This window comes from Loxodonta africana, chromosome 10 (genome assembly GCF_030014295.1).
Source record: "Loxodonta africana isolate mLoxAfr1 chromosome 10, mLoxAfr1.hap2, whole genome shotgun sequence".
In the NCBI taxonomy this organism is placed as follows: domain Eukaryota; kingdom Metazoa; phylum Chordata; class Mammalia; order Proboscidea; family Elephantidae; genus Loxodonta; species Loxodonta africana.
The window spans coordinates 24,223,716-24,295,804 of NC_087351.1; the positions used below are offsets into that span (position 1 = coordinate 24,223,716).

The 72,089-nt window shown below is 37.5% G+C and overlaps 2 protein-coding genes and 1 pseudogene across 2 annotated transcripts; all 3 read left to right on the plus strand.

The window, feature by feature from the left end:
• The first annotated feature begins 11,828 nt into the window (after positions 1-11,828).
• Positions 11,829-15,323, plus strand: LOC135232586 (olfactory receptor 4F3/4F16/4F29-like). Its single transcript, XM_064292226.1, has one exon. It carries the CDS (start codon positions 12,925-12,927, stop codon positions 13,861-13,863), a length of 939 nt encoding a protein of 312 aa, XP_064148296.1. The 5' UTR covers positions 11,829-12,924; the 3' UTR covers positions 13,864-15,323.
• A 29,925-nt stretch (positions 15,324-45,248) lies between these two features.
• On the plus strand, positions 45,249-46,600 carry LOC135232502 (olfactory receptor 4F3/4F16/4F29-like; annotated as a pseudogene).
• A 20,744-nt stretch (positions 46,601-67,344) lies between these two features.
• Positions 67,345-68,688, plus strand: LOC135232503 (olfactory receptor 4F3/4F16/4F29-like). Its single transcript, XM_064291880.1, has one exon. The coding sequence runs from the start codon at positions 67,345-67,347 to the stop codon at positions 68,281-68,283; it is 939 nt and encodes a 312-aa protein (XP_064147950.1). The 3' UTR covers positions 68,284-68,688.
• The last annotated feature ends 3,401 nt before the right edge of the window (positions 68,689-72,089 follow it).

The following is a 72,089-nucleotide window of genomic DNA, read 5'->3' on the forward strand; positions in this document are numbered from 1 at the left end:
TATCTTAATTTCGCCTTCATATTTCAGAGAGAGTTTTGCTGGATATATGATCCTTGGCTGGCCGTTTTTCTCCTTCAGTGTTCTGTATACGTCGTCCCATTCCCTTCTTGCCTGCATGGTTTCTGCTGAGTAGTCAGAACATATTCTTATTGATTCTCCCTTGAAGGAAACCTTTCTTTTCTCCCTGGCTGCTTTTAAAATTTTCTGTTTATCTTTGGTTTTGGTGAGTTTGATGATAATATGTCTTGGTGTTTTTCTTTTTGGATCAATCTTAAATGGGGTTCGATGAGCATCTTGGATAGCTATCCTTTCGTCTTTCATGAAGTCAGGGAAGTTTTCTGTCAGGAGTTCTTCAACTATTTTCTCTGTGTTTTCTGTCCCCCCTCCCTGTTCTGGGACTCCAATCACCCGCAGGTTATCCTTCTTGATAGAGTCCCACATAATTCTTAGGGTTTCTTCATTTTTTTAAATTCTTTTATCTGATTTTTTTTCAGCTATGTTGGTGTTGATTCCCTGGTCTTCCAGATGTCCCAGTCTGCATTCTAATTGCTCGAGTCTGCTCCTCTGACTTCCTAGTTCGTTGTCTAATTCTGTTATTTTATTGTTAATCTTTTGGATTTCTACATGTTGTCTCTCTATGGATTCTTGCAACTTATTAATTTTTCCAGTATGTTCTTGAATAATCTTTTTGAGTTCTTCAACAGTTTTATCAGTGTGTTCCTTGGCTTTTTCTGCAGTTATCCTAATTTCATTTGTGATATCTTTAAACATTCTGTAAATTAGTTTTTTATATTCTGTATCTGATAATTCCAAGATTGTATCTTCATTTGGGAAAGATTTTGATTCTTTTGTTTGGGGGGTTGGAGAAGCTGTCATGGTCTGCTTCTTTAAGTGGTTTGATATGGATTGTTGTCTCCGAGCCATCACTGGGAAACTAGTTTTTCCAGAAAATCAGCTAAAAAAAACTGCAGTCAGATCCCTATCAGAGTTCTCCCTCTGGCTCAGGCTATTCAGATGTTAATGAAGCCGCCTGGGCAGGGTGGGGGAGGGAACAGAGAGATAGGAGAGTAGCACCTCAGAATATAGCCAGAGTTGCTTTTCTTGCTTGGAATGACTATTATATCTGAGATTCCCGTTGGCGCGTCGCCTATGTGTGCTGGCTGTGTGGAGATTTCCCCCGGGGGGTCTGGCCCACTGGAGTCACAGTCAGATCCTCCGCTTCCAGCCCCACGCCCAGCGTCAAGGCTCCCCTACTGGGACGGTGCACTCTCGACTCCAAAATCAGTCGCTGCCTCCCGGGGACTTCTCGTCCCTCCAGCCGCGTGGCCATGCCACCTCTGCGAACCAGGTGGGGCCCCTCCCGGGGTTAGTTCAGATGGGTGGAGCAGCTCCCCGTGCTTGTGCCGTGACCGAGTGTCCCGGCTGGGACGCTGTTCTCCCCGCTCCAATACCAGTCGCTGCCTCCCGGGGACTTCTCCTACCGGCTGCGTCCCATGCAGCCCGCGCGACCCGGCTGGTCCCCTTCCCGGGGTTAGTTCAGGGGGGTGGAGCAACTCTCCGTGTTTATGGCGTACCTGCGCCCAGTCCAAATCCCTGCGGGACGGTTCCCCGGCTCGGATGCTGCTCTTTCTGCTCCAAGACCAGTCACTGCCTCCCGGGGACTTCTCCTACCGGCTGCGTCCCACGCTGCCCATGGAACCAGCTGGTCCCCCTCCCGGGGTTAGTTCAGGGGGGTGGAGCAGGTCTCTGTGCTTGTGCCGTACCTGACTGGTACGCTGGCTCCAGGCTCTGGAAACAATCGCTGCTTCCCCGTATTAGTTCGTTGTCCGTCTCTAAATCTGTGTTTGTTGTTCAGGGTTCGTATATTGTTATGTATGTGATCAATTCACTTGTTCTTCCGTGTCTTTGTTGTAAGAGGGACCCGAGGTAGCGTCTGCCTAGTCCGCCATCTTGGCTCCGCCCTCCCCACCCTCACTTCTAAAGAACACTTTGGCCATACTTTCTACAAAACTGATTTGTTCGTTCTTTGGCAGTCCACAGTTTATTCAATGATTGTATTATATATTCAATATTTCAATTATTTTATTTTATTTTCTCTTTTGTCCTCTGTTCTGTGGCCCTCATTTAATGACCATAACCATTTTTTTCTGGCCAATGTCTCTTCATTTGTATGATGTGTCTTTGTACTTTGTCTCCTTATACAAATATTAAAGTTTTCATGAAGTAAAAAATAATACACTTTGAGAGTTGTGTCATATACATACACACATATATAGTAAATCCTGCAAAAGCCAGAATCTGTGTAAGGCAGAATCCTGTCAGAAAAGGAAAACTCAAGTATTTTCCCCTAATGGAGAGCAACAGAAAAGTGGTAAGACTGTACCTTGTCAAAGGAAAAACTTGCCAGTCCCGGAAAAACAAGGCAGTCCTTATGAGTGTCTGCTTTCACAGGTTTCACTGCTGAAAGTAGATCACGAGGTGTTTCTTCCAAGGCTCCTGTGGGTGGACTTGAACTTTCAATTTTTCAGTTAGCAGCCGAGTGTGTTAACTGTTTGTACTACCCAGGACCACTTTCTCTCTCTCTCTATAACCTTTTGTTCATGCTGTTGGTGTCACTAAAGTAGCTCTACTCATAACCTTAGATATTTATGTGATTTGACAATTATGCTGTTGCATCATTATGAGTCATTCATATTCAAATATCTCTTGAATCATTGGCCTTATTTACTTACTTGCCCAATTTATCTTTAATGAAAAATTGCCTTTTTGTAGTATGAAATGGGATCACTTAAATCATGATGTTCCTGAGTCACTAAACTTGCAAACTCAAAATACCAATCACAGTTCCCTCTCACCACCAAAAGTAAATTAATATTTCTCTGGCTGTATTCTTCAAATAGTAACCCAAGGCCTTTTACGTTTCCAGCTTATTTGTGGGGACCTTTTTATTATGTCTAGACATCTTGTAGCAATATGCAAATGACACAACCTCGCTTGCAGAAAGTGAAGAGGACTTGAAGCACTTACTGATGAAGATCCAAGACTACAACCTTCAGTATGGATTATAACTCAACATAAAGAAAACAAAAATCCTCACACCTGGACCAATAAGCAACATCACGATAATTGGAGAAAATATTGAAGTTGTCAAGGATTCTATTTTATTTGGATCCACAATCAAAGCCCACAGAAGCAGCAATCAAGAAGTCGAATTATGTATTGCATTGGACAAATCTCCTGTGAAAGACCTCTTTAAAGTGTTCAAAAGCAAAGATGTCACCTTGAGGACTAATGTGCACCTGACCCAAGCCATAGTATTTTCAATTGCCTTATACGTTAAAAAAAAAAAAATTTTTTTTTTTTGTTTATACGTGTGGGAAAGCTAAACAATGAATAAGGAAGACCAAAGAAGAATTGATGCATTTGAATTGCGGTGTTGATGAAGAATATTGTCAGAAGAATGAATAAATGTGTCTTGGAGGAAGTACAGCCAGAATGCCCCTTAGAAGCCAGGATGGTGAGAATTGTCTTACGTACTTAAAAAAAAAAAAAAAAAAAATTTTTTTTTTTTTTTTTTTTTATCAGGAGGGAGCTGTGCCTAGAGAAGGACATTATGCTTGGTAAAGTAGAGAATCAGCAAAAAAGAGGAAGACCCTCAAGGAGATGGATTGACACAGTGGCTGTGACAATGGGCTCAAACATAGCAACTATTGTAAGAATGACATAGGACTGAGCAGTGTTTCTTTCTGTTGTACATAAGGTCACTATAAGTCAGAACTGACTTGATGGCACTTAACAACATCAACAAGCCATCTTACTAAATTTATGTCCAGAAGACACTAGCTATAAAAGGAATTATGTTAGATGCTATCGTGTCAATTTTGATTGATGGTGACCCCACGTGACAGAGTAGAACTGCCCCTTAGGGTTTTCTAAGCTGGAGTCTTTGCTGCTCATACTTAAGGTGGGAAAAGATGTGGCAGTCTGAGTCACTAAAGATTTGCAGCCTTGGAAACCCTGTGGGGCCATTCTTTCTACTCTGTCCTACAATGGGGCTATGAGTCAGAATCAACTAAACGGCAGTGGGTTTGGTTTAATTAAATCTTTATGGGAGCACATCACCAGGTCTTTCTCCAGCAGAGCCCCTGGTGGGTTTAAACCACCAATCTTGCAGTTAGTAGGGAGTGCTTAACCATTGTGCCACCGGAGCTCCCTAAAAGGGAATATATGCTGGTAGAATCACACTTTTTTTTTTTCCCTGTAGGAACAGCATCAGCTGGGCCCTGAGGTATAAAAACAATAGCTAGGACAATCTTAAGATTGAAGTTGTCGAGAATTTCATTTTACTTGAATCCACAATCAACAGCCATGGAAGCAGCAGTCAAGGAATCAAAAGACACATTACATTGGGCAAATCTGCTGTAAAGGACCTCTTTAAAGTGTTGAAAAGCAAAGATGTCACCCTGAAGACAGGTGCACCTGACTTAAGCCATGGTATTTTCAGTCACATCATATACATGTGAAAGCTGGACAAGGAATAAGGAAGACCGAAGAAAAATTTGGCGCCTTTGAATTGTGGTGTTGGTGAAGAATATTGACTATACCATGGACTGCCAAAAGAACGAATAAATCTGTCTCGGAAGAAGTACAACCGGAATGCTCCTTAGAAGCAAGGATGATGAGACTGCATCTTACATACTCTGGACATGTTGTCAGAAGGATCAGTCCCTGGAGAATGACATCATTCTTGGTAAAGTAGAGGGTCATTGGAAAGCAGGAGGACCCTCAACGAGATGGATTGACACAGTGGCTCCAACAGTGGGCTGAAGCATAGCGACGATTGTAAGGATGGTGCAGGACCAGGTAATATTTCGTTATGTGGTATATAGGGTCACTATGTGTTGGAACCGACTCAACGGCACCTAACAATAACAACAACAACAATGGGACAATCTTGGAAAACAACTTTTAGGGAACCTTTCACATAAACAAATACTTAGAGCACAAAGACCCACTCATCTTTTTCTATTAGCATTTAGAAAAGAGTAAGATTTGTTGGGCCAATGAAGACCCTCTTGACTGTCATTACTGAAATTTGTAGCAATGATTATTAAGACAGACAATTCAAAATGTAGAATCATTTAGCAGTTTTTAGACAATCTGTGAAAGGGCAAAGCTTTTTATGATTTTATGCATTCGTAGTGTTAATATATACTGATGATTCTTGTTCTAGGGTAAAAGCACCACAAAGTTACAGTAAAGCAAAAAGATAGGTTTTATTGGCATATGTTCAAAGAGGTAAACGTAGGAAATGGACAAGCGTGCTGCCAGAACCACATCTGCCAGAATCTAAGACATATTATAAACAGGCAAAAGAGGGAAAACAGACAAGCATGCTGCCAGAACCATGCCTATCTGAGGCAAGGGATATTACAGAACCATCAGTATATATTAACATCACAAAAGGAAAAAAAAATCATTGAAAGCTTTACCTTTTCACTGATTGGCTAAAAACCGCCAAATCACTGTGATTCTGTATTTTGAATTGTCTTTCTTAATAATCGCTGGTACAAGTTTCAGTAAGGACAGTCAAAAGGGCCTTCATTGGTCCAAAAAATCTTACTATTCACTAAATGCTAATTGAAAAAGATTAGAGTGGAAAGTATGTGGCTCTTCTGTGCTCTATTTATGATTTGTTTATGTGAAAGTTTCCCTAAAATTTGTTTTCCAAGATTGTCCTAGCTGTTATCTTTATACTTCCGGGCCCAGTTGATGTGTCCTTGTGAGTCCTTAAGAGTCCTTGTGAGTTCAGTTCCTGCTGGGTCACATTCTTTGCGCTCAAAGACAGGGAATAATGGCTGCAATATTGTCACTGAAATCATTCTGTAACATTCCTTGAACTCTGGCAGACATGGCTCTGGCAGCATCCTTGTCCGTTTCCCACTTTTGCCTATTTTTTAGTGTTCTTTGGACTTGGGCAGACATAGCATTGGCAGTATGCTTATCCATTTTCCACTTTTGTTTATTCTGTAACATTCCTTGGACTTGGGCAGACATGGTTCTGGCAGCTTGCTTGTCTATTTCCCACTTTTGCCTCTTTGAACATATGCCAAGTAGAATCTTCTTGCTTTACTATAATTTTGTGGTGATTTTACCCTAGATCAAGAGGCACCCCAAGGGGTAACATTAAATGAAAGTATGCCTTTTCCCAAAGTCTGATGAACACATGGTATTGTCTTCAAAATACCTTTGTCAATTTGATAGGCAAACTGGAATATTCTTGTTTTAATGTGCTGTTTGTTTTAATGTGATTACTAGCGTTAAAGTATCATTTTCAAACCAATGTAATCATGACTGTCAGGCAAATACAAAATAAATATGTACAAAATATTATAATTAATAAGGGAATCAGAAACAAGTTATAACTGATTCAAAGAGAATTTTAAAAAACTAGGGTATTTATAGGTTATTAAATAAAGAAATTTTAGTAGACCTGCTGAGTTAGATGTAAAACTGGTTAATCTTCAACATAAATACAAATATCCTAATAAAAATAAAATATGAATACAAACATAAATATCTGGGGTTATCTGGTCCACTGGACAGAAATTATGTGCCTCTCCACAGGACAACAATTAACTTCACTAAGCCTAGGTCCATTAATGATAAGTAATATTGTTTATATAAGTAATATTACTATAATAACACTTATAATAGTAAACGATGATGTGAACTAAGTACATTCTCCTAGGCAATTCTTGGACGGCCTTTGCCCTCATAGGATGTTGAAAGGATGTGTCTGTATTTTTCCTTTAAGTTTTATACTTTTTATATATTTACTAGCCTGTAGTTTTCTTCATTTGTGAATTTTCTATTCAACCTTTTTTTTTTTTCCCTTCCTGGTTCTACTATATTTGAATTATTAGAGTAGAAGAAGGTATTCACCTATAATTAGTAATGTATTCTCTGTTATTTAAAATGTATTTTACTGATTTATTTTTAAAAATTTTTTAGGATATTTAAAGTCCAAGAAAATTGTATTTTAGGCCTTATTTTGGATTACATATTATTATTATATTTCTTAATTGTGTCTCCTAGTATTTATAGTTTTTTTTTTTTTTTGGTGAATTATCTTATATCCTTTCAATTTGCTGCATTTTGGTAATTCTTTTGGTTATTTTCCTTGGATTTTCTAAACATTTAACATTTCTTTCTTTTACCAATTCTCCTTCTTCTGTAATGGTATGAACACTTCCTAGTATGTAAAGTATGACATTAAAGGAGTTGGAGAGATGAAGTGGGCCCTTTGTATTAAGACCAATTGATCCATTGTTTCTCCAGGAAGTAAAGGGTTTGTGCCTGTATCTCTTCATACCCATCTCTGTCTCTGTTTTTATCTTCATCCATGACTCTCTTCCAACCTGTTTTACTCCAGGTGTTTGCATCCTCTCCTTTGCTCTAAGTCTTTCATGTTTATTCACACTTGATGCTGTTAACTGTTGTTTAGAACTTTGAACACATAATGAGACATTGTCAACAAAATGTGTCAAGATTTTAAAGCTCTACAACATTTTTTTTCCAGGAAACTTCCCATTTAAAAATGAGAAATTACAGTCTTTGAGGGGTTCTCCTGGGTTATATAATAAAATAAAGGTATAAAAAAAAAAGGTATAAAGCATATAATAAATAAAAATGTATATCTTTGTTTTTTATCAAAAAAGCATACTCCCAATCTGTAGATAAGAACTGCTTTGGGTGAAGGGAAAGACAACACTCAATACAAGGAAGGTCAGCCTAATTGGACTGGATTAAAAGTAAAGAGGTTTCCAGGATAAAATGAAAGCTTCAAAGGTCAGCGAAGCAGGGGCTGGGGTCTGGGGAACTTGGTTTGAGGGGACTTCTAAGTCAATGGGCAAAACAATTCTATTATGAAAACACTCTGCATCCCACTTTGAATTGTGGCGCCTGGGGTCCTAAATGCCAACAAGCGGCCATCTAAAATACATTAATTGGTCTCAACCCACCTGGAGCAAAGGCAAAGGAAGAACACCAAGGTCACACGCCAACTAAGAACCCAAGAGACAGAAAGGGCCACATGAACCAGAGACCTACATTATCCTGAGACCAGAAGAACTAGTTGGTGCCCGGCCACAATCGATGTCTGTCCTGTCAGGGAGCACAACAGACAACTCCTGAGGGAGCAGGAGACCAATGGGATACAGACCCCAAATTCTCATTAAAAGACCACACCTAATGGTATGATTGCGACTAGAGGAATCCCAGAGACAATGCTCCCCAGAACTACTGATGGCACAGGACAGGAACCATCCCAGAAGACAACTCATCAGGCATGAAAAGGACTGGTCAGTGGGGGGGGAGAGAGATGCTGATGAAGAGTGAGCTAATTAAATCAGGTGGACATGGGAGAATGTGTTGGCAACTCTTGACTGGAGGGGGGATGGGAAGATAGAGAGAGAGGGAAGATGGCAAAATTGGCACGAAACGAGAGACTGTAAGGGCTGACTCAATAGGGGGAGAGCAAGTGGGAGAAGGGAGTAAGATGTATGTAAACCTACATGTGACAGACTGATTGGAATGGTAAATGTTCACTTGAAGCTTAATAAAAATAAAAAAAATAAAAAAAAAAGCATACTCCTCATTTCTCCCCTCTCACAATCCTATGACAATTCCCTTGGCCTGATGATCTCAGTCTAAGAATCCCCAGAACTCTAATGCATCACTGGGTCACCATCTTCTACTGTAGCTAATTAGATGTCTAGCTGTGTCTCTAATTGTGTTGTATGCCTTCTTGTCCTAGGGAGGGTGGGTGGTGGGATGTGGATAATATGCTTATGCACAAGAGGAAATTTAGTTTGGGGAACTTTTCTGGCTTTCTGACCATGATGCCATCCAGGGTCTTTTGCAGATAAGGTAGGTGGTGTCCATAAAGAGAGGTGGTGGAGAGAGGTGGAACAGTTAATGGACTACAGTCTACCACAAGAACAGCTTCTTTCTCTGGTTTCCAAGCTTCCTGCGAGGCAGGATGTAACAAAAGGAGCAGAAATTGCACAGGAAGGGGTAGTTAGGCTATTTGTATGGAGAAAGGCATATGAAAGCAAGTGAACTTGATTTTTAACAGGGATCCAGATTTGAGAATCAAGATATGAGAGAAAGATATTCACCATAACCTTACAATTATTGTCCCTTTTATCCCTGTTCTTTTTTCTATTTTCTCTATCTAGTGGTGTATTTTCGCTTCACTTGCTATATGGCCAGCATGTAATCTGGTCAAACAATATCAATATGACTCTAACCACTAAAGATTTCTGCCTCTTTTGTGATATTCCATTCTGCTCATTATGCCAAACAAATGTGCTACTAATATTCTAAATATTGAGTCCCTGTCCATTTCTGAGTAGTGTCAAAAATGTTTGTGCTGACTTTTTCCCCAAGTTCATGATATCCCTCTTTAAAATGATTCTCAGTTGCTTGGAAAACTTTTTATTCAACACCTAACTGTTTATAGATTTCTTCCATCCCACAAATTTTCTACATGTAGTATATTTCCCTACTTTCCCACCATTTTTTTTAAAACTGCTGACCCAACATTATTGAAATTGTCGTTTCTAATCTTACCGTCTCTACTTTGTTACCATTCATTATCTCCATACCATTTTGATTTTCTTTTCTGCTATTTTATTGCAACTGCTATCTTTATTGGCACTAACAATATCTCAGCTCTAAATCCATGTCTTTATCTTAATCTTTTCCTTTACAAAGACTCTCTGGCATAAGAAAATGACGGCCACCCATTACTTCCTTGACATTTCTTTCTTCCTTTTCTCCTGTTGCAGTGCATAGAAACTGAGCTTTTTCTTTTCCTTTATATTTTATTTATTTTGTTGCTGTTGTAGTAGAAACCGAGCCTTTTGGTAGTAAAAGTAACATAATGATGATGATGATGATAAACCAAAAAATCAAACCCACAGCCATTGAGTTGATTCTGACTCATAGTGACCCTATAAGACAGAGTAGAAACAACTACCCCATTGGGTTTCCAAGGCTCTAAATCTTCAACACAGTAGACTGCCACTTCTTTCTCCCATGCAGTAACTGATGGGTCCAAGCAGCTAAGCCTTGTATTTGTTCTTTTTTTGTCCATGTATGGCTCATTTATTAACTTTTTTTGATATCTTTATATGCGTTCTTTTAAACAAATCTTTCTTTCTTGTGACTTCCAATTTTGGATGACTCCCAACTTTTCACCTCCAGTCGTGACCTCTCTTGCCTGTCATTTATCATGATTTCTTTGTTGGTAAGTGGCCCACTGACTTTGCTAAATCTCTTATTGGCAACAAAAGTTTGGTATATTTTGATTCTTTCCAATTGCAACCAGTAGACTCTCTTTGTTTTTCTCCTCCCTTTATGTGCTTTTGTTTTTTGCTAATTTTCATGACTTTGTGAGGTTAAATCAATGGCCAATAGAAACCTTGGGTTGGGGTTTACCTATTTACCAGATGGAAATTTATAGCAAGAATATCAGGCATTCTCTTGTTGGAAGTGGTTGAAAAACGTGTTAATGCTGTTTTAAATTTGGAAGCTCACTTTAGGCATGCTGGGTCTAATGGGAAAAGATGGTAGACTAGGAAAACAGGAAACGTGAAAAATAATGGCCCTGAGGAAATGGCTTTAAACTCAGAGAAATGTTATTAACCAGTCAAGAAATCTTTAGTATTTATCTCACTCTGTATTCTAGAAACAAAGGAGCCAGAAAAAAAATCATCTTTATCATCTTCAAACTTCTAATATATTTAGGGAGATAGGATCTATAAAAAGAAACCATTGAAGAATGATAGTAGCAAGGGATTTGCTCTAAGTAAGGGCCAGGATATTCTCTCCTCTCAGAGTACTTCCCCTCTCCTCTCAGCCTAGTGAACTTCTGTTAATTTTTAAAAGCTTGCACCATATCTTTTCTCCCAAAAAACTTTCTCTGAATTTCCCACCAGACACTTGTGTCCTTGGACAATGAACCCTTGGAACTTGACCTATGGTGCTATATATTGTGGGTTTTTGTCGGGGGGGCGGGAATTATTTAACTTCTGATTAAATTTTAAGTTTCCTGACTTGTAGAACTGAGAGATGGAAGAGATTAATATGAACTGGAGTTCAGGGGGAACTTTTTGTGAAGGAAATGGGATTTTATTTAACCTTTAAAGGATATATAGGATTAGAAATTTTCTGTAGCACACTGTCCAATATGTAACTACTAGCCACTTGTAGCTATTGAGCACTTGGAATGTGACTAGGGCAACTGAAGATTTTTAATCTCAGCTAATTACCGCATGTAACTAGTTACTACCTAGAAGATCTAGACTTTGGCTTATCTATTTTCACTCTATTTTTTTTATGTGTAGAATCCGAATCCATATCTGGACGGTGAAATCTAGATTATTTTTCAATAACTGGTTGTTTGTCCCTTATTGGATGACTACTTTCTCCTTTGGAAATAAGCAGTATGGATTAGATAATCTCTAGAGAGGCTTGAGGGGTAATAGTTTTATGGCAGATTTCACTCATCATGCACAACTGAGGTGTGCGTATGTGTGTGTATATACAAGCACACTTATTAAAAGGCAAACTTGCAATCCTTTTTCTCTATTGTTGAGTTTCTCTTACCCTTTCCTTTCAGTTCCAGGTCTGAGGCTTCTGTGCACTCATGCGTTTTCATTTTACTAGCCCTTTACTGTTTTTCTCCAAGCTCTCTCATTCCTCAACTCACCTCACCTTTTAGCAGCATGCCCGCCTCTAATGGGAGCAGAAGTGTTTGACCCACAGGCAGGAGATTACATCTACTATGTGATAAAAGTGTATTCCCTGCAAAAATGGGTAAGAATCAGGGAGACTAATGTAATGGCCCAGGATTAGGGTCAGGGAACAGTCAGACACTGGGGAGATTTGAAACACGGCGATGAGATAAGAGGGGCAAACAACAAGGGAGATGTGGGGACAGGAGAGGGTCGATGGTTATATGCCACTTAAGAGGTTCGTGTGCATTTCTTCATCCACAGAAACCTATAAGAGTTTGGGACTACAAGGCTGTGGCCAGGGTTCACAAACTTTAGGGAATGTGAAAAATCTAAGCAGATAAATAAAACTGATTTCCCTTACCTTCTTGCCTTCCCGCAATTTTCACACCTTGGCCATGTCCTGCCTGTTAAGTATGCTACTGGGCACTCCTACTTACACCTCCAGGTGCCCATGCAGATACCCTGTGTCCTCAATCCCTAACCAGCCTTTGTCTTGGCCCTATCTACTTTTGAGTCACCTCTATGTCCTAAATCAAATTCCATTATACTCTCCCCTATTTTGTGGAATTTTGGTGAATTGCAAATATGACTGTGGGTAGTGGTGTGAGAATGACTTTAAGGGACATATTTTATGCCTGAGATGAAGTGAGATTAGGAGGACAGACAACTAGAATGGCTGGAAAATATTTCATCAGCAATTCAAGAACAGAACCTAAGAGCTCGGCGAAATGAGGTCAATGCCATCTCTTATTTCTTCTCTCATTGTGTTCCATCGTATCACCTTTCCTGTCCCTCCCAATTCTTGTCACGTACATCTACTATGTTTTCATATTTGTTACATTCTCTTGTTTATAGACGGAAGATCGTCTAGGAGGCCATGGTGATAGGGATATTGCGTGTGAAAGTGATACAACTCCTTTAGGTGACTACAGGTAAAATGCTTTTTTAGTGATTATATGGCCCTGAGAAGAAATTGAATGGATAAAAAATTTGTACATTGTGAACATTCTTGAATAATTAATCATTATAATTCTAAGGCATTAATGCCCTTCTTATTTTTGTTTCCTCTTCATTTTCTTTCACATGATAACTTTAGAGCACTCTAGCTGATAAATCAATGGATGGAGCAAATCACTCTGTGGTGTCAGAGTTTGTGTTCCTGGGACTGTCCAATTCCTGGGAGATCCAACTTGTCCTCTTTGTGTTCTCCTCCATGTTTTATGTGGCAAGCATGATGGGAAACTCCCTCATTGTCCTTACAGTGACTTCTGACCCTCACTTACACTCCCCCATGTACTTTCTGTTGGCTAATCTCTCCTTTATTGACCTGGGTATTTCTTCTGTCATTACCCCCAAAATGATTTATGACCTTTTCAGAAAGCACAAAGTCATCTCCTTTGGAGGCTGCATTGCTCAGATCTTCTTCATTCACCTCATCGGTGGTGTGGAGATGCTGCTGCTCACAGCCATGGCCTTTGACAGGTATGTGGCTATTTGTAAACCTCTCCACTATTTTAGTATCATGAACCCAAAACTGTGTATTTTGCTCCAGGTTGCTGCTTGGATAATTGGTTTGATCCACTCTGTGTTTCAACTAGTTTTTGTTATAAAATTACCATTTTGTGGCCCTAATGTGCTGGACAGCTTTTACTGTGACCTACCTCGATTTATCAAACTTGCCTGCATAGACACCTACAGACTAGAGTTCATGGTCACAGCCAACAGTGGGTTTATATCCCTGGGATCATTCTTCATATTGATCATCTCCTACATTTTTATCCTGATCACTGCTCAGAAACACTCTTCAGGTGGCTCATTCAAGGCTCTCTCCACTTTATCAACTCATATCATGGTGGTGATTTTGTTCTTTGGTCCTTGCATCTTTGTTTATACCTGGCCTCACCCCAAATCACACCTAGACAAATTCCTTGCCATTCTGGATGGCGTTCTCACTCCTTTTCTGAATCCAGTCATCTACACATTGAGGAACAAAGAGATGAAGATGGCAATGAGGAGAGTATGCAGTCACCTTCTTGTTTACAGAAGGATTTCTTAAGTGACAAAAGTATTATGAAGTTTCCTTACTGTCTGGAGTAACATTAAATTTATATTATTTCAATAGCAGGAGTTTCCAAGTATATTACTTGTATATTAATACAACATGAATTTTAAAAATCTTAACTGAGAAATTGTGTTGCTTGCTTACGGTTGACTGAAGCATGGGTGGGGTAAAAGGTATCCACAGGAGAAGGCCAGTTTCTTGTCTCACAGGAGACAACACCTTTGTGAACATACCATGGTCCATGCTTCAAATCAGAGTCTTTTCAGTGTCACAGAGTGGGCTGTATAAGGGATTGTGAATTAACACTAAAAAATTTACACTAGATGGTAATATATAATCAAGATGCCAATTTATTAATTTGTCACACACACACAGACACACAAAAATCTGTCAAGTGCAATGCTCCCCAGAACTTCTGATGGCACAGGACAGGAACCATCCCAGAAGACAAATCATCAGGCATGAAAAGGACTGGTCAGTGGGGGGGAGAGAGATGCTGATGAAGAGTGAGCTAATTAAATCAGGTGGACACTGGAGAGAGTGTTGGCAACTCTTGACTGGAGGGGGGATGGGAAGATAGAGAGAGAGGGAAGATGGCAAAATTGGCATGAAACGAGAGACTGTAAGGGTTGACTCAATAGGGGGAGAGCAAGTGGGAGAAGGGAGTAAGATGTATGTAAACCTACGTGTGACAGACTGATTGGAATGGTAAATGTTCACTTGAAGCTTAATAAAAATTAAAAAAAAAAAATCTGGAAGAATAATAAAAAAAAAAAATCTGTCAAGTGATCTGGACTCCCACATAGTCCTAAATCGTTCTTTCACTATAGCGAAACCTCTGGGAAATAAAGTGATGATGAGAACATTAATGAGCAGGGAATCTGAGCAAGAGGAGTTAGCTGGATTATTTCAATATTTAATGACATCAGGTTTCATTAGCTTAATGCCTATATTTCCCCACTAGTATATGTCTGTCTTCATGGCAGGAACAACAGGATCTTTAGGCCAGCCCATTCTCTTGTCTGGACATTGCTGACTGATCATCACAAATTTTACCTTTGACTCTTGTTTGCACTATGTTATACCATGTCTATCCTTTCTATCTCCTATAGTCTTTAAGGTACATTATCTACATACGTAATTCAGATTCTTCTATTTCATTCCGCTGATATAAGACTATTACTGTTGCATTTGTTTGACTTCAGTCATCATGAGCTGATTCCTAATTGGGGAGGTGTTTTTTATATGACTATTTTCCATTCTCTGAGAATGAGGTGTATGAATAAAGATCAAGAGATTTAGAAATTATAATTCATATCCATTTCAATAAAGAACAACCAATGAACATTCTCAGATAGAGATGTAGTATAAAGAACTTTATAATACATTTTAACCAACTTACCATTTGTTGTATTGTCTTATAAGCGATCCTTATTTTATAACATAATTTATCTCAATTGACAATTTATTTGCTTTTCTTTTTCTTTCCATTACCTTTATAACTTTATTTATTTTCTGAGTTCTCTGTTGGATAATTGGAAAACTGGTATATATTTATATATACAATTTATACATATATATTAATATATAGAAATAAAATATATATAATTTTTATTTTTATTTTACTAGCCAGATCTTATACTAAGTCTCCCTATAATTTGTTTTGAAGAAGTAATATTTGCTTTTTTCTTCCATCCATTAAGTAATGTTCAATAGATCCTAGAAGGGGTTCCCAAATTTCTTATTATTTATGTGTGTCCATTTCCAGAAATCCCTGCTCCCCCCATCCTTTCTCCTGCATTATCTCAGGTCTACATCTATGACAATATGGATTCCTTAAACACATAATTACTGAGGATTTTCTTTATCATTTAATGCAAAATTTCATCAAAGGTCATTTTTTCAGTCTAAAGCAATAACCACTTTTAGTGGATATCTGCTCCAATTTCTGTCCAAATGACAGCAATCTCTTCCTGCTGGTAAATGTACCTTTCTCTTGTCCTAACCATGTGGTATGATTGGAAGAAGACATCTTGTAGATCCTACCTTCCTCATTACTATCGATTGGTCAAAGATTGGGCATCTGAACTAAGTCATAATGACATACGCCCTAACCACAGTTGAATGGTACAGAAATGAGTCCCTGATCACGATGGACCAATGTAAGCTTTTGCCCAAGATGTTTGGACTTGAAAACAGAGAGAGAGCAAATCTCAGTCCTTTTTGAATCTGTGAAGTATAGAAACTGCTGGCAATCAGACTTCCTGCTGTCAAAAATCTAATATAGGATAATGAAAAAAGATGAGGGTGATAAAAGATAAAGAGTTCAAAGACAGAAGTTCGGTGGTATTCAACTTGTTGGTACCAGCCGTCATGAGCATTCACCTTTATTCTTGCCCCTAGTTCAGTTACTAAGTGAGCTAATAAATGAGCTCATGATTTTATCATCTTGCTTGAGTTTAAGTTGTGGTTCTTTCACTTACATCAAAAAGGTTATTGATAAATATATCTTAGATCTTAAAGTGACTATATTTTAAATTATAGCTGATGTGAAATTTTTTGTTGTTTTCTCATTTCTCTGAGAAAATATAATTTTTATCTCATAAAAAGCATACTTTATCTAAAAATTATTTGTAAATAAAAATAACCCCAAAAATCTCTCTATGGAAGTAATTATTAGTATTATTTATTTCTCGTGTTTATATATATATATGTATATAATTGAAATTTTGTTTCTACATTTTTTGTTCTGATTTTTAGATGCATATTATATCCTTAGAATTCTCTTATGATATTAAATAATCTACGACAATGTAATTTTGAATTCATGCATAAACTATTAAACAACAGTCATAATTGTCTTTTCTGTTCTGTTATTGTTGGACATTTAGATTGTTTTTTTTTGTCAATTTTTTAGTCTTCCTTTAAAATCCTTACATATTCATCTTTGCATTACAGATTAACTTCTTTACGGATTAATATAATTGGAATTAATAGGGTATAATAACATTTTTTTTAATAACATTAGTAGAGAATAATAAAAACTCATCTTTCAGTTTGTCATAAAAAGCCCAAAACCAAATTGGAATTAATAGGGTATAATAACATTTTTTTTTTTTAATAACACTAGTAGAGAATAATAAACACTCACCTGTCAGTTTGTCATACTGTGGTGAATTGCATGTTGCTGTAATGCTGGAAGCTATGCCAACGGTATTTCAAATACTGGCAGGGCCATCCACGGTGAACATGTTTCAGTGGAGCTTCCATAAAGACTGGGTAGGAAAAAGGACCTGAAAATCTACTTATAAAAAAATTGGCCAGTGAAAATCTTACTAATAGCAGAGGAACATTGTCTGAAACCATGCTGGAAGCTGAGCCCATCAGATTGGAAGGCACTCAAAATGCAACAGTGGAAAAGCTGCCCCGTCAATGTAGAGTTGACCTTAATGACGCAGAAGGACTCAAGCTTTTGGGACCTTTACTAGCTGATGTGGAATGACTCAAAATTAGAAGAAACAGCTGTAAACATCCATTAATAATTAATAATTGGAATGCAAAATGTACAAAGTATGAATCTAGGAAAATTGAAAGTCGTCAAAAGTGAAATGGACCATATAAAGATCAATATCCTAGAAATTAGTTCACGGACAAGGAGGAGATCTGGCCATTTTGAATCAGAAGCTCATGTGGTCTACTATGCTGTGAATGATAAATTGAAGAGGAATGGCATTGCATTTATCATCAAAAAGAACATTTTGAGATCTATCCTGAAGTACAACAATGTTAGTGATAGGATAGTATGGATGTGTGTACAAGGAAAACCAGTTAATACGATGATTATTCAAATTACTCATAGTCATGGATTGAATTATGACCCCACAAAAATGTGTGTATCAATTTGGCTGGGCCATGTTTCCCACTGTTCTGTAGTTGTCCTCCATTTTGTGATTATAATTGTATGGAAACACTTGTGGCATAATGGTTAAGTGCTACGGCTGCTAACCAAGAGACTGGCAGTTCAAATTCACCAGGTGCTCCTTGGAAACTCTGTGGGGCAGTTCTACTCTCTCCATAGGGTCGGTATGAGTTGGAATCGACTGGACGGCAGTGGGTTTGATTTTGTGTTAATTTTATGTTAAAGAGGATCAGGGTGGGATTGTAACACCTTTACCAGGTCACATCCCTGATCCAATATAAAGGGAGTTTCCCTGAGGTGTGGCCTGTACCACCTTTTATCTCTCAAGAGATAAAAGGAAAGGGAAGCAAGTAGAGAGTTGGCGACCTCATATCACCAAGAAAGCAGCACTGGGAGCAGAGTGTGTCCTTTGGACCTGGTGTCCCTGTGCCTGAGAAGCATTTTGACCAAGGGAAAATTGATGACAAGGAATATTCCTCCAGAGCCTACAGAGAGAAAAAGTCGTTCCCTGGAGCTGGCACCCTGAATTTGGACTTGTAACCTACTAGACTGTGAGAAAATAAATTTCCCTTTGTTAAAGCCATCCACTTGTGGTATTTCTATTATAGCAGCACTAGATTACTAAGACACCCACCAACCACTAAAGCGAAAGATGAGGATACTGAAGGTTTTTTTTTTTTTTTTATCAACTTCTGCCGTCTGAAATTGATCAAATATGCAATCAAGATGCATTGATAATTACTGGTGATTGGAATGGGAAAATTAGAAACAAGGAGAAGAATCAGTAGTTGGAAAATATGGCCATGGTTATAAAAATTATGCCTGAAATAATATGATAGAATTTTGCAAGACCAATGACTTATTCATTGCAAATACCTTTTTTCAACAACATATATGGCAACTATACATGTGGACCTCACCAGTCGGGATACATATGAATCAAATACATTATATCTGTGGAAAGAGATGATGAAGAAGCTTAACATCAGCAGTCTGAACAAGGTCAGGGAATTTCTGCAGAACAGACCATAAATTGCTCATATTCAAGTTCAGATTTAAGCTCAAGAAAAATTTTTAAAAACTGTGCCAGAGCCAAAATACGACCTTGAGTATACTTCATCTGAATTTTGAGATGATCTCAAGAATAGATTTGATGCATTGAATACTAATGACCTAAGACCAGACAAGGACATCATAGGTGAAGAAACAAAAGGTAATTTAAAAAAATAGGAAAGAAAGAAAAGACCAAAATGAATGTTAAAGAGAGTATTAAACTTGCTCTTGAACCTAGAGTAGCTGAAGTGAATGGGAGAAATGATAAAGTAAAAGAGCTGAATAGAAGATTTCAAAGGGTAGCTCGAGAAGGTGGAGTAAAGTAATATAATGAAATGTAGAAAGGCCCGGAGTTAGAACTTTTTGAATTACAAGTGTCAGAAATCTAATTCAGGGTGGTGGGTCCAAGATGGCAGAGTACTAAGATGCTTCCTGTGTTCCCTCTTACAACAAGACCTGAAAAAACAAGTGAATCAATGACATATGATAATCTAGGAGCCTTGAATGTCAAAGACAAAGCTGAGGAGTCAGTTTCAGCAGCTGGATCAGCCAGTGTGCTCAGGCTGGGGCAAACAGTAATGCTCAGGATGCATTTTCCACACTGGGAGAAACTAAGCTGCAGAGAGTCAGCACTAGCCTCCAGAAACAGGGAGAAGTGAAGCTGAATCTATGAAAGTTAAGTGCAAGTGTCTAACCTAGTGCCCCCACCCTACTCTGCTCCAGGCCTGGTTCAGCTTCAATGATTGCCGCATCCACTGGGCAGGAAGTGGCACCCCTTGAGCATCCTGAGCCATTCTCCCAATTTTGGAGAGAAAACAAATTAACAAACAGGAAAAAACAAAACAAAACAAAACAATCTGCCAGCTCCCCCAAGCTGGGACCTCAGGGCAGGCACAGCCCCTTTGTCTAGGCACAGGCATAAGGGGTCCATGGACTTTGAATGCCTTTTGCCGCTGCCTAGATCTGTGTGGGCCCATTTCAACAGCGTAGGCTCCCGTTAGCATAGAACAACAGGGTACATATGTGAAGCCTATTTTCAATTGCAACAGCTAAGGAGATGTGGCAGATTTGTGACATTTGACACTGCCGTACCTATTAGGCCGGATTCTTACCTATACATATGAAGAGCCTGAGGACCGGTGGCTCCAGCTAGTCTACTTAGCCACCCAAGACAGGGGTCTGAGAATAAATGGTGCTTCCCAGTCCTTACAGATAACAGCATTGGGAGCCCAAAGTTCAGCTTGAAAACCCACCCAGCTACACTCTCTGGGGAACAAGGACATTTCTTCCACCCAGGCATACAGGGACAGCCATAGCCCCCTATCTTGCTCAGCAAATAATCCCCTACTGCAGCCAGATATCTGGGCCTGCTCCAATCACCCCTATGTAGCCCTGCCCATCTAGGATTGTAGGTGAGAACCTGTACCTCACGGTCAGTTACTGGTGACCTGCATACCTGAGCTGAATCCACACAAGGAAAGTGAATGGACTCCTGAGGCAACATACCTAGTAGCAGCTCTAACAACCTGGCGACAGGATGTGAGAGCTTCAAAGATGCCAATAATCAAAGTAGCTCACATGACCAGCCTCTTTGGACATGTCAACACAAAACAAAACAAAACAAGAAGCTAGGACACAGTAAGAAAACGTAAATAAATATAAGAACTTATCGATGGCTCAGAGACAACAGTCAATATCACAAATCACATAAAGAGGCAGACCATGATTGCTTCAGCAAGCAACCAAAACGAAGAAACAGAAAACCTCTTGGAGGAAGAGAATTTCTTGGAATTAACAGAGGTAGAATTCAAAAGATTAAAATACAGAGCTCTTCAAGATCAGGAAGGAAATCAGGCAAAACACAGACTAAGCCAAGGAACACACAGACAACACAACAGAGAAACTTAAGAAAGTTATACAAGAAAGTAATGACAAACTTAACAGGCTACAAGAATCTACAGAGAGACAACAAACAGAAATCCAAAACATTAAGAATAAAATTTCAGCATTAGATTAGACAACTCAGTAGAAAGTCATAGGAGTAGAATTGATGCAATGGGAGTCGGAATTAGTGAGATTGAATATAAAGCACTTGAAACCAATTTATTTAGGAAAATCAGATAAAAGAATTAAAAAAATGAAGAAATCCTAAGAATAATGTGGGATATTACCAAAAGGAATAACCTACTAGTGACTGGAGTACCAGAATGGGGTGTGTGTGTGGGGAGAAGAAACAAAAAATGTACAGAGAATTATTGACGGTTTGTTGGCAAAAAACGTCCCTGATATCATGAAAGATGAGAAGGTGTCTATCCAAGAAGCTCATCTAACCCCACACAGGGTAGATCCCAAAAGAAAGTCACCAAGACATATTTTAATCAAATTTGCCAAAACCAAAGGTAAAGAGTGAATTTTAAGAACAGCTAGGGATAAAAAAAAAAGTGATCTACAAAGGAGAGTCAATAAGACTAAGCTCTGACTACTAAGCAGAAACCATGAAGGCAAGAAGGCAAAAGAATGATATATATAAAGCCTTGAAGGAAAAATTTGCCAGCCAAGAATTATATATCCAGGAAAACTGTCTCTCAAATATGATGGCAAAATCAAGGCATTTCCTGGTAAACAGAAGTTTAGGAAATTTGTAAAAACCAAACTAAATTTAAAAGAAATACTAAAGGGAGTCCTCTGGTTAGGAAATCAATAACATCAGATAACAACCCGAGGCTAGAGCACAGGACAGAACGACCAGATCTCAACCCAGGTAGTGAAGTCACAAAAATATATCAAAGCTAGAACACTGAAAATAGGGAAACAGATGTCAATATGTAAAACATGACAACAGTAAAATGAAAAAGAGAGACTAAAATAATGTAGTCATACAAGTTCTGTATGCAGAGGAAACCAAAGCGATATCAACTAATCAAAGATTGGTTTCAACTTAGAAAAATAGAGGTAAATATTAAGGTAACCACACAGGAAACTAATAATCCTACACATCAAAATGAAAAAGATGAAAAACATAAAGACTCAGCAAATACAAAATTAACAATGAAAAAGATGAAAATACATAAAGAAAAATCCCTCAGCACAGAAAATTAAGTGGAAAAAAGAAACTATCAACAATACAAAAAAAAAAAATCAAAATGACAGCATTAAGCTCATACCTATCAATACTTATGCTGAATATAAATGGACTAAATGCACCAATAAAGAGACAGAAATTGGCAGAATGGATAAAAAAACACAATTTGTCTATATGCTGCCTACAAGAGATGCACCTTAGACTCAAAGACACAAACTAAAACTCAAAGGATGGAAAAATATATATCAAGCAAAACACAATCAAAAAGAGCTGGAGGGGCAATATTAATCTCTGACAAAATAGACTTTAAAGGCAAATCCACCACAAAGAATAAGGAATAATGACTAAAGGGTCAATACACCAGGAGGGCACAACCACATTAAATACTTATGCACCCAATTACAGGGCTCCAAAATGCATAAAAGAAACTCTAAAAGCATTGAAAAGAGAAATGGACACCTCCACAGTAATCGTAGGAGACTTCAACACACCACTTTCAGGGAAGGACAGAACATCCAGAAAGAAGCTGAATAAAGACACGGATGATCTACATACCACAATCAACTAACTTGACCTCATAGACATATACAGAACACTCCACCCACAGCAGCCAAGTATACTTTCTTTTCCAAAGCACATGGAACATTCTCCAGAATAGACCACATATTAGGCCACAAAGCAAGCCTTAACAGAATCTAAAACATTGAATTATTACAAAACATCTTTCCTGACCATAAAGCCATAAAAGGAGAAATCAATAACAGAAAAAGCAAGGAAAAAAAAAAATCAAATACATGGAAACTGAACAGCACCTTGCTCAAAAACTACTGGGTTATAGAAGAAATCAAAGATGGAAAAAAGAAATACACAGAATTAAATGAGAATGAAAACACGTCTTACCAGGACCTTTGGGACACAGCAAAAGAAGGGCTCAGAGGTCAATTTATAACAATAAATGCACACATCTAAAAAGAAGAAAGGACCAAAATCAAAATATTAACCCTACAACTTAAACAAATAGAAAGAGAGCAGCAAAAGAAGCCCTGGGCTACCAGAAGAAAGAATAAAAATTAGAGTAGAATTAAATGAAATATAGAATAGGAAAACAATTGAAAGAGCTAAAAAGGCCAAGAGGTGGTTCTCTGAAAAAAAAAAAAACAACAAAATCAATAAACCCTTGGTCAAACTAACAAAAGAAAAACAGGAGAGGAAGGAAATAACCAGAACAAGAAATGAGATGGGCAATACCATAATAGACCCAACTGAAATTAAAAGAATCATAAAAGAATACCATGAAAAATTGTACTCCAGCAAATTTCAAAACCTGGAGGCAATGGACAAATTTCTAGAAACACACAACCAACTAAACTATCTACAAAATACTGTAAAACCTCAACATCAAAAAGGCAAAAAACTGTGTTAAAAAATGGGCAAAGTATATGAACAGACACTTCACCAAAGAAGGCATTCAAGCAGCTAACAGATAAATGAGGAAATGCTCATGAGCATTAGCCATTAAATCAAAAAACAAACAAACAAAAAACCAAACCCATTGCTGTCAAGTCAATTGCAACTCATGGTGACCCTATAGAGAAACTCAAATCAAAACTATAATGAGATACCATCTCACCCCAATGAGACTAACATTAATCCAAAAAATACAAAATAGTAAATGCTGAAGCAGTTGTGGAGAGACTGGTACACATATACACTGCTGGTGGGAATGTAAAAGGGTACAACCACTTTGGAAATCAATTTGGGGCTTCCTTAAAAAGCTAGAAATAGAACTGCCATTCCAACCAGTAATCCCACTCCTTGGAATATATCCTAGAGAAATAAGAGCTATGACACAAATAGATCTATGCACACCCATGTTCATTGCTGCACAATCTGCAGTAATAAAAAGATGGAAAAAATGTAGGTACCCATCAGTACATGAATAAACCCTAGCGACCCTGTAGGACAGAGTAGAACCACCCCATAGAGTTTCCAAGGAGCACCTGGCGGATTCAAACTGCCGACCCTTTGGTTAGTACATGAACGGATAAACAAATTATGGTATATACACTCAAGGGAATACTACACAACAATAAAGAACAATGAGGAATCCACGAAATATCTCACAACATGGATGAATTAGGAAGGCATTATGTTGAGTGAAACTAGTCAGTCACAAAAGGACAATTAGTGTATGAGACCACTCTTATAAGAACTCAAGAAAAGGTTTAAACACAGAAGAAAACATCTTTTAATGGTTACGAGGATGGGGATGGAGGGAAATGGGAATTCACTAACTAGATAAGAGACAAGAATTAGGTGAAGGGAAGGACAATACTCAATACAGGGGAAGTTAGCACAACTGGGTGAAACCAAAAGCTAAGAATTTTCCTGAACACAACCAAACACTTAGAGGGACAGAATAGCAGAAGCAGGGGTCTGGGGTCATGGTTTTGTTTGGACATCTAGGTCAACTGGCATAACAAAGTTTATCAAGAAAACGTTCTACATCCCACTTTGGCAAGTGGCATCTGGGGTCTTAAAAGCTTCTGAGCTGTCATCTAAGATGCATCAATAGATCCCACCCCATCTGGAGCAAAGGAGAATGAAGAACACCAAAGACACAAAGAAAATATTTGCCCAAGAAACAAAAAGGACCACGTAAACCTGAGACTCCATCAGTCTGAGACCAGAAGAACTAGATGGTGCCTGGCTACCACCAATGACCACCCTGACAGGGAGTACAACAGAGTCCCTGATGGAGTAGGAGAATAGTGTGGTGCAGAACTAAAATTCACGTAAAAAGACCAGACTTAATGGTCTGACTAAGACTAGAGGAACACCAGAAGACATGGCCCCAGACTCTGTTATCCCAGAATTAAAATTGTTCTGGAAGCCAACTCTTCGACAAAAGTTAGACTGGAGTATAAGACATAAAATAATACTCTTGAAAAGTGTGCTTCTCAGTTCAGGTAGATACACAAGTCTAAATGGGCAGCTCCCGTCCAAAGGAGGGATGAGAAGGCTCAAAGGGACAGGAGCTGGTTGGATGGACATGGGAAATTGGGCTGGAAAGGGGGATGTGGTGTCATATTGTAGGGATTGCAACTAGAGTCACATAAGAAAATGTGTATACATTTTTGTAGGAGAAATTGAGCTCTAAAGTTTCACCTAAAGCACAATTAAAAAAAAAATCTAATTCAAACAAGCTTAAAATAATAAAAAGGACATTTATGGGCTCAGTTTTTTGAATATCCAATAATAGAACCAGGCAGGACTCTAAGGATTCAGTCAACATCATACTTTTGATCTTTCTTTCACTCGCTTTCTTTCACTCCTCACTCCTTTTTTGATCTCCTCCCATTGTATTATTTTCTAGCTCTCTTTATTTACATACATTGTTCTTATTCTTTTCTTTTGCACATGAATTTCTTCATGTATGGTATCCGGAGAGAGGAGAGGCTGCAAATACTTCCAAGAAGAGCAACCTCAGAGGTAATGGAGAGGTTTCCTTTCTGAGCATCTATATTAAAAACAATGAAAGGATCCTAACTGTCATTGATTTATATCCTTGCCAGGTCTCTCTGATGTGCCCAGTCTGAATCATATGCTCACCCCTGTGGGTAGGGGCCAGGCTTATTTGATTGATAGTCTCCAAAGAACTACATGGAGCTGAGGAAAAGTATTTCCCAAATGAAGATGGTAGGGTATAGCTATCAATGGAAGGGGAATAGTGATTCAGGGAGGCAAAAATTATTGCAGAGGTTTTTTCTTATTTGAAAAGTAATTAAATACCCTTTGCTTAGGTATTTTTTATCCCCACTTTTGTTGTTAGGTGCCATTGAGTCAGTTCCAACTCATAGAGACCCTACGTACAACAGGACGAAATGCTGTGTGATTCTGGGCCAGCCTCACAATCACTGTCATGCTTTAGCCTATTGTTGTAGACACTGTGTCAATCCATCTCATTGAGGGTCTTTCTCTTTTTTGCTGATTCTTTACTTTACCAAGCTTGATGTCCTTCTCTGACGGCTGGCTCTTCTGATAACATATCCAAAGTACATGAGATGAAGTCTCATCATCCGTTCTTCTAAGGAGCATTCTGGCTATAAGTCTCGTGGAAGTTAGTGTTTGTCATATTGATTTACAGGTGCCAATTATATATTAAAGACATTAACTCATTTATTCTCATTTTTTTCCAAAATATTTTCTCCAATTTTTTTTTTTTTTTTTACCTATGACTTCCTGCAACATTACAGTTATAATTTTTATGAGGCCAACTCCTTGGAGATTTTAACTGTGACTTCCATAGTTCTTATTCTTAGGAAGTTTTTTTCCATCCCGATATCTAATCAATATTCATTAACACGCACATCTTAAATATCCACCAGGATATTATTTTTACTACAATAATTGGAGAAGATCTAAACTCTTCAAACTTGCTTATTATTTTTCTCAGCACTCTTTAATGAAATGAGATCCTGGGTGGTGTAAATGGTTGGCACTTGGCTACTAGCCACAAGATTGGAGGTTCGAGCTCACTCAGAGGTGCCTCAGAAGAAAGGCTTGACAATCTACTTCTGAAAAAGCAGACATAGAAAACCCTATGGAGAGGGATATTCAATAATTAGATCCATTTTTTTTTAGCTACTAGAGCTAAGAAGCACACTTTTCACAAGTTATGTCCTATAGTCCAGTCTAATCTTTGTCTGAAGAGTTGGCTTCAAAGAATGGTTTTAACAGATTTAAAAAAAGCTGCTTGCTAGCTTTTAAGACCGGAGACACCATTCACCAAAGTGTTTTGCACATTTTCTTAATAAATTTTGTTATGCCGATTGACTTAGATGTCCTCTGATACCATGGTCCCCAGACTCCCACACATGCTACTCTGTTCGTCTAAGTATTTGGTTATATTCAGGAAATTTCTTAGGTTTTGGTTGAGTCCAGTTATGCTGACTTCCTCTGTATTGTGTGTTGTCCTTCACTTCACCTATGGAACTATGGAAGTCACAGTTAAAATCTCCAAGGAGTTGGCCTCATAAAAATTATAACTGTAATGTTGCAGAGAAGTGTCATGATAGCACTTATATTTTAAATTTTTTCTCCAGTTGTCTTGCTGAGAATAGTTTGGGAGAGGGTGGTGCAATGGTTTTAGTGATCAGTTAGTGGTCTATTGAGAACCAAAACCTTTCCCAGATGAAAATACATTCCTGAAATTACCAGATGTAGAATATAAAAAAACTAATATATAGAATGCTTCAAGACATCAGGGATGACCTCAGAAATGAAATAAGGCAATCTACAGAAAAAGCCAAGGAACACACAGATTAAGCAATTGAAAAAATCAAAAAGATTATTCAAGAACATAGTGAAAAATTTAATAAGATGCAACAATCCATAGAGAGACAACATTCAGAAATTCAAGATTAACAAAATTACAGAATTAGACAACTCAACAGGAAGTCAGAGGAGCAGAATTGAGGAATTGGAAAGCAGAGTTGGGAAGATGGAGGAGAAGGCATTTGACACAAATATATTTGAAAAAAAATCATATAAAAGAATTTAAAAAAATGAAGAAACCCTAAGAATCATGTGGGACTGTATCAAGAAGAATAACTTGTGTGTGATTGGAGTTCCAGAACAGGGAGGGATAACAGAAAATAGAGAGAGAATAGTTGAAGATCTGTTGGCAGAAAACTTCCCAGGCATTGTGAAAGATGAAAGGATATCTATCAAACATGCTCATTGAACCCCATACAAGACTGATCCCAAAAGAAAATCACCAAGACATATTATCATCAAACTTCCCAAAACCAAAGATAAAGAGAAAATTTTAAAAACAGCCAGGGATAAGCAAAAAGTCACCTATAAGAGAATCAATAAGAATAAGTTGGGACTACTCGGTAGAAACCATGCAGGCAAGAAGGCAATGGGATGACATATATAGAGCACTGAAGGAGAAACTCTGCCAGCCAAGAATCATATATCCAGCAAAACTCTTTCTCAAATATGAAGGTGAAATTAAGATATTCACAGATAAACACAAGCTTAGAGAATTTGCAAAAACCAAACCAAAACTACAAGAATTACTAAAGGAAATTCTTTGGTCAGAAAATAAAAAATATCAGATACCAACACAACACAAGGTCACAGAATAAAACATCCTATATCAACTCAAGTATGGAAATCACAAAAACAAAATAAGATTAATTTAAAAATAAAATTTCTCAAAAGAGGGAATCATTGATGTCATTATATAAGATTACAAAAATCAAAAAAGAGGGACTAAATACAGGAGGCATAGATCTTCCTGTGAAAAGGAAACCAAGGCAATATAGTGTGATACAAGTTAGGATTTTACTTAGACAAATAGGGGTAAATATTAAGGCAACCAAAAAGAAGTCTAACAATTCCATACTTCAAAATAAAAACCAAGATAAACATAACAACTGAGCAAAAATAAACTCAACTACTATGAAAATGAGGAACACACAATCTACAAAGAAAAACTCCTCAGCACAAAAAAGTAAGAGGAAAAGTGAAATTGTCAACAAAACACAAAATAAGGCATCAAAATGACAGCACTAAACACATACTTATCTATAATTATGCTGAATGTAAATGCACCAATAAAGAGACAGTGAGTCTCAGACTGGATAAAGAAACATGATCCGTCTATATGCTGCCTACAAGAGACACATCCTAGACTTAGAGACACAAACAAACTAAAACTCAAAGGATGGAAAAAATATATCAAGCAAACAACAATCAAAAAAGAGCAGGAAAAGAAATCAAATACTTGGAAAATGAACAATACCCTCCTGAAAAAAGACTGGGTTATAGAAGACATCAAGGAGGGAATAAGGAAATTCATAGAAAGCAACGAGAATGAAAATACTTCCTATCAAAACCTCTGGGACAAAGCAAAAGCAGTGCTCAGAGGCCAATTTATATCAATAAATGCACACATACAAAAAGAAGAAAGAGCCAAAAGCAGAGAACTGTCCCTACAACTTGAACAAATAGAAAGTGAGCAACAAAAGAACCCATCAGGCACCAGAAGAAAACAAATAATAAAAATTAGAGCTGAACTAAATGAATTAGAGAACAGAAAAACAATTGAAAGAATTAACAAAGCCAAAAGCTGGTTCTTTGAAAAAATTAACAAAATTGATAAACCATTGGCTGGACTGACTAAAGAAATACAGGAAAGGAAACAAATAACCCGAATAAGAAATGAGAAGGACCACATCACAACAGAACCAAATGAAATTAAAAGAATCATTTCAGATTATTATGAAAAATTGTACTCTAACAAATTTGAAAACCTAGAAGAAATGGATGAATTCTTGGAAAAACACTACCTACCTAAACTAACACATTCAGAAGTAGAACAACTAAATAGACCCATAACAAAAAAAGAGATTGAAATGGTAATCAAAAAACTCCGAACAAAAAAAAGCCCTGGCCCGGACAGCTTCACTGCAGAGTTCTACCAAACTTTCAGAGAAGAGTTAACACTACTACTTCTGAAGGTATTCCAAAGCATAGAAAATGACGGAATACTACCCAACTCACTCTATGAAGCCACCGTCTCCCTGATACCAAAACCAGGTAAAGACAGTACAAAAAAAGAAAATTATAGACCTATATCCCTCATGAACATAGATGCAAAAATCCTCAACAAAATTCTAGCCAATAGAATCCAACAACACATCAAAAAAATAATTCACCCTGATCAAGTGGGATTTATACCAGGTATGCAAGGCTGGTTTAATATCAGAAAAACCATTAATGTAATCCATCACATAAATAAAACAAAAGAGAAAAACCACATGATCTTATCAATTGATGCAGAAAAGGCAGATGACAAAGTCCAACACCCATTTATGATAAAAACTCTTACCAAAATAGGAATTGAAGGAAAATTCCTCAACATAATAAAGGGCATCTATGCAAAGCCAACAGCCAATATCACTCTAAATGGAGAGAACCTGAAAGCATTTCCCTTGAGAACGGGAACCAGACAACAATGCCCTTTATCACCGCTCTTATTCAACATCGTGCTGGAAGTCCTAGCCAGGGCAATTAGGCTAGACAAAGAAATAAAATAAAAGGTATCCGGATTGGCAAGGAAGAAGTAAAGTTATCACTATTTGCGGATGACATGATTATATACACAGAAAACCCTAAGGAATCCTCCAGAAAACTACTGAAACTAATAGAAGAGTTTGGCAGAGTCTCAGGTTATAAAATAAACATACAAAAATCACATGGACTCCTCTACATCAACAAAAAGAACACCGAAGAGGAAATAACCAAATCAATACCATTCACAGTAGCCCCCAAGAAGATAAGATACTTAGGAATAAATCTTACCAAGGATGTAAAAGACCTATACAAAGAAAACTACAAAGCTCTACCACAAGAAATTCAAAAGGACATACTTAAGTGGAAAAACATACCCTGCTCATGGATAGGAAGACTTAACATAGTAAAAATGTCTATTCTACCAAAAGCCATCTATACATTTAACGCACTTCCGATCCAAATTCCAATGTCATATTTTAAGGGGATAGAGAGACAAATCACCAATTTCATATGGAAGGGAAAGAAGCCCCGGATAAGCAAAGCACTACTGAAAAAGAAGAAGAAAGTGGGAGGCCTCACCTTACCTGACTTCAGAACCTATTATACAGCCACAGTAGTCAAAACAGCCTGGTATTGGTACAACAACAGACACATAGACCAATGGAACAGAATTGAGAACCCAGACATAGATCCATCCACGTATGAGCAGCTGATATTTGACAAAGGACCAGTGTCAATTAACTGGGGAAAAGATAGCCTTTTTAACAAATGGTGCTGGCATATCTGGATATCCATTTGCAAAAAAATGAAAGAGGACCCATACCTCACACCATGCACAAAAACTAACTCCAAGTGGATCAAAGACCTAAACATAAAGACTAAAACGATAAAGATCATGGAAGAAAAAATTGGGACTACCCTAGGAGCCCTAATACAAGGTATAAACAGAATACAAAACATTACCAAAAATGATGAAGAGAAACCTGATAACTGGGAGCTCCTAAAAATCAAACACCTATGCTCATCTAAAGACTTCACCAAAGAGTAAAAAGACCACCTACAGACTGGGAAAGAATTTTCAGCTATGACATCTCCGACCAGGGCCTGATCTCTAAAATCAAAATGATTCTGTCAAAACTCAACCACAAAAAGACAAACAACCCAATCAAGAAGTGGGCAAAGGATATGAACACACATTTCACTAAAGAAGATATTCAGGCAGCCAACAGATACATGAGAAAATGCTCTCGATCATTAGCCATTAGAGAAATGCAAATTAAAACTAAGATGAGATTCCATCTCACACCAACTAGACTGGCATTAATCCAAAAAACACAAAATAATAAATGCTGGAGAGGCTGCGGAGAGATTGGAACTCTTTTACACTGCTGGTGGGAATGTAAAATGGTACAACCACTTTGGAAATCTATCTGGTGTTATCTTAAACAGTTAGAAATAGAACTACCATGCAACCCAGAAATCCCACTCCTGGGAATATACCCTAGAGATACAAGAGCCTTCATACAAACGGATATATGCACACCCATGTTTATTGGAGCTCTGTTTACAATAACAAAAAGTTGGAAGCAACCAAGATGTCCATCAACGGATGAATGGGTAAATAAATTGTGGTATATTCACACAATGGAATACTACGCATCGATAAAGAACAGTGACGAATCTCTGAAACATTTCATAACATGGAGGAACCTGGAAGGCATTATGCTGAGCGAAATTAGTCAGAGGCAAAAGGACAAATATTGTATAAGACCACTATTATAAGATCTTGAGAAATAGTAAACCTGAGAAAAACACATACTTTTGGGGTTAGGAGGCGGGGAGGGAGTATGGGTGGGAGAGGGATTTTTATTGAATAATCAGTCGATAAGAACTGCTTTAGGTGAAGGGAAAGACAACACTCAATACATGGAAGGTCAGCTCAATTGGACTGGACCAAAAGCAAAGAAGTTTCCGGGATAAAATTAATGCTTCAAAGGTCAGAGGAGCAAGCGCGGGGGTCTGGGGAACATGGTTTGAGGGGACTTCTAAGTCAATTGGCAATATAATTCTATTATGAAATCATTCTGCATCCCACTTTGAAATGTGGCGTCTGGGGTCTTAAATGCTAACAAACGGCCATCTAAGATGCATCAATTGGTCTCAAACCACCTGGAGCAAAGGAAAATGAAGAACACCAAGGCCACACGACAACTAAGAGCCCAAGAGACAGAAAGGGCCACATGAACCAGAGACCTACATCATCCTGAGACCAGAAGAACTAGTTGGTGCCCGGCCACAATCGATGACTGCCCTGACAGGGAGCACAGCAGAGGACCCCTGAGGGAGCAGGAGATCAGTGGGATACAGACCCCAAATTCTCATAAAAAGACCAAACTTAATGGTCTGACTGAGACTAGAGGAATCCCGGCGGCCATGCTTCCCAGAACTTCTGTTGGCACAGGACAGGAACCATCCCCGAAGACAACTCATCAGACATGAAAGGGACTGGTCAGCGGGTGGGAGAGAGACGCTGATGAAGAGTGAGCTAATTATATCCGGTGGACACTTGAGATTGTGTTGGCAACCCTTGTCTGGAGGGGGGATGGGAGGATAGAGAGAGAGGGAAGCTGGCCAAATTGTCACGAAAGGAGAGACTGAAAGGGCTGACTCAAGAGGGGGAGAGCAAGTGGGAGTAGGGAGTGAGATGTATGTAAACTTATATGTGACAGACTGATTGGATTTGTAAACGTTCACTTGAAGCTTAATAAAAGTTAATAATAAAAAAAAAAAAAGAGCAGGAGTGGCAATATTAAATTCTGACAAAATAGAATTTAAAGTTAAATCCACCACAAAGGATAAAGAAGGACACTACGTAATGACGAAAGGGACAACTTACCAGGAAGATATAACCATATTAAATATTTATGCACCCAATGACAGGGCTGCAAGGTACATAAAACAAACTTTAACAGAACTGAAAAGTGAGATAGACACCTCCATAATTATAGTAGGAGACTTCAACACAACACTTTCGGTGAAGGACAGGACATCCAGTAAGAAGCTCAATGAAGACACGGAAGATCTAATTGCCACAATCAACCAACATGATCTCACAGACTTATACAGAACACTCCACCCAACAGCTGCAAAGTATACTTTCTTTTCTAGTGCACATGGAACATTCTCTAGAATAGACCACTTATTAGGTCATAAAGCAAGCCTTTGCAGAATCCAAAACATCGCAATATTATAAAGCATCTTCTCTGACCATAAGGGCATAAAAGTAGAAATCAATAACAGAAAAATCAGGGAAAAGAAATCAAACACTTGGAAACTGAACAATACACTGCTTAAAAAAAAAACTGGGTTATAGAAGACATTAAGGAGGGAATAAAGAAATTCATAGAGTGCAGTGAGAATGAAAACACTTCCTATCAGAACCTTTGGGACACAGCTAAAGTAGTGCTCAGAGGTCAATTTATATCAATAAATGCACACATACAAATAAAAAGAAAGAGCCAAAATCAAATAACTGTCCCTACAACTTGAACAAATAGAGAGGAACAAAAGAAACTGGCAGGCACCAGAAGAAAACAAATAATAAAAATTAGAGCAGAATTAAATGAATTAGAGAACAGAAAAACAATTGAAAGAGTTAACAAGGGCAAAAGCTGGTTCTTTGAAAAAATTAAGAAAATTGATAAACCATTGGCCAGACTGACTAAAGAAATACAGGAAGGGAAACAAATAACCTGAATAAGAAATGAGATGGGCCATATCACAACAGACCCAACTGAAATTAAAAGAATCATATCAGATTACTATGAAAAATTGTACTCTAACAGAATTGAAAACCTAGAAAAAATGGATGAATTCCAAGAAACACACTACCTGCCTAAACTAACACAAAGAGAAATAGAACAGCTATATATACCCATAACAAAATAAAAGAGATTGAAAAGGTAATAAAAAAAACTCTACCCCCCCAAAAAGCCCTGGTCCTGACGGCTTCACTGCAGAGTTCTACCAAACTTTCAAGGAAAACTTAACACCACTACTACTGAAGGTATTTCAAAGGATAGAAAAGGATGCAATACTCCCTAACTCGTTCTATGAAGCCAGCATATCCCTGATACCAAAACCAGCTAAAGACAACACAAAAAAAGATAATTACAGACCCATATCCCTCATGAACATAGATGCAAAAATCCTCAACAAAATTCTAGCTAATGCAATTCAATAACATATCAAAAAAATAATCCACCATGACCATGTGGGGTTTATACCAGGTATGCAAGGACCGTTCAATATTAGAAAAACAATAATGTAATCCACCATATAAATAAAACAGAGGAACCACATGATTTTATCAATCGATGCAGAAAAGGCACATGATAAAGTCCAACACCCATTCATGATAAAAACTCTCATCAAAATAGGATAGAAGGAAAATTCCTCAGCATAATAAAGGGCACTTATACAAAGCCAACAGCCAAAATCATCCTTAATGGAGAGATTCTAAAAACATTCCCCTTGAGAACGGGAACCAGACAAGGATGCCCATTATCACCACTCTTATTCAACATTGTGCTGGAGGTCCTAGCCAGAGCAATTAGGCTAGGTAAAGAAATAAAGGGCATCCAGACTGGTAAGGAAGAAGTAAAAGTATCTCTGTGTACAGATGACATGATCTTATACCCAGAAAACCCTAAAGAATCCTCAAAAAAAAAAAAAAAAAGAACAACAACAACAAAAAAAAACTACTGAAACTAATAGAAGAGTTCAGCAATCAGGTTACAAGATAAACACACAAAAATCAATTGGATTCCTCTACACCAACAAAAAGAACATCGAAGAAGAAATCACCAAATCAATACCATTTACAGTAGCCCCGAAGTAGATAAAATACTTAGGAATAAATCTAACCAGAGATGTAAAAGTCCTATACAAAGAAAACTACAAGGTACTACTGCAAGAAACCAAAACGGACCTACTTAAGTGGAAAAACATACCTTACTCAGGGATAGGAAGATTTAACATTGTAAAAATGTCTGTTCTACCAAAAGCCATCTATATATACAACACAATTCCAATCCAAATTCCAACATTTTTTAATGAGATGGAGAAACAAATCACCAACTTCATATGGAAGGGAAAGAAGCCCTGGATAAGTAAAACATTACTGGAAAAGAAGAACAAAGTGGGAGGCCTCACTCTTCCTGATTTTAGAACCTATTATACCACCACAGTAGTTAAAACAGCCTGGTACTGGTACAACAACAGACATATTGACCAATGGAACAGAATTGAGAATCCAGACATAAATACATCCACATACGAGCAATTGATATTTGACAAAGTCCAGTGTCACTGAATTGGGGAAAAGACAGTCTTTTTAACAAATGGTGCTGGCATAACTCGATATCCATCTGTAAAAAAATGAAATAAGACCTATACCTCACATCATGCACAAAAAGTAACTCAAAATGGATCCCAGACCTGAAAATAAAATCTAAAATGATAAAGATTATGGAAGAAAAAATAGGGACAACATTAAGAGCCCTAATACATGGTATAAACAGTATACAAAACATTACTAAAAATGCTGAATAGAAACCAGATAACTGGGAGTTCCTAAAAATCAAGCACCTATGCTCATCCAAAGACTTCATCAAATGAGCAAAAAGACTACCTACTGACTGGAAAAAGTTTTCAGCTATGACATCTCCGACCAGTGCCTAATCTCTAAAATTTACATGATTCTGCTAAAACTCAACCACATAATGACAAATAACCCAATTAAAAAATGGGCAAAGGATATGAACAGGCACTTCAGTAAAGAATACATTCACTCAGCTAACAGATACATGAGGAAATGCTCTCGATCCTTAGCCGTTAGAGGAAGGCAAATCAAAACTACAGTGAGATTCCTTCTCGCTCCAACAAGGCTGGCATTAATCTGAAAAACACAAAATAATAAATGTTGGAGAGGTTGTGGAGAGATTGGAACACTTATACACTGCTGGTGGCAATACAAAATGATACAACTGCTTTGGAAATCAATTTGGCACTTCCTTAAAAACTAGAAATAGAATTACCATATGATCCAGCAATCCTACTCCTTGGAATATATCCTAGAGACATAAGATCCTTTACACGAACAGATATATGCACACCCATGTTCATGGCAGCACTGTTTACAATAGCAAAAAGTTGGAAGCAACCAAGGTGCCCATGAATGGATGAATGGATAAATAAACTATGGTGTATTCAAACAATGGAATGCTACACATAGATAAAGAACAGTGTTGAATCCATGAAACATATCATAACATGGAGAAATCTGGAGGACATTATGCTGAGTGAAATCAATCAATTGCAAAAGGACAAATATTGTATAAGACCACTATTACAAGAACTGGAGAAACAGTTTAAGCAGAGAAGAAAATACTCTTTGATGGTTACGAGAGCAGTGAGGGCAGGAAGGAGGGAGGGGATATTTGCTAATTAGATAGTATATGAGTTTTATTTTAGGTGAAGGGAAAGACAATATGCAATAAAGGAGAGGTCAACATAAATGGACTAAACCAATAACAAGGAAGTTTTCTTAAAAAATTGAACGCTTCAAAGGCCAGTATAGCAGGGGTGGGGGTTTGAGAACCATGGTTTCAGGGGACTTCTAAGTCAACTGACATAATAAAACCTATTAAGAAGACATTCTGCACCCCACTATGGAGAGTGGCATCAGCGGTCTTAAATGCTAACAAGTGGCCATCTAATATGCATCAATGGGTCTCAACCTACCTGGAATAAGGAAGAATCAAGAACATCAAAGGCACAAAATAATTATGAACCTAAGAGACAAAAGAGACTACATCAGCCTGAGACCAGAAGAGCTAGATGGTACCTAGCCACAACCGATGACTGTCCTGACAGGGAACTCAACAGAGAAACCCTGAGGGAGCAAGAGAGCAGTGGGATGCAGACCTCAAAATCATGTAAAAAGACCAGACTTAATGGTCAGTCTGGGACTGGAGGAACCCCGGAGGCCATGGACCCCAGACTTTCTGTTACCCCGGGGCAGGAATCATTCCCAAAGCCAACTCCTTGGACAGGGATTGGACTGGAATAGGGGATGGAAAATGAGACTGGTGAAGAACAAGCTTCTTGGATTAAGTAGACACATGAGACTATCTTGGCATCACCTGTCTGGAGAGGAGATGAGAGGGCAGAGGTGTCCAGAAGCTACCCAAATGTACATGAGGAGAGAGAGGGGAGGGAAGTCCTGTGCTATCTCATCAGAGGGAGAGCAATTAGGAGTGTATAGCAAGGTGTATGTAAATTTTTGTATGAGAGACTGACCTGATTTGTAAACTTTCGCTTAAAGCACAATTAAAAAAAAAAAAAAAAAGATGAGGACTGAGAATTGATGGTTGGATTTCTATATGGAGGTCATGGGGGACCTTGAAAATCAAGTTTTAGTGGGTTTCCTGGGAATAAATCTTAATCGGAGCAGGTTTTAGAGAAAACAGGAGAGGAATAGGAGAAAGAATAGAGCCAACTTTTTCAGGGGAGTTTGCTGCAAAGGACATCTGGGAAATGGAACAGTAACCAGAAAGGGAAGTTGGGTTAAGAGATTTTAATAAGTAGGAACACAGCCCACGAGGGTTGATAATAGAGAGGAAAATGGATGACATTGAACAGGGAGGGGAAAATGCTGGAATGATATTTGAGCATACAAGAAAGAAGGTTGTAATGCACAAGGGGAGGGTTTGGTTTTAGATTTCTTTGTTGCCTTTGTCTTAGAGGAGAAGAGAAAAGATTTCTGCTTTCTTAAACTAGAATTATGTATCCATTCTCAAAAATAATGTGCAGATTATTTTCTTTGTTGTTGTTGTGTTTGACTGATACTTCAGTTTGCCTCATAGAACGTGTTGGGCAATATTGTGCTTTTTTTCTGTCCTTTTGACACAATTTGTAGAAAGACTATGTAACCTTTAAAGAGGTATGGTGCAGAGAAGATTAAGAAAGAATTTTTTAGTCCTGAGTTCAAAGATGAAAGCATGCTTTATTAGCTATATAATTTGGTTAAATAAATGTTTGAAATAATGTGGTGATAACAATATTTACTCTGTAACGCTGTTCTGAGGATTGAATACAACCATGAAGAAGACAGATTTCCAAAATCACTTATTTTCATATTTTAAAATACTCAGACTTTTTAAATGAAAACTCATAAAATTCTACCTTCAAATTTCTTTTTCATACTTTTCCACATCTTTCACATTCTTAAGATGAGTATTTACTATTGAAATTATCATAAAATAATCAAAAATGAAAAATTTACATTAAATTTACTGTGTGATGCATCTGCAGTCACCATAAAATAAAGACTGAAAATAGTTCTAGAGAAAGGCAAAAGGCCTCTTCTTCTAAGAAAATTACAGGCCTCTCATTAACTCTCATTAACAGCTTCTCCACTTGGCTACCCTGGGAATGCCAAAACCACTTTAGATGGCAATTCCCCAGGCTAGGTAATCTTACTCTGACAATCCCAGATCTCTGCAGCATCATTTGGTCACTATTGTCTGGTGCTATAATTAGCTTCTGCTCTTGTTGCGGCATTGTTTTATATACCTATTTGCATGTATCTTTCATCATCCTTCATAGGATCCAGTTGATTATTTGGGGATCATACTCAATCTTTAATGGTGCTGTTCTCTTAGTTCCCTTTGCAAAACAGGTAGGTGAGAGGAATAAAAATAGTAAAAAAAATAAAAAGAAAGAGCCACATTTTCTCTATTCTAAGGTAGAAGTGGTTTTGATGATGTGAGCTCTGCTCTGTTACAGCAGTCTCTTAGCTGGTCCTCCTTTCTTCCTTGTTATTTCCTTCCAATTATTTGTCACACTGACAGATGAATCCTCTTCCTGAGCTCTGGCCTCATTAATTCCTTGCTCCTAAGTCTTCATTTGCTCCCCTTTATTTGTTAACGATGCTCAGTCATCTTAGAGCCTAAGGTCAGGCACAACTAACCTCAACCTTCTTTCTCATCTTACTTTCCACTCTGAAACAATTTCTATTCTCCAGACAATCTGCCCTCTTCACCATTATCCCAGTATACCCTGAACTTGCCTGTCATTTCTCATGTTCTACCATTTGTTTGACACGGTGCCACAATCTCTATCTTTATGTATCGTAATATTTACTGTTGGCTAAAACTCTCTTCAAATGCCACCTTTTCTGCATTATCTTCCCTGATCACCAGACCTGCAGTTATCTGCACCCACTTAAAGTAAAAAAAATTTTTTTTTTACCCACTTAAAAAAAAAAAATCAATGACACTCCTAGACATATATTGTACTATACCTGTTAGCTATTTACCTAGTTCGCGAGTTTTGTCTAAGTACCTAAGAGAGTAGACACTCAGTAAATAAATTTTAAATTAATAAAATAATTAAATGGAAAGGCAAGGTGGAATGGGAAAAAATAGAACTAGGAGTACCTTGGACTTGAGTTGCCATCTGCATCCATAACTGATTAACTGATGTGCATAATAAAGTATCTTTGTTTTTTTCCACTTGTCCAATGTTAGCAATAGCTGTGGCTAAAGAATGCTAAGTGGGTCTTGAAAATTGTAGTTTGGGATCAAAAGTCTTATTTTCTGAGAGGCTGGTATTTGTGGGCTTGCCTTCCCTTCCTTGGCAAGTTTATATAGATATTTATCTGGATGGGCACACACTTTGGAAATTCCACATAGCACCCTCTCCCTCCCTATGCAGATACAAATAACCATTGTTATCTGTGGTTGTCAGGAAAGGCTTCAAAATAGTTTGTGTGAGACTTGTCTTTGGCTTTCGCTGTAGGGAGAATGATGGTTGGGGAAATGGCACAATCTGACAAATTGTCAGAGGATAAGCTTCTCACAATGCAGGTCCTGGTCAGTGTCTCCACTTAGGAACAAATTATTCTTAAGGAAGCTTTTCAAACTACTGGATGCCAGCATATATATGAAAGCTTGTGCTGAAACGAGGTCCAGTTTATTACCTCAGAGAAATGAATTCAGAATTTGAGGTTTTTTTAATTATTAATTTAGAACTTGAATATGTAGCTAGTTCCCACTATGTAATAGATTTCACTGTGTTAGTTTTATATGTCATATCACCTAGTTCTTACCATACCCTTCAAGGGAGGTATTATTATCTTCTTTTTCAAATGAGGAAACTGGGTTCAGAGTGGCTAAGTAACTTTTCCATGCCTATGTAGCAAATGAGTGATGGATCCTGGATTAGAAAATGGGCCTGGCTGACTTCAGAGCCCAAGCTATTTATAGCTCTATTGTTATATAAGAAAGGCAATCCATGAAATTTTGTGTTTTTACGGTTTTTCATGAAGAGAGAGGTGGAAATTTCCAAATGGTTTCTGGATTTTCAAAGGTGAACATTCAGCCACTTGATCAGTCCACTCCAAAGAAGACCAATTTTTGGAAGCTGATTCAGTATGACCCTCAGTAGCAGCAGCTGACTGGACAGAGAATTCTTCTGGGATAGCAGAACACACAGAAACATACTATGAGGAGGATTCCGTGTGCCTGTAGTGTGTTGTTCAGTATACATCATTCTCCTGTTTACTATATGCTAACTGGTTGCTGTCAAGTAGATTATGACTCATGGCAACACCATGTGTGTCAGAATACTCTGTGTTCCATAGGGTTTTCAATGGCTGATTGTTTTGAAGTAGATTGCCAGGGCTTTCTTTTGAGGTGCCTCTGGGTGGACTCAAACCTCCTACTTTTTGGTTAGCAGCCAACCGTGTTAACCATTTGCATCATCCAAGGACTCCTAGGAAATGTTAGGTTCCTTAAATCATGTTGTGTTAGTTGCTGTTGAGAGGATTTCAACCCATGGTGACCCCATGTGTGCAGAGTAGAACTGTTCCGTAGGGTTTCTCAAGGCGATGACCTTTCAAAAGCAGATCATCAGGCCTGTCATCCAAGCCACCAACCTTTCTACTATCCTTAAATCATAGTAACTGTTATAATTTATGTCATAATTTACATTTGTATCATTGTGCATATCTCTTCTTTTTCCTTTCCTTCCAATTCCTCTTTTCACCTTCTTTCTACTTTTTTTTTCCTGCTTCTCAGATTATGTATTGCCAAAGCATCACGAAACACTTGAGTGTTGGATATAGGTTTGCAGGTGGATGTTTCTTTCTGATATCCTATTTTTATATTTTTTGTAAGGAGCCATGGTGACATGATGGTTAAGGACTTGGCTGCTAACTGAAAGGTAGGCAGTTGGACCCTCCAGTGGCTCCCTGGGAAAAAAGACATGGTGATCTGCTTCCACAAAGATTATAGCCTAGGAAACCCTATAGGAAGTTCTACTCTGTCATATAGGGTTTCTATGAGTTAGGATTAGACTTGATGGCACATAGCAACAACAACGTAGGTTATATAGAAATTCATTTTCAAGCTCACTCTGAAGAAAAGTCGCAATCAATTTTTTTTATAACATATAAGATAAAGATTATCTTTAGCTGCCTTCTGAATAGTGACTATTACTTATGCTTACTATTAAATTTTGAAATGGTAAGTATTCTTCTCTGCATGAGAAATCTAACGGAAAAGGTTATAGTGTGAGGAGGTGTTATTGCACCATCTCTCATTGAAGAAATATTTACGAATTTTCCTATCTAGTTATGAGTTTTGGGTGATATACAAATGAAATTTTTAAAGCTTTATAGTTAATGGCAAAAGACTCTTCAGATTACAAATCGAGGTGTTCTCTACTTTCTATATAATTGCCATTCATATTTAAAGGAACAGATCACATTCTGTCTTCTTTCTTTCTAGCAACCCTGGCTCCTTTCTTTAAACTTCTATTATACTTTTCTCACACATTCAACAAATAATTTCTCTACTGTTCATATGACATATTGTATGTTGCCTTATATTGCAGCTACTATGTGTGCAATTTGTGTCTTTCCAAATGGTTTCTTGAGTTTGTGACATACGGACATTAGAAAAACAAACCCTGACCATTATGGACTGGAAATGTCAAGGAATTTATTATTGGAAAATCGAGAGTTTTTCCTAACTTTTAAGAAAAGCAAAATTTAGAGAGGTAGGAAGAATGGTGTGATAACGAATATTCCTTAAAAAAAATTTACTGTTGCTGTGTCCATTCAAATGAGCATCAAAATAAGGAGAATGAGCACACTACATGTGGCAGCAATGATTATGCATGCAGTTTACTCTTAACACTTAATTGCTTGCTGTTGTATATAGTATTTAATTATTTTTGGCATGTACGATAATTTAGTGCAAATAATAATTTGTGTACATCCTTTTGATTTATGTTAGCTTTAATCTAGAAAATCACATTTTAAATTTTGATTTTTTTTTTTGTTCTTCTTTCATAGGTTATTTTCTACAGGGTCTGTAATTTGTGGATCAGGAACCCAGACACCTAGGTTTTGGTCCCCAATTCTGACGCTAGTGTGAATACTGGCAATTCCGCTTACATTTTTGGGTCTAAAATTTTTCATCTGAATAATGGTCAACCTGGACTGGGTCATCTCTTTGATCTAAGTAGCTGAATGATATCACTAGGTACTTGTCTTAGCCGTCTAGTGCTGCTATAACAGATATACCACAAGTGGATGGTTTAAACAAAGAAAAGTTTATTCTCTCACAGTCCAGTAGGCTAAAAGTCTGAATTCAGTGCGCCAGCTCCAGGGGGGAAGCCTTTCTCTCTCTGTCGGCTCTGAGGGAAGGTCACTGAGATGCATCAGCCTTCCCTTGGCCCTGGAGCATCTCAGCAGAGGAACCTCAGGTCCAAAGGACCCGCTCTGCTCCTGGCGCTACTTTCTTGGTGATACGAGGTCCCCATGTCTCCCTGCTCGCTTCTCTCTTTTATATCTCAAAAGAGATTGGCTTAAGACACTATCTAATCTTGTAGACCTTATCAATGTAACTGCCACTAATCCATCTTATTATATCATAGTGATGGGATTTACAACACAAAGGGAAGTCACATCAGATTATAAAATGGTAGACAATCATACAATAATACAAGGGAATCATGACACAGCCAAGTTGACAGATAGTTTGGGGGACACCATTCAATTCATGACAGTACTGATGATTTTCCATGCAAAAGTCTTGATTTTTGTCCCTATAAGTTGTTGATTTTGCTGAGTTTCCTGGCCCTCTCACCAGTGCTTCAGTCATCTACCCATGCATTTTCATCCCATTAGTTGTTTTCTATTTTGTCTGCTCTTTACACAGTGAGCAGTATATATGGTTTCCTGTACTTCAGGCCAGGCACACAGATTTCTGAGAACTGAAGGGCTTGAGGCTATAGAAAGTATGTATCTTGGGACCATGGACAGTAGGCTTAGAAGGTGATAGCAAAATCATTTAGTTTCATTAAGCATGGAGAGATTAAGCTCAGTGGTGGTGATTTAGATTCGGGTCAGGGCACCATGAAGGCTTCTGGGAATTGTGGGGCATAGAGATGTGCAACGATGGAGGAGCCCATCAGTTAGGCAAGGCTTTTTGTGAGAAGAAGATCCTTTAGATTTCTAGAGCTGTGTCTGCAAAAAGATATGGATGCCAGTAAACTTATTCTTCTGCATCCCAGAAACTTCTAAAGGAATAGACCTTCAGAATCTGTTTTCAGGACTCATCTTCTACTGGAAATTAATTAGGGTGGGTATATGGGCACAAAGAAAGGGAACCCTCTTTACTGTCTCCATAGCTTCTTCCCCCAACCCAAAGATGTTTTCAAAACTTAAAAAGCACTAACCCTGTAGTGTCAGCTTTAGTTGGATATGCTCAAAAACAAAGATAAAGCTCTGGTTCCCTCATATAATGTTACTTATTGAAGGTGATAACCTTCTTTTCATTTCATAGTTGGATAAAAACTTAAAAATACAATGATCTTGGAGATATGACATATTTGCACGGATTTCAGACACAGTAAGCATGATGACATAAAATATCAGAGCAGGTTGATATTGAAGGAAGGCGCTAAAATTAAGGGAAGCACTAAATAAAAGGATAGGGAATACTACTGAGCAGAAAAAGGGAACATATAGGTGGGGCACTGATAAAGACAAACTTAACATTTCAGGGTTTCCAAGTGCTGGCCGTAAACACCTCACTGTGTGTGAACAAGTAAAAGTGTGCAGATGTATTTCACATTCTTTGTGGCTATAGACTTAGGCATATGTCTTAGGAGAAACTAGTGACATCCCAAATATTTGTACATTCCTTAGACTTGGATCAAAGTCTTACAGGGTCAGATGTAGGCTCCAAAGGTAACTTTATTGAGTGTTGTAAGACTGTGTGCGATTTTTACCAAACTTTTAAGAAATGGGAAGACAGAAATGCAGTGAACCTGATCAAACACGAAGAAAAAGAGTGATCATTCTATCTCTGATAAAGCGCACATACTCTCCTCTCTGCTGCAACTCTTACCTGGCTCTGATATTTCATATTCCCCACTTTTATTTATCTTAATCTCTATATACATCTTAACGTTTCATTTGTTTCTCCTTAATTTAGTCCCATCTCATGTTTCAGACAATCCTTACTTCCATGGGTAACCCATCAATTAATCACAATTAGTATTTCCCCTCAACCGTACCTTCTGAGTATAAATTCTGTGGGGTGGATTATATGGAAGTGAGCATAAAATGGAGGCTTAAGTCAGGTCAGATATGATATAAAAAGCTGCTTAATTTCCCTTTGGGGGCAATTACCAAAGCGATAAACCAAACCCCTTGTCATTGGGTCCATTCCGACTCACAGGATAGAGTAGAACTACCCCGTAGAGTTTCCAAGGAGTGCCTGATGGATTTGAACTGCTGAACTTTTTGGTTAGCAGCTGTAGCAATTAATCACTATGTCACCAGGGTTTCCTGAGGGCAATTTAATAAATTTATTCCCATCTATATTTTTATGCAAAGAACACAGTGTTATACTTTTTTTTTTTTTTGCCAGCCATGCCCCCTCCTCATGAGTTATTTTTGTAAGTAAGCTATGCTAATAATATTCACTACTCTTTTTGCAAATAAGGTTATATTCTTGCTGGTATATTTTATTTCTTGCTGCAGGAACCTCTGAAGCTTTTGTTCTTGCCTAATTCTCTAATATTATTTGATGCTATGAGAGATTTTGCTGATAGTTCTAATTATCATGTGTACTCTTGACTTGTGCTTATGTCAGAATTGTCACTATCATCATTATCATCATTACTGAGCAAGTGTGAAGAATTGGATGACCGTGTAATTCTCATTTAGAATGTGAACGCTGCAACATAAATGATTAAGGTCACTCTCATCCCTAACAATCAAAATTTCCTCCTCATTTTCTTAATTCTCATAATTTCAGTGGCAGCCCCATTGGATGGATCAATGGATGGAGGGAATCACTCTGTGGTGTCTGAGTTTGTGTTTCTGGGGCTCACCAATTCATGGGACATCCAGCTTTTCCTCCTGGTGTTCTCCTCTGGGCTCTATGTGGCAAGCATGGCTGGAAACATCCTCATTGTGTTTTCTGTGACCACTGATCCTCACTTACATTCCCCTATGTACTTCCTATTGGCCAGTCTCTCCTTCATTGACCTGGGGACCTGTTCCACTACTTCCCCCAAGATGATTTATGACCTTTTCAGAAAGTGCAAAGTCATCTCCTTTGGAGGCTGCATTACTCAGGTCTTCTTCATCCATGTCATTGGTGGTGTGGAGATGGTGCTGCTCATAGCCATGGCTTTTGATAGATATGTGGCCATATGTAAACCTCTTCACCACCTCACCATCACGAGCCCATGGATATGCATTCTGTTTCTGGCTGCTGCCTGGGCCCTTGGTATTACTCACTGTTCCAACTGGCATTTATAATTAATTTACCCTTTTGTGACCCTAATGTATTGGACAGTTTTTACTGCAACCTACCCAGGCTCCTCCGACTGGCCTGCAGAGATACCTATGGACTGCAGTTCATGGTCACTGTCAACAGTGGGTTCCTTTGTGTTGGATCTTTATTAATACTTGTTACCTCCTACATCTTCATTCTTTTCACTGTTTGGAAACATTCCTCAGGTGGTTTGTCCAAGGCCCTCTCCACTCTGTCAGTGCATATTACTGTGGTCTTTTTTTTCTTTGGTCCAACCATGTTTGTCTATACATGGCCACATCTCAATTCACAGATGGACGAATATCTTGCTCTCTCTGATGCAGTTATCACTCCTTTTCTAAATCCAGTCATCTACACATTCAGAAATAAAGAGATGAAGACAGCAATGAAGAGAGTTTTCAGACCACTAGTGATTTTTAGAAAGATTTCATAGATAATATTATAAGGTAATTATCCCAAGCATTATTGACCTCAAGTTCTTATATCTGACATTTTAGATTAGCTGTTTTAATGCATAAACAACAAAATGGAGTATTACCACAGTCATTAAGAATGTTCTTCTTCCTGATGAAGAAGGAAGGATTTAGACAAAATGTTAATTCAAAACTTATGTTAACTCAGCTGGGGTTGCACAAATAAGTACTAATTTTAGTCAGTTCTCTCTAGCTGGTTTCTTTGCTTCCTTTTTTTCTCAAGGTAATCAGTTTATTATTGTGTTTTAAATTACCCATATATTTCTTCATAATCTGGTTCTATATGTAAACAAGATGCTAATTATTCACCTGCCACCATTTATCTATATTTTTGCCATTAATGGTATTTATTTTTTTTTTAGTATATCTCATTCAAACTCTTCAGCCTATTAAAAGCCATCAGCTTTCTCTTTATGATTTGGAAGGCATAGTTATTTTGTCTCTCAGGAAATTTTTTCTGTTCAGATTGTTCTTCAAATAGTTAAAACAATCTGATTTCAGATGATACAAGCTTGAAATTTTACTATTCATCCAAAGGAGTGTTATCGTCTCCTGTTTCTTTGTGTTCTGTTCCCTACCACTTGTCTCACTGCTTTTTCTTAGATATCTTCCCTCATTATCACTCGATGTTTTTCATAGTTGTTGATGTAACCCCTTTTGGGAAGAACTTTGAAAAGCCTAAATTAATGACAGCCACTGGTTTCCTTTTGTTCACATACATATGTATATAAATGAACTAGAAATTATTATTCCTTTCATTCAGCTGTACCCTCTAATGATATTTTGTTTACTATGTATCTGGCATTGTGGTATTTCCTTGAAAAACACCTAAAATTTCCAAAATTTATGGCTGGGAAGAATTATAGTTGGAGAGATAAATGAATCAAACATTTGTAATACAAATGAAAATCATATATGAGATTATCAGTCCAGGCCAAAATGTTATAAGCCCATTACAGCCTATATTTCCCATTATAATTATATCTAAACACTCTGAAAAGAAATGATAAAACAACTATCTAACTATCTGAGGACAAGTAAAACAAAATTAACGAAAAGGTAGTGTTTAAAGAGAAGAATCAAATCGTGAAGATGCAACCCTCAGGAGGTTAGCTTCTTGGATTTTTCCCTCTTTTCTCTCCTGACTTTTACCTGCGGACAGGCCCCAGATGTAGAGCTACATTTGCCATAATAAAGGCAGAAAAAACTCCAAGAGAAAATGAAGCATTATGTCCACACAGCTGTGAAAACTGGCTTCTGCAAGCTGAAGGTTGTGTGTGGGGAATATTTTTGCTTTTTTACCATATCTTTTTTTCTCCCTGTCCTATTCTAGGGTAGCCTCAGTTGCAAAGCTGTGGCAGTGGAACATGCTAAACTCTGAGAGAAATTCCATTTTCCTGGACAAACATACTGGAAAGAATTTCTGTCATTCAGTGAGTGTGAAAGTAATTCTCATTTTTTTTTCCCCACTTTACCACATTGCTCCAAGGCCAGGGCCCAGTTATGAAGCCACAGCACAGCAGAATGTAGGCAGGTAAAACTCCCAGAGAAACTCCATTTTTGTGGCCAGAGGATGATGAAAAGGAGCCCCTGGAAGTTAAAGAGTGCATGAGGATTCTTGGTGATGACAGACTTTGAGAAAGGTATTTGTTTCTCCTTTGGTGTATGAATCCACAGATGTGTAAGACGGGTCTCTTAGCTGTTCATGCTTAAGACAGACTCAAAGCGCCATAGTAAGACCTTTGTAACTAAACTATAGTATAAAATCCACTGCCCAAGTCCCAGACTAACCAACGTGTATCACATGAGTGGGATAGATTCAAAGTAGCATAGCCAAGGCTTTAAAACCAGAACCAACATCGAAACCACTACCAACAGAAAGTGCAACAGGACTTATGATCTACCTAACTGATTGCCTACTGAAACAAATGACAACAATAAAAGATCTCCAGGAAATTTTGACAGCACCCAGAGTCTCACAACATAATATATTCAAATTGTCCAAGATAAAATCTAAAATTACTTCACATGTAAACAATCATGAAAATGTGAACAAATCCCAAGGAAAATGATACTCAACAGATGACAATCCAGAGATGAATGAGATGCTGGAATTGTCAGAGAAATAATCCAAAGCAGCTAATATTACTATGATTCAGGAGCAAAGAGAAAGACAGTTTAAATTAAAAGAAACATGGATGTACTCAGCAGAGATACAGAAACTAGAAAAAGAATGACATGAAAATTCTAGAACTGAAAAATACAATATTTGAAATAAAAAAATTCACTGGATTGGTTCAATAGCAGATAGAGATGACAGAGAAAAGCAGCAGTGAACCTGAAGATATATCAATAGAAATTTTGCACTCTGAAGAACAGAGATTAAAAATATTCAATCCGAAGCACAGAGATCCAAAAGAAGCAAAAGGGACATGAGAAACAATATAAAAAGAACCAACGTTCTTGTCATAAAGTTTCAGAGAGGGGAAAGAGATTGGTATAGAAAAGAATCTTTGAAGAAATACTAGTAAAAAAACTTTTCAAATTTATTGAAGGACATAAATTTAATGATTTAAGAAGCTCAGCAAAGCCATGTAGGATACATTCAAGGAATGTAATGGGATATGTTGTCCAGAATCATTGTAATAAATATTGAAAGATGCTGAGGAAAACAGACACACTACATATGGGTAATGATTATAAAATCAGCAGATTTCTCAGAAAAAAATATGGAGGCCAGAAGACGGGTAAACTGCAGAAATAATGAACAGGAATGGTAAGTCTATGGGTAAATATATAAGGACTGTTCTCCTTCTGCCAAATGCTCTAAAATATTTTTGAATGTTAAAGGCAAAAATTATAACATTGTATCATGAGATTTTCAGTTGTGGAATTTTCAGATCATGGAATTTATAAATGTAATACTTATGATGGCTGCTAAATAAAACACGGAGGGTAAAGAGAACTATATCATTGTAAAGTTTTTACATTTGTTTGAAATGGTAAAATATTAAATCTAAATAGGCTGTAAAAGGTTAAGTATGCATATTGTAATCCCTAGAGAACCACTAATACAGCAATAACAAAAGACAACAACAAAGACATATATCCAATAGTCAATATAAAAATTTAAATCAAATTCTAAAATTTACTCGAATAATTTAAAGGAGGCAAGAAAGGGGAGAAAAGTGAAGTAAAAACAGAAGGGACAAACAGAAAATAAGTGGTAAAATGGAAGATCTAAATGTAACCATATTAATAACTGACCTAAACACAGCAATGAAAGAGAGGTTTTCATACTGAAATAAAAAAGACCCAATTATATTCTGTCTCCACGACACCCATTTTAAATGTAAACAAATAGGTAGGTTAAAAGTAAATGGAAAATATATCATGTAAATGTTAATCAAAAGAAAATGGGAATGGTTATATTAATATTAAACAAAGTAGACTTCAGAAAAAAGGTACTAGAGATAAAAATGGACATTACACATTTATAAATGGGTTGATTCACCAAAAAGACATAAAAATCATAAATATGTATTGTCTTAATTACAGAGATTCAAAACACATGAGACAAAAATTGATAGAACTAAAAAGAGGAATAGACAAATACACATTTATACTCAGACACACCTCTCTATAACTGACAGAGCAAATATACAAAGAAATCAGTTAGGAGATGGAAGACCTAAATGACACTATCAGCCAACTTAATCTAAAAATCATTTATAGGATATTCCATTCAATAACTGCAGAGTGCAGTTTTTTTTTTTTTTTTTTTTCCAAGTGCACATAGAACAATTCACCAAGATACACCATATTCTGGAGCATTTGACAAACCTTATCAAAATTAACTCATAGTGGCCCCAAATTAAAAAAAAAAAATTGAACTAATAAAAAAAATACATTCTTTGACAATAGCAGGATTAAACTAAAAATAAGGAATAGAAAGATATCTGGAAACTCTGCAAATATTTGAAGATTAAGCAACAAACTTCAAACAGCACATGAGTCTAAAGGTAGTCATAAAGGAAATTACAATATATTTTGAGTTGAATAAAAGTAAAAATACAATATCAAAATTCACAGGATGCAACTAAAAGAATACTTAGAAGGGAGTTTATAATATTAAATGTTAACAGAAGGTAAGGAAGTTATTAAGTCAATATTCTTTCACCTTAAGAAATTAAAGAAAAAGAAAAGTAAATACAAACAAGCAGAAGAAAAGAAATAATGATAATAGCAAAAATTTGAAAATAGAAAAATCTATAAAGTAATAATGCTATGGTTTTTTGGAAGAGATGAATAAAATTGAGAAACCCATAACCAGAGTGACCAAGAAAAAAAGACAAGACTAAATTACCATTATCAGAAATGAAAGATGTGACTTCACTACACACTCTACATACATTAAGAATATAATAATGAAATGCTATAAGTAACTCATGACCATAATTTTGACAAATTAATGTTCTAATTCCTAGGAAGACAAAAACTACCAAAGCTCACTTAAGAAGAAATAGGTAACTCAGATAGTCTTATATCTCTTATGGAAATCAAATTCTTAGTTATAAACCCATCCAACAAAGAAAACTCCAGGCCCAGATGATTTCATTGGCAAGGTCTACCAAGCATTTCAGCAAGAAATAACATCAACTTACCAATCTTTTTCAGAAAATAGGAAGGAAACACTTCTCAGTTCAAAATATGAGGCCAAAATTGCTCTGATATCAAAACTATACAAAGACATTTCAAAAACAGAAGCCTACAGGCCAATATCCATGATGACCACAAACTCAAAAATACTCAACAAAATACTATGAAATCAAATTCAAACATGCATAAAAAAGGATAAATGCATCACAGCAATGGGGGCATTATCCAAGGAATGCAAGGCTAGCTTAGTAGTTAAAAACAACTCAACAGACTAAAAACGTAATACCACATGATTGTCTTAATAGATGCAGAAAAAACATTTGACAAAATTTAGTATCTATTCATAATAAAAAACCCTCACCAAAAGGAACAGAAAAGAATTTCCTTAATCTGACCAAAGGCATCAATAAAAATCTACAGCTAACACCATATTCAATGGTGAAAGACTCAGTGCTTTTTCCCTAAGATTGAGAACAAGGCAGTGGACAAGAAGGGGAAAAATATCATGCCCACAATTTTACAGATGAGCAAACAACAAAGAACACACAGCCCGCCTGCTCAGACATAAGAAACAAAATTAAAAAGCAGGCTGAAACACAAAACTCTACAATCAAGAAACAAAGAAAATAACTACTGAATATCCTGAGAAAGCAAACAATACCAAAACATATTTTTTTTTTTTTTAAAACAGGAGAGGACAGTTCCAGTAGGTGTCTAAAATGAAACACCAGATGGCTTTGCAGTAGAAGAAAAGGCACTAGAATTACCTGACAGGCAATTCAAATCTCTAATATTCAGAGCCGTCCAAGAGTTGAGGCAAATAGCTGACAAAAATGAGAAAAAATGACAAATTCATGGAAAATACAGACAAAAATGGAAAAATTCAGGAAAATAATACAGAAGCAAAATATCAAAATAAATTCACAAGTAGAAATCATACAAAAACAACTAGAAATCCAAAAGATAAACAAGATATCAGAAATGGACAGTGCCATAGAAGGGCTGAGGAGCAGGTTTGAAACGATGGATGACAGGATCAGTGAAATTGAAGAAAAACACTTGAATACAACTCAGTTTGGGGAAAAATCAGAAGAAAGAAAGAAGAAAAATGAAGAAACCCTGAGAATTATGTGGGATACAATCAAAACAAAAAAATTTGCAAGGGATCGGAGTTCCAAAACGGGGGGAGAAAATGGAAAACACAGAGAGGATCATTGCAGAATTGCTGACAGAAAAGTTCTCTAATATCAAGAAAGAGGAAAAGCTGACCATCCAAGAAGCTCAACAAACCCCATATAGGATAGATCCCTAAAGAAAATCACCAAGGTATATCATAATCACACTCACTAAAACCAAAGATGAAGAAAAAATCCTGCGAGCAGCTTGAGAAAAACAAAGTCACATACAGAGGAGAAACAATAAGACTAAACTCTGATTATTTAGCAGAAACCAGGCAGACAAGGGGCAATGGAATGACATATATAAAATCTTGAAAGAAAAAACTTGCCAGCCAAGAATAATATATACTGCAAAACTCTCATTCAAATATGATGGTGAAATTAGGACATTTCCAGATAAACAGAAATTAAGGGATCATGTAAAAACCAAATGAAAGTTACAAGAGCTATTAAAGGGAGTCCTCTGGTCTGAGAACAAACAATATCAGACCACAGCCTGAATCTAGGATGCAAGATTGTATCAGCCAGACACTAACCTAGGAAATGAACTATCAAGGACTATCCAAAACCAAAAGAATTACAACAGGGAACCAAGAGGTTAATCTGTAAATGACAAAAACATCAGAACAATAAAAGAGGGAATAAACAGTGTAGGTATAGAACTTTCTAACAGAAAGGAAGGCAAGGTGATACCAAATAATAATAGACTGGTTCAAACCTAGGAAGATAAGGGTAAATTTCAAGGTAACCACAAAGAAAGTCAGCAAGCCTACACATCAAAATAAAGAAGAAAAACATAAAGTCTCAGTAAAACAAAAGAAAAAAATCCACAAACAAAAGGAATTCAGCACAGGAGAGTAACATGAACAAAGAAAATATCAGCACCATAAAATAAACAAACAAACAAAAACAGTACTACATAATTACAGCAATAAACTCACACCTATCAATAATTACACTGAATGTAAATGGCCTAAATGTACCTGTAAAGAGACAGGGTCAGAACGGATAAAAAAAAAAAAAAAAAACCAGGATCCATCCACATGCTATGTATAAGAGACACACCTTAGGAATAAAGATGTAAATTTATTAAAAATCAAAGGATGGAAAAAAAACATATCGAGCAAATAACTACCAAAAAAGAGCAGGAGTGGCAATACTAGTCTCAGATAAAATAGACTTAAAAACAAAATCCACTACAAAAGACAAAAAGGGCACTATATGATGATTGAAGGGACAATCCAGCATGAAGACTTAACCATAATAAATGTCTACGCACCCAATGACAGGGTTCCAAAATACATAAAACAAACTAACAGCAAGGAAAAGACAAATTGACAGTTCCACAATAATAGCAAGACTCTTCAACACACCACTCTGGGTAAAGGACAGAACATCTACAAAGAAACTCAACAAAGATACAGAAGAGCTAAAGGGCACAATCAGCCAACTTGACCTCATAGACATATACAGAGCATTCCACCCAACAGCTGCAAAATACACATTATTTTCCAATGCACATGGAACAGTCTCCAGAATAGACCATATCTTAGGCCACAGAGCAATCCTCAACAAAATCCAAAACACTGGGATAATACAAAGTATCTTCTCTGACCACAACACCATCAAAGTAGAAATTAACAACAGGAAGAGCAAGGAAAAAAAAAAAAAATTACAAATAGAAACTGAATAACACCCTGCTTAAAAATCACTGGGTAATAGAAGAAATCAGAAATGGAATCAAAAAATTCCTAGAACCAAACAAGAATGAAAACACATCATACCAAAACCTTTCAGACACAGCAAAGGCAGTCCTCAGAAGTCAATTTATAGCAATAGATGCACATATCAAAAAAAGAAGAAAGGGATAAAATCAGAACATTAGCTTGAACAAATACAAAGAGAACAGTAAAAGGAGCCCGCAGGCACCAGAACAAAGGCAATAATAAAGATCAGAGCAGAAATAAATGAAATAGAGAATAGAAAAGCAATAGAACGAATCAACAAAACCAGAAGTTAGTTCTTTGAAAGGATCAACAAAATTGACAAACCATTGGCCAAACTGACCAAAGAAAAACAGGAGAGGATGCAAATAACCCAAATAAACAAAATAGGGGACATTACAACAGACCCAACTGAAATAAAAAAGGATCATAACAGAGTATTATGAAAAACAATACTCCAACAAATTTGAAAACTTAGAGGAAATGGACAAATTTCTAGAAACACATTACCTACCCAAACTAACACAAAGTGATGTTGAAAATCTGAACAGACCCATAACAAGAGAAGAGATTGAAAAGGTAAAAAAACAAACAAACAAAAAACTCCCAAGAAGCAAAAGCTCTGGCCCAGATGGCTTTGGGGAAGAATTCTCCCAAGCGTTCAGAGAAGAGCTTACACCAGTACTACTCAAACTATTTCAGAGCATAGAAAAGGAACTGATACTTCCAAATTCATTCTATGAAGCCAGCATAACACTGATGCCAAAACCAGGCAAAAAAACACAAAAAAAGAAAATTGCTGACCAATGTCTCTAATGAATATAGATGCAAAAATTCTCAGCAAACTTCTAGCCAATAGCATTCAGCATCATAGCAAAAAAATAATACACCATGACCAAGCAGGATTCATACCAGGCATGCAAGGATGGGTTAACATTAGAAAATCAATCAACATAATCCACATCAAAAACAGGAAAAAAAAAAAAGAGTAACATAGTCATCTCAATCGATGCAGAAAGGCACTCATTCCTGATTAAAAACTCTCAATAAAACAGATATAGAAGAGAAATTTCTCAACATAATAAAGGGCATCTATGCAAAACCAACAGCCAACATCATTCTCAATGAAAAGAGGCTGAAAACATTCCCCTTGAGAATACAAACAAGACAAGGATACCCTTTATCAGCACTCCTATTTAACATTGTGTTGGAACTCCTAACTTGAGCAATAAGGCAAGAAACAGAAATAAAAGGCATCCAAATTGGTAATGAAGAAGTTAAACTGTCCCTATTTGCAGATGATATACTATGCATAGAAAACCCAAAGGATTCCATGAGAAAACTACTGGAACTAATAGAAAGGTTCAGCAGAGCACCAGGATACAAGATAAACATAAAAAATCAGTTGGATTCCTATACACCAATAAAGAGAATGATGAAAAGGACATCTGGAAAACAATACGATTTATAATCGCCCCTAAAAAATAAAATACTTAGGAATAAATCTAACCAGGGATGTAAAAGACCTATACAAAGAAAACTACAAAATACTACTGCAAGAAACCAAAAGAGATCTACATAAATGGAAAAACATACCATGCTCACGGATAGGTATACTCAACATTGTGAAAACGACAATTCTACCTAAAGCAGTACAAATACAATGCAATCCGGATCCAAATACCAACAACATTCTTTAAAGAGATGGAAAAAATTATCATTAACTTTATACAGAAAGGGAAGAAGCCCCAGATAAGTTAAGCACTATTAAAAAGGAGAATTAAGTAGGAGGACTGGCATTACCTGGCCTCAGAACCTACTCTACAGCTACAACAATCAAAACAGCCTGGTCCTGATACAATGACAAATACACGGACCAATGGAACAGAATTGAGAACCCAGATGTAAATCCAGCCACCTGGGGTCACCTGATCTTCTACAGGGGCCCAAAGTCCACAAAATGGACTTTTTAAACAAATTGTGCTGACAAAACTGGATGTCCATTTGCAAAAAAATGAAACAGGACCCATACCTCACACCATATATAAAAACTAATTCAAACTGGATCAAAGACCTATATGTAAAGCCAAAAACTATGAAGTTCATAGAAGAAAAAATAGGATCAACACTAACTAGAGGCCCTAATACACAGCGTTAACAGGATATAAGCCACAACCAACAGCATGGACTGAGGGAACATCTAGCTCAATTGACATAACATAGTTTATAAAGAAAACATTCTTCATTCTACTTTGGTGAGTAGCATCTGGGATCTTAAAAGCCTGTGAGTGGCCATCTAGGATACTCCACTGGTCTCACTGTTTTGGGAGCAAGGAATAATGAAGAAAACTAAAGATACAAGGGAAAGATTAGTCCAAAGGACTAATGGACTACATCTACCACGGCCTCCCCCAAACTGAGTCCAATAAAACTTGATGGTGCACGGCTACCACCACTGACTGCTCTGACAGGGATCAGAATACAAGGTACTGGACAGAGCTGGAGAAAAATGTAGAACAAAACTCTAACTCAAAAGGAAAGACCAGACTTGCTGGCCTGATAAAGACTGGAGAAACGCTGAGGGTATGTTCCCCCGACACCCCTTCAGCTCAGTAATGAAGTCTCTCCTGAGGTTCATGCTTCGGCCAAAGATTGGAGAGGCCCATAGAAGAAAATGAGACTAAAGGGGCACACCAGCCCAGGGGCAAGGTCTAGAAGGCAGGAGGGGACAGCAAAGCTGGTAATAGGGAACCCAAGGTTGAGAAGGGAGAGTGTGGACATGTCATGGGGTTTTTAACCAATGTCCTAAAGCAATATGTATACTAACTCTTTAATGAGAAACTAGTTTGTCCTGTAAACCTTCATCTAAAGTATAAAAAAAATAAAATAAAATAAAAAAGAGGACATGGAATGAGGGATATCATTGTGGATGTCAGATGGATCTTGGCTAAAAGCAGAGAATACCAGAAAAATGTTCACTTGTGTTTTATTGACTATGTAAAGGCATTCTACTGTGTGGATCATAACAAATATTTAGTAACATTGTAAAAAATGAGAATTCCAGAAGACTTAATTGTGCTTATGTGGAACCTGTGCATAGACCAAGAGTCAGATGTTCCAACAGAACAAGGGGATACTGCATGGTTTAAAGTCAGGAAAGGTGTGTGTCATGGTTGTATCCTTTCACTACTCTTATTCAATCTGTATGGTGAACAAACAATCTGAGAAACTGAACTATATAAACAGGAACACAACATCGGGATTGGAGGAAGACTCACTAACATCCTGTAATATGCAGATAACCCAATTTTGCTTGCTGAAAGCAAAAAGGACTTGAAACATTTACCTGTGAAGATCAAAGACTACAGCCTTCAGTATGGATTGCACCTCAACATAAAGATAACAAAAATTCTCACAACTGGTCTGATAAGCAACATCATGATAAACAGGAAAATACATTGAAGTTGTCAATGATTTAATTTTACTTTGGTCCACAATCAATGCCCATGGAAGCAGCAGTCAAGGAATCAAAAGACGCATTGCATTGGCCAAATCTGCTGCAAAAGTTCTTTAAAGTTTTGAAAAGCAAAGATGTCATTTTGAAGACTAAGGTGCGCCTGACCCAAGCCATGATATTTTCAGTGGCCTCATGCGCATGCAAAAGCTGGGCAATGAACAAGGAAGGCCAAAGAAGACTTGATGCCTTTATTTTATGGAATTGGTGAAGAACATTGAATATACCATGGACTATATAAAGAACCAACAATTCTGTGCTGTAAGAAATATAGCCTAAGTGCTCCTTGAAGCAAGGGTGGCGAGACTTCGTCTCACGTATTTTGGAAATGTCATCAGACATCATGCTTGGTAAGGACATCATGCTTGGTAAGGTAGAGGTCAGTGAAGAAGAGGAAGCCCCTTGATGAGACAGATTGATACAGTGCCTGCAATAACGGGTTCAAACATAGCAAAGATAGTGAGGATGACTCAGGACTGGACAGTGTTTCATTCTGTTGTACATAGGGTACCTATGAATCGGAATAACACGATGGCACCTAACAACCACTACAATAACAACAAACAACATAGAAACAATCAAATGATTAAATCGGGAAGTTTTGTTGCCTCTTGTCATTAAAAAAATTAAAGACGTATTTATTTTTATTCACCTTTAGATGCACCTGACCCAAGTCATGATATTTTTGATCACCTTATATACATGCGGAAACCCTGGAGGCATAGTGGTTAAGTGCTACGGCTGCTAACCAAAAGGTCAGCAGTTCGAACCCGCCAGGCGCTCCTTGGAAACTCTATGGGGCAGTTCTACTCTGTCTTATAGGGTCGCTATGAGTCGGAATCGACTCAACGGCAGTGGGTTGGTGGGTTATATACATGCCAAGCTGGATATTGAATAAGGAAGACTGAAGAAGAATTGATGCATTTTAATTATGGTGTTGGCAAAGAATATTGAATATACCGTGGAGTTCCAGAAGAACAAACTAATCTGTCTTGGAGGTAGTACAGCCAGTATGCTCCTTAGAAAAGAGGGTGAAACTTGTCTCACAGACTTTGGACATGTTATGAAGTGGGACCAGTCCCTGGAGAAGGACATAACTCTTGGTAAAATAGAAGGTCAGTGAAAAAGAGGAAGACCCTAAATGAGATGAATTGACACAGTGGCTGCAATAATGGGCCAAACATGGCAAAGATTGTGAGGATGATGCAGGACTAGGCAGTGTTTCATTCTTTTGTACTTAGGGTTGCTGTGAGTCAGAACAAACTCAACGGCACGGCACCTAAAGGCAACAACAGTCATTAAAAAATAAGGATGCAAGGTAGCCCTAGAAAATGGCAAAAGTTCTCTTTGTCCCAAGAAAATGACAAACCTCTGATTTCTCCTCGTTAATACAGCCTCTCCACTTTGGCTACCATGGGAAAACCAAAACCACAGTAGGAGATAGTCCCCCCAGGCCAAGTGATCTCACTCTGGCAATCCCAGATCTCTGCAGCATCACTTGGTCACTACCCTCTGGTATTGCTGTAATTAGCTGCTGCTTTTTATTTGTGTATGATGATCCTGAATAGGATCCAGATGAGTTTTAGGGACCATATCTGAATCTTTAATGATGCTGTGCTCTTAGTTTCCTTGGCAAAACAGGTAGGAGGGGGGATAAAAATAAAGTCTGTAGTGAGCAAATCAGTGAGCCAATGCTTCTATGTTCTAGGCATGGCAAAATTAAATTTTCCTAAAGTCAGTGTGATGTCAGCCTTCTGTATGGCAGGCTGCTGTTGGCACTAGAGAAGGAAAACGGAATGGGAATTAGGCATTATGAAGGAGAGCCACTGCGTAGGAGCAGTTAAAGAGGTGGACAGAGAAAGAGAACATCTCAGCCTTCAAGGATGAGGCTAGAGCTGTAGAAGAATGTCGGGGAAGAATCAGCTTATCCTATGACTGCTCATTCTCCTTTCCAAGTTTTCCTAACTGCTTAGCTCTCGTTTGTTGGCCTTGTGTGCCTTCCTGTCTGGCCTGTGCTTTATGGACAGCCTGGCCATTTGCCGGTCTATCCTCCAAAGCCCAGAAACCTCTTTGTCCTTTGTTTCCTTCTGCCTTACCTGCATTCCACTTCCCAACTCCTGTCATCATCAGGGTTATAGTGCTTTTTAATTGCTTTCTGGTTTGCGACTGTTGCTGTTGAGTGTCACAACAGAGTAGTATGTAGGTTCTCTGAAAACAATGTCATCCAACCTCTAATGGAGTTTATTAATTCATTAATTGACAACTCATTATTGTACCCATCATATTATTCATTTATTAATTAATCATTTGACACTTATAATGTGTGCCTACAAGGCCAACACTACACATTTACAAAATAGGAAATTTATGCAAATTTTACAGTAGCTCAATTTTCTTATATTCTTGTTTTACTCACTGTAACAAATTTTCTCTATTCCTTCCCTTTGCTCACTCTTATCTTTCATTCCTGATATGTTCCTCTCCTTTGGCTCCTCTGGGTCACCACTGGTTGTCTTCCTACCTATGTTGTTGTTCTGCCTTATTTGTTGACCCCTTTGCCTCTTTTCACACTATCAACATGTATATTTTCCATGCTTGATCTCAGTCCTTTCCTTTTTTACTTCCATACCTTTTCCCTCAGAACTTAGTTTGCTCTTATATATTCAGCTATCACTTTTACATAGATAACTATCAAATTATATTTTGAATCAAGACTTCTCTCCATATAACCTTGCCCATATTTCCACATGAACATCTCACTAGTATTTAACAATGTATTTACTTAAAATAAATATGGTCATCTATTTTCCCCACCCTTGAAAATTCTATGTCCTGATTTCTGAAAATGGATCCACCACTGTCCTATTTATTCATGCTAAAATCTTGGTGTCATCTTTGTCTTCACTCTCCTTCATGTTTACTCCAACTTTAATCAGCCACCAATTCCTTTGGTTTTTTCCTTCTCAACGTTCCTGTTTTCTGCATCTAAATTGTTATAGACTACAATCTGTGATTCCAGTGCATTTGTGTAGCTTCCCAGATCTGCTTTACTTCAGCATTCTTTTAAAAGAATTCCTTCTCTCCTTTGTGTCTTTCCTCCAGTTAATCCACTACACTTGCCGACTGAGCATCTTCCCTAATTAATGGCCTCATCATCGATTATTTGCATCCACCCCTTCACTGGCTCCCTAAGCTTACTTTACAATTTTTAAAGAGATTAGTTCCTAACAGCAGGCAAAAACTAATCTTGACCATCTTTCTCCATTTATTTCCCTCTGCTCTCCAAAACAATTCCTATGCTATAGACGATCTGAATGCTTCACAATTAACCCAATGTACAGCCATCCCTTGGTGTTTGTGGGGATTGGTTCCAGGAACCCCTTGGATACCAAAGTTCGAGGATGATCAAGTTCCTTATATAAAATAGTGTAGTATTTGCATACAACCTATGCACATCCTCCTGTGTACTTTAAATCATCTCTAAATTACTTATAACACCTAATATGATGTAAATGTTATATACATAGTTGTTTTAAAGTACTGTATTGTTTAGGGAATAATGACAAGATTCAAGGCAAACAATGCTGAAATGAGTGCTGGAGAGATCCTAAGGATCTGTGAAACGGCAGGAGGCTACAGCAGGGTACGGCTGCCTACACATCATTTCATTAGCGTGGCTTCAGGATAGTGCTCAGCACGCAGAAATTCAAGTTTAGCTTTAATGAACTTTTTTTTTTTTAATTTTCAATCCACAGTTGGTTGAATTTGTGAATGTAGAACCTACAGATATGCAGGGTCGACTGTACACTGAACTTACCAATTTTTCATATTTTTCCATCTGCATAAAATGATTTACTTACCCCTGTATTTGTACACTGAAACATCTCCCATATCTTAAAGCTGTACTCAAATGCCATATTATCCACACTGCCTTCTCTCATCATTATATTTATTTCTTTCTATTCATATTCTAGAGCGTATATTTGTTTCTATTACATTCATTACATAATACCTGATGTATATTTATATACATGTTGGATAAGAATTGGAGCCCTGGTGGCACAATGATAATGGGCTTGGCTGCTAATCAAAAGGTCAGTAGTTCGAATCCACCAGTCACTCCTTGGAAACCCTATGAGGCAGTTCTACTCTGTCTTATAGGGTTGCTATGAGTTGGAATCCCCTCGATGGCAACAGATTTTTTTTGGTTTTGGGTAAGGATTGACTTTATACAACATTGGTCTTTCTTGACATCTGACGCATAGTAAGCAAATCCATTTTAAATTAACAAAATGAAGGTAAGGCGATTAGGTATAACTGTCTAAGACTTTGTTCTTGAGTAACCATCCGACTTACTGAAGTGCCTAAGTTACCTCTACTTTCCACTTGTACAATTAAAGTGGGTTTTAAACTAAAGAATTCTATGTGTCTCCCTCAAAAAAAAGAAAAAAAAAATCTGTTTTCTTGAGCAAGAGGGTTTGTATGGTTTGGCTTCTTTGTTTGGCAGGTCAACACAAATTTGTACTTGGATGAGCACAGTCTTTGGTAATTTCTTGAAGCACCTTTCTTGGCTTTCCCTCTCTTCTCTTGACCATCCCCCAAAAAGTGGCAAGTGAAATATCCAGTGTTACTTGAGGTGGTAAAAAAAAAAATTTTTTTTAAGGGACAAAATTGGCATTTATAGGCTTGGATTGTGGGATTATAGTTTTGGAAGGACAGAGCCTGGTTGGAGTACAAAGCTTCTTCTTACATCCTTAAGGCATTTGCTATCTGATCCACTCAAGAGCAAAAATTGTTTTTGGCAAGTATACTTAAGCTACTGAAAGCAAGCAGAGGCATGAAAGCTTTACCCTAAACCAGGTCTATTTTCAGCACCTGAGAATAATGGAGGTTTTGGAATTTGAGGAATTTTCTGTACTTGAAAATCACTCATGTAGATAGTGCTCAATATATAGAGATATTGTATGTTTACATATATTATTTCTTTCTCACAAAACTCGGTAAGGGAGATATTATTTTCTCCATTTTAGAAATGAGAAAAATGACAGTTCGAAGAAGCCAAATAACACTGTCATGCTCAGATAGCAAATGAGTGTGGATTAAATAACAGGCTTGGTTGACTTCAAAGCTCAAGCATTACCATTCTACTCTAATGTATGAAAGGCAATCTGTGAATTTCTGTATTTTTAGAACTGAAGAAGAGATGAAAACTAAGAAGTAGTTTCTGGACTTTTGAATGTAAGCATAGAGCCGTGTGGTAAGTTCCCTCTGAAGAAGAACAACAGACCTTTGGAAATCACTGCACTGAGATCCTCTGTAACAGCAGCTGACTGGACAGAATCCTCCTGGGATGGTAAAACACACAGAAAACATAGTTTGGGGAGAATTTTATGTGCCTATAGTTTGTTGTTCTGTACACTCTCCTGTTTAGTGTATGCTAGGCTCCTCAAATCATAACAGTTATCATTTTTCTGCAGTGAATTACATGTATATACTACTGTGCAGTGTAAAAGACAATGTTTTCGTTCATTATCATGTGTGATTTTCACAGAAACTCTGTGAGCTTGACAGGGTAGATAATAGGAGCATCTGCCTTTTTCTTTCTTTCCTTAAAAGCTACCCAAGGTTAAAGTAAGGAGCAGCCCAGTTTATTAAAGGTGAGAGATTGATTTTATTTATGTTCTCTTTAATTTACGCATGCTTTCAAAAACAGCAGCTACCATATTTCATACTACCTGAAACTTGTTCAGTTCTTTCTCCTTTCCAAACCCTGATGTTTTCTGTTTTCTTTTTATCATTGTCAATGTCTTTCCCCCTTTCCCCATCTTTCCTATATTTTAAACCTTTGTTATTCTTTCTCTTCTTTTCCCCCTCACCCCCTTTCTGCCTCTTCATATACTTCAGGAAATCAAGTTGAAAGCTAGATGCAGATTTGGAGATTAAATGGTATCTAATCCCCAGCAAGAAATATGTTATGTAGCCTGAGGTGTTGTCTCACTGGAAGACCATTAATCATGGCTACTTTTTTTACTATAAGTTATTAAATGAGAATGTTTCCCTTATGCATGTTGAACCTTTTGCAAAAGATGATGGAGAGAGAGACCAGGAATTATGAAGATCATTTACCTGAAGTCATGGGATTACTACAGGCTGGTGATATTAACCTCTCCATCACAAGCCATCTATAGACTTTCTATACCCCCCATTGCTGTTCAGTCAATCCTGACTCATAGAGACCCATAGGACAGAGTAGAACTGCCCCATAGTGTTTCCAAGGCTGTAAATCTTTATGGAAGCAAACTGCCACATCTTTCTCCTGTGGAGCGGCTGATTGGTTTGAACTGCCGTCTTTTCAGTAATCAGCTGAGTGCTTTAACCACTGCACCCACCAGGGCTCCACTTTCTATATGGACCAAGGTATAATATGGGCTCTACACCCATGAATAATGATAAAAAAAAAAAAAGGTCTTTTCATATTACATAGTTCAAAGCATTTTCCATATATTGCATATCTTCCCCTTCTTTTTCCCTATTCAGTTCTCACTAATTCCTATAAGGCCAGATCAACGTTGATGTCCTTGGTGTAGCCTTCCCACATGCTCTAGCTAACACATATCTTCTGCCTTTGAACTTTTTTAAGCACTAAATACTCAGCAAATATTTATCTTACCATTCATTGAGATGTATTCTACACCACTTTATATTGTACTTGCTATGTGTACAATTCATGATTTTTCAACTGTTTTCTTGGTTTTTTGACTTAAAAGATTTAGAGAAAGAACAAATCAGGATGAAGAAGAATTGTCAGTAAAACGTACAAGAAGTAATTTGGATTTTAATTGGCCTTTAGGAAAATAAAAGTTAGAAATATCAAAGGATAGGCTTATTAGAAAAATCATCTTGCATTTTTTACAGTTGTATTGATCAAGCAGTTGCATTAATAGAAAAACATGAAGAATGGGTACATAAATTGCGTTAGCAACGAATAATCACTTTTACAAATATAAGTTATTATCGTACAACTGAAATAATTTTAATTAGACACATTTTATGTAATGTTTAATTATTGTTACTCTGCCATGTAATTTAGTATTAATAATGGACATTTTATGAATGTCTGTGGTTAGTTTTGGTTTTAACCAGGAAAAATCACAGTTTTGAGTTTTGCTTTTTGTATCTAATTATTTCCTTTAGGCTTTGACATTCAGAACTAGGAATTTAGAGATCTGGGTTCTGGTCCGCAATTGTGCCAATTGCACGAATCTGGGAAACTCGATTTACTCTGTTGGGTCTCATGTTTTCTATCTGAATAATGACCGACCTAGACAAAATAGTTTTTATATATATGATATATGAATTTTCATCTTATCACACTGGGGGCATGTGCTTCCCTTCACCTAGACCATGGATCCTTTTAAACAATAATATTGAGGGTCCCTGGCCCCCTCCCCAGTGCCTCCACCATCTACTTGTGTATGCTCATCCCATTTGTCCTTTCCCGTGCTTTCTTTTCCCAATGAGCTACGTAGGTGGCTGTTCTAAGTTCTCTACTCTGGGTCTCAAAGTTTTTGGTTATAGAAAGTATGCATCTTAGACCATGGACTATTGGCTTAGGAGGTAATGGCATAATCATGAACGGTGCATGAGAATGGAGAGACCCATGCCAGTGGTAGTGATTCAGAACTGGGGTTGGGACACAGTGAGAGCCTCTGTGAGTTTTGCGGCCTATGATAAATGAGAGCATCAATCATATGGATTTTTGTGTGAGAAGGGCTGGAACTGTGGCTGCAAAAATGAAGGATGTTAATATACCTGTTCTGCTGTACCCCAGCAACTACTAAAATCACCTTTGTTAATGTTTTCAGACTAATCTCTGCTGTAGGGAAACGACTGAGTTGGGTATCTGGACACAGACGAACATAACCCTGTTCCCTGCTCATGCCCCACTCAGATATAAACACAATACTTATTAAAGGACTAAATCTTCAGTGTCACCTTTTGCATTTTATGGTTTAAGATTAAGGAGGAAACTCACCTGCCCTACTAAAATGCTACTTATGAATACTTCATATTTCTCTCATTTTATAATCATGGATTAAAAGCATGAAATTATAAATTTTCTTCAAGATTAAATATTTGAATGGATTTTAGTCAAAGTAAGCAGGGCAATGTCATATATCAGAATAGTTTATAATCCAGGAAGGTAATGAGTACTTCAAATGATAGAGGGTGCCAATGAACATGAAAAGTGATATCAAGAAGAAGCTGACACAATGATGAATTAAAACTTAATATCTCAGCTATGCCAAATGCTGATCTGCAATACCTTCATGTATATGGACAGACCGAAGCTGTCTGCAGAGATATTTTACATCCTCTGTGTCCACTAAGGCACGAGCCTTAACAGACACTGATGAAATCCCCCAAATACACGTTTATTAGTTTGGAGAAAGCCTTGCAAGACCAGATGATGTAGGTTCCTATGAAAGCCTTACTGGGTGTTGAGGCCAGTTTAGGGCTTTGAAAAATAATGCTGGTTCTACTTTTTTGGGGGGTTTTGTTTTTTTTACTTTTTTTTTTTTTGGGTGGGGGCGGAGGGGGGAGGAGCCCTGGTGGTGCAGTGGTTAAAAGCTAGGCTGCTAACCAGAAGGTTGGTGGTTTGAATCCATCAGCCACTTCTTGGAAACCCAATTGGGCAGTTCTACTCTGCCCTATAGGGTTACTATGAATTGGAATAAACTCGATGGCAACTTTTTTTCCCCTACTTTTTGTTTTTTTGAAAGTCCACATACTTCTGTTCCATTACCCTTGAGGGCTCTCTAATTTCACACACCCTCGTCACTTTATGTCAGTCTCAATCTACAGCCTATCTAATTCAATCTTAATTAACATCTCAGACAACTCTCACTCCAAGTGGCAATTCATCTGTTAATCATGTTTTCCCCTCATCCCTACTTTTTGTCAGAGAAATGCAAGTGCAAAGTGGGGAGAGAAGAGAATTATGACAGTATCCATAAAAGCAAGATGGAATAAGTTGGGAATGAAGACTAGTCAACATCAGAGGTGATTTAAATAGCTGATGCATGTCACGGATACCCACGAATCTTTTGGTTTTGCTTAATCTTCTGTTGGAGCCCTGGTGGTGCACTGGTTAAGTGCTCGGCTGCTAAAGGAAAGGTTGGCGGTTCAAACTCACCAGCTGCTCCACGGGAAAAAGATGTAGCAGTCTGTTTCTGTAAAGATTTACAGCCTTGGAAACCCTGCGAGGCAGTTCTACTTTATCCTATAGGGTTGCTATGAGTCACAATTGTCCACACAGCAATGGGGATCTTCTGTTGGCACTTCCTGGGTGGTTTGCACTAAACTGCTGATGTAAAGGTTGGTGGTTTGAACCCACCCAGTAAAGTTGTGGAGAAAGGCCTGGAAATCGTTCATAAAGATTACAGCCAAGAAAACCCTATGGAGCCTTTCTACTCTGTAACACATGGGGTTGCGAGCCATACATCAGAATCAATTTGAAAGCAACATTTTTATTTTATTTTATTTTTGCTTTTTAATCTTCTGTTAATTTGAGGCCAGGCAATAGTGGAATGATTATTGGTGATAGGCTTAAATCATGTTGTACTCCCAAGCTGTGATTATATTGATTTATGTTGTTTTTGTAAATTTGAGAACTAAGTAACTATATACTTCTGATTCATAATGAGGTCGCTGCACCACATCTAAGACACATTATTATCACCATAATCACAATTTCTTCCTCATCTTCTTAATTCTCATAAGTTCAGTGGCAGCCCCATTGGCTGGATCAATGGATGGAGGGAATATAAGTTCAGTGGCAGCCCCATTGGCTGGATCAATGGATGGAGGGAATACTTCTGCGGTATCTGAATTTGTGTTTCTGGGACTCACCAGTTTGTGGAAGATGCAGCTTCTCCTCCTGGTGTTCTCCTCTGTGCTCTATGTGGCAAGCATGACTGGAAACATCCTTATTGTGTTTTCTGTTACTACAGATCCTCACTTACATTCTCCTATGTACTTCCTACTGGCCAGTCTCTCCTTCATTGACTTGGGAGCCTGCTCTGTCACCTCACCAAAAATGATATACGACCTTTTCAGAAAGCACAAAGTAATCTCCTTTGGAGGCTGCATTACTCAGATCTTTTTCATCCATGTCATTGGTGGTGTAGAGATGGTGCTGCTCATAGCCATGGCTTTTGACAGATATGTGGCCATATGTAAGCCTCTCCACTATCAGACCATTATGAGCCCAAAACTGTGCATTTTGTTTCTGGCTGCCTCTTGGGCCCTTGGTGTCAGTCACTCACTCTTCCAACTGGCATTTATAGTTAATTTACCTTTCTGTGGACCTAATGTATTGGACAGCTTTTACTGTGACCTACGCAGGCTCCTCCGACTGGCCTGCAGAGATACCTACAGACTGCAGTTCATGGTCACTGTCAACAGTGGGTTTGTCTGTGTTGGTTCTTTCTTCATACTTGTCATCTCCTACATCTTCATCCTTTTTACTGTTTGGAAACATTCCTCAGCTGGTTCATCCAAGGCCCTCACAACTCTATCAGCTCACATCACTGTTGTCCTTTTGTTCTTTGGTCCAACCATGTTTGTGTATACATGGCCACACCCCAATTCTCAGATGGACAAGTTTCTTGCTATTTTTGATGCAGTACTCACTCCTTTTCTGAATCCAGTCATCTATACATTCAGGAATAAAGACATGAAGGCAGCGATGAAGAGAGTATGCAAACAGTTAGTGATTTACAGGAAGATCTCATAATTTATTTCATAAGGTCTTCTCACTGACCATGGTATAGCCTTACATTTTCATATTTGATATTTTAGATTCAGGAGGCTTGAGGCAATATTGATTTCAGTATTATCAGATCTGTAATGTAATTGTGAAGAGCAAGTCATGAAAACAGTATACCTCTATGTAAATCCCTTTTAATTTCTTTCAGCAATGTTTTATGGTTTTCGGTGAACAGGTATTGTGTATCTTTTTTGAGATTTATCCCTACGCACTTCATATCTCAGAAGATATTTTAAACGGAATTTTTTTGTTTTGATTTACATTTGCTCACTGCTAATATATAGGAATATAATTGATTTTTGTTTATTGATATCGTATCCAGCAAACTTGCAAAACTCATTTATTAGTTTTACTAAGTTTTTATAGATTAAAAAGGATTTGCTTCATAGATGATCATGTTGTATGCAAATAAAGACATTTTTCCTTTTTAAATCCCAGTATGGATTCATTTTATTCATTTTTATTGTCATATTGCACTTGTTAGATCATCCAGCAAAGTGTTAAATAGAAGTAGAGTGGATATCCTTGACTTGTTCCTGATATTATGGAAAACTATCCAGCCTTTTGTCATTAAGTATGGTGCTAGTTATAGGTTTTTCATAGATGGCTTTATCAGGTAGAGGGGGCTCCTTTCCATTCACAGTTTGCTGATTTTTTTTTTTTAAATCAAGAATGGATGTTGGATTTTGTAAAATGTTTTTCTGTTTGCTTTAGTATCAGGTTAATGCTGGCCCTTTAGAATGAGTTGGGAAGTCTTCCCTTAAATTTTCTGTGAGAGTTTGTGTACAATTGATATGATTTCTTCCTTAAATGTTCGGTGGAATTTACCAATGAAGGCATCTGGGGCTGGAGCTTTCTCTGTGAGAAGATTTTCAAATATAAATTTATTTCTGAAGGCTTTGTGCTTCCATTTAGTAGTTAGTGTCTCTCAAGAAATTTGTACATTTATTTGTCAAATTATTGGTATATATTGTTCATAATATTCCATTATAATCTTTTTATAATATCTACAAGATATGCAACATTTTCCTTTCTCTCATTCTGCATATTTGGAAATTGGCATAGCATTACTTCTGCCACATTTCATTGGTCAAGCAACTCACTAAGGGCAGCCCAGATTCAAAGGAAGTGGAATTAGACTTTACCTCACAGATGACAAGAGTAGCAACTAATGTGTTGTTGTTGTTGTTAGTTGCCATTTAGTCGATTCCAACTCACGGCAACCTTATGTATAACAGTAAAACATCGCCTGGTCCTAAGTCATCCTCATAATTGTTGACATTTTTGAGCCAATGATAGCAGCTATTGTGCCAATCCATCTCATGAAAGATTTCCCTTGTTTTCACGACTCCCTGCTTTACCAAAGAGCATGTCCTTTTCTAGCAATTCATCTTTCCTGATGGTGTGTCCAAAGTAAGCAAGACAGAGCCCTGTTATGTCCTCACTTCTAAAGAACATCCTGGCCATACTTCCTCTAAAATTGATTTGTTCATTTTTCTGGCAGTCCACGGTTTATTCAATATTCTTTGCCAAAATATTGTGTGGTCATCTTTAATCTACTGCAGCATAATACGCTATCTTTCTGTCAATATTCTGCTGTCTCACATTGTATACTTCTCAGTACATACACTCTTCCCTTTGCCCAAATGATTAGAGGATGAAGTTAGTTAGCAATGGAACAAGTTTGAATCTGATAGAGGCCTTAAAAGTTTTTACAATGGACTCTCAAAGTTCATTTATTCCTCATCTTTCTCCACTGCAGCCATACTGACCTCCTTGCCATTCTTCAAGCGCTGCAGGCATGCGTCCACCTCGGGGATTTTGCACTCACTTTTCCTGCTGCCTGAAACACTCTTGTTTATATCTACAAGGTCCATTTTTTTTTTATCTCCTTCAAGTGTTTGCTCAAATTTCATATTCTCCATGAGTCCTTTCTTGGACAACTATTTAAAATTTCAGTTGCCTCTGTCCATGTCAGCTTCCTGTTTTCTACACTGCCTTATTTTTCTTTATCGTATGTTATTTTAGTTACCTCGTGCTGCTATAACAGAAATATAACAAGTGGATGGTTTCAGCAAACAGAAATTTATTCTCTCACAATTTAGGAGACTAGAAGTCAAAATCAGGGTGATAACTCTAGGGGAAGGTTTTCTCTGTCAGCTCTGGGGGAAGATCCTTATCTTCTTTCAACATCTGTGGGCCCAGAGCTCCTTGGATATCTCCATATGTCTTGACATCAGGCTTCTGATGGGTCTAAGAGGTTCTCAGCACAGGAAGTCAGGTCCAAAGGGCGTGCTTTGTTCCTGTCTCTTCTTCTTAGTAGTACTGAGGTCCCTCTCTCTCATTAGCATTATATTTTTAGGGTTCATAAAAAATTAATTCTGGCCTCCAAAGACAGAAAAATTTAAAGTTAGGTCTAACTCTTTTGTAAATACACTCTGTGTTGCTTTAAGGAAAAAAAAAAATTATATATGTCAAGCATATATACTATGTTAAATCAATGAGAAAATGCCACACCCTTTTTTTTTTTTGCAACTTAAAAGAGACAAAAATTACCCAGTGGGTTTTTTTTTTTTTTAATGTTAGAGCTTGCTCTGCCCTCCTGATAGCTTAGTTTTATAATCTGTCAGGACACATGATTTCCACTTTTAAAAGTTTATTTCAGAAATAAATTGTATTTCACTTTAGGGAAAGGCCACAAAAATAAACACTGTCTTTAAGACTTCTGACAGGAGTGCTATCTTAGTTATCTAAGTGCTACTATAATAGAAAGAATGCAAGTGAATGACTTTGACAAACAGAAATTTATTCTCTCACAGTTTAGGAGGCTTGAAGTCCAAATTCAGGGTACCAGCTCTAGCACAAGCCTTTCTCTTTCTGTCAGCTCTGGGGTAATGTCCTTGCCTCTTTTCAACATCTGTGGGCCTGGCATTCCTTAGACATCTACGTGTGTCTTGGCCTTAATCTTCCCCTGGGTCTAGGGGTTCTCAGCACAGGGACCCTGGGTCCAAAGGACACACTGAGTGCCCAGCTCTTTTTCCTTGGTGGATAATCAGGTTTCCCTCTCTCTGCTTGCTCCTTTTTCCTTTTGTAAGATAAAAGGTGTGACTCAAGTAAGGGCTCGACTTGAAAAAGGGTAGTAAGTTTGGTGACTAAGGTATGGGTGGTGACTTGAGTCATGCCCTCTAGTGAGACCTGTGACTAATCCTGCCTGCCTCACTAACATAACAAAGACAACCCATTTGGATTATAACCACAGGCATAGAGATTAGGATTTACAACACATATTTTGGGGGGCACAATTCAATCTGTAACACACGAGTCACCTCCTAACGTACCAGATAATTTAGTCCTTCCTACTCCTCACTTATCAACTACCTCGTTATCTAACATTTTGCATTTATTATAGTAAAAATTCTACTATCCAACTATTTTGTCCATTAACAACGTAAGTCTAGCAGTAACAGAATATATATACTAGGTGAAAGTATTCCATTGAATGATAAAACTTGCAGTGCTCACTTACCTGTGGACCCCACTGGAAAAATCTATGAAGAAAATTGTAACAGTGCACAAAGAAACTAGGGCTTCAGAAAATCATTGGAGAGCAGTAGTATTAGTGGAGGAGCAATGATGTTTGATAGGACTTATTAGTCTTTGTGTGAAGAAGTGGATGTTGATTAAAATTGTTCAAAATGGTAATGTAATTAATTTTTCAATATATGAGAATATTTTAATTATAAATAAATACTTTTACACCCCATTTTTTTTCT

Excerpts from the sequence above, each read along its gene's own strand:
- LOC135232503 (XM_064291880.1), top strand. The coding sequence starts at position 67,345 with ATGGATGGAGGGAATACTTCTGCGGTATCTGAATTTGTGTTTCTGGGA.
- LOC135232586 (XM_064292226.1), top strand. The coding sequence starts at position 12,925 with ATGGATGGAGCAAATCACTCTGTGGTGTCAGAGTTTGTGTTCCTGGGA.